At 43.9% G+C, this 71,622-nt stretch overlaps 3 protein-coding genes across 6 annotated transcripts; 1 reads left to right on the top strand and 2 right to left on the bottom strand.

The window, feature by feature from the left end:
* Positions 1 to 642: 642 nt before the first annotated feature.
* kcnk1b (potassium channel, subfamily K, member 1b) lies at positions 643 to 9,261 on the bottom strand. The gene is made up of 3 exons (XM_042066198.1): positions 8,605 to 9,261; positions 5,778 to 6,173; positions 643 to 3,248 (listed from the first exon to the last, which is right to left on the bottom strand). The coding sequence occupies exons 1-3, from the start codon at positions 8,957 to 8,959 to the stop codon at positions 2,980 to 2,982; spliced, it is 1,020 nt and encodes a 339-aa protein (XP_041922132.1). The 5' UTR covers positions 8,960 to 9,261; the 3' UTR covers positions 643 to 2,979.
* Positions 9,262 to 19,270: 10,009 nt separating this feature from the next.
* On the top strand, positions 19,271 to 52,923 carry map3k4 (mitogen-activated protein kinase kinase kinase 4). Of its 4 annotated transcripts, none has more exons than XM_042065358.1 (28): positions 19,271 to 19,494; positions 27,590 to 27,783; positions 29,632 to 29,804; positions 30,201 to 31,535; positions 32,163 to 32,423; positions 32,747 to 32,899; positions 34,161 to 34,318; positions 34,653 to 34,769; positions 35,583 to 35,682; positions 35,774 to 35,857; positions 36,022 to 36,291; positions 38,115 to 38,264; positions 39,676 to 39,837; positions 40,060 to 40,193; positions 40,281 to 40,359; positions 40,477 to 40,555; positions 41,824 to 41,926; positions 42,521 to 42,655; positions 44,750 to 44,844; positions 45,072 to 45,152; positions 45,459 to 45,650; positions 46,470 to 46,540; positions 46,959 to 47,075; positions 47,590 to 47,749; positions 49,866 to 49,988; positions 50,466 to 50,572; positions 51,120 to 51,299; positions 51,766 to 52,923. In XM_042065358.1, exons 1-28 carry the CDS (start codon positions 19,472 to 19,474, stop codon positions 51,784 to 51,786), a joined length of 4,857 nt encoding a protein of 1,618 aa, XP_041921292.1. In that variant the 5' UTR covers positions 19,271 to 19,471; the 3' UTR covers positions 51,787 to 52,923. The 4 variants fall into 4 exon arrangements, with proteins under 4 accessions (XP_041921292.1, XP_041921295.1, XP_041921293.1 ...); XM_042065359.1 differs by lacking the exon at positions 19,271 to 19,494 and adding an exon at positions 19,636 to 19,800; XM_042065360.1 differs by lacking the exon at positions 19,271 to 19,494 and adding an exon at positions 27,086 to 27,106.
* Positions 52,557 to 65,317, bottom strand: agpat4 (1-acylglycerol-3-phosphate O-acyltransferase 4 (lysophosphatidic acid acyltransferase, delta)). The gene is made up of 9 exons (XM_042065363.1): positions 65,016 to 65,317; positions 58,705 to 58,932; positions 57,762 to 57,931; positions 56,891 to 57,052; positions 56,279 to 56,432; positions 55,737 to 55,839; positions 55,090 to 55,165; positions 54,585 to 54,783; positions 52,557 to 53,288 (listed from the first exon to the last, which is right to left on the bottom strand). The coding sequence occupies exons 2-9, from the start codon at positions 58,880 to 58,882 to the stop codon at positions 53,197 to 53,199; spliced, it is 1,134 nt and encodes a 377-aa protein (XP_041921297.1). The 5' UTR covers positions 58,883 to 58,932; positions 65,016 to 65,317; the 3' UTR covers positions 52,557 to 53,196.
* Between the last annotated feature and the right edge of the window lie 6,305 nt (positions 65,318 to 71,622).

Here is a 71,622-nt window from a genome sequence, read left to right as displayed (position 1 = left end):
TAGATGACGGACAAGTGGCTTATCCAATCATATGCAAGGATTTTTGATAAGGCCCAGCCTTCTGAAACACCTCTCCAATGGATCGATCCCAGATGGATGAGTGGAGCTAGCCGGAACGAAATTCATCTGGCGAGAGTCAGGTTATTCCTTTGCATGCCCTGTGTCCAATGAGCATTAAGACCAATGAATTCTCCCTCTGCATCAGTCTCTCCCTCTCTCTCTGTCTCTCTGTCTCCCTCTCACTTTCTTAGCATGTCTCACTCCTTGCTCTACACAAGTGACAGCAGCTATGTTTGCTTAAGGCAGCTTCCTCAATAGGTGGCCTCAGTGCCAATCAACAGGCAGGGGGTTAGGACTCTGATTCTAAGGGCCCAGCACTGACAGGGGGTCCCCAGAGAGCCCCCCTGATAATACTATATATTATCGGGGGGCCCAGAATTATTGTCTGTCACAGGGCCCAAATCTTCTACAAGTAGCAGCGCCCCTGTCAACAGGTGTGCCCTTCTCTTCAAAGGTTGCGCTGCATGGTGACATGATGGGAGGGAGTACATTTCCAAATATCATAGTCCAGCAGTCACTGTGTTGGGTAGCTCACATACATAGGTTTTCTGTCCATTTTCAAAAAGAAAGAAAAAACAGGTAGATGGTGAGAGATCCGTATTTATTTTTAGAGCAAACAATGGCAAAAGCACACAAACCGCTGTATTTGCCTGTCCACCGCTGATGCCTGTACTGCATCGGCGGTAATAAATGAGTGTCCTAATCTACATGTAAATTGGTTCAGGTAGGTACACAAATGATTTCATGGGCAGTTAAGTACTTTTGTACTGATGCGGATACAGATCAGGTCAATGAGTTCACAAGACGCTAATGCAGCAAACAGAGGGTTAAATGTAACTAGCTTTGCTCAAACAAAACCTATTCTTTGCTTGTCAGAGCTTTTCTTTCTCAGCTGAACACAAAAGACGGAGAAGGTAAAGATTTTACATTTTTATAAACAATAAATACAGTATGTCACAATACAAACTCTATTCCTCATGATGACAGGACTGAATGTGGCTTTCAGACATAAATATACAATTAGCCTTCATCCAACATTCCAGTCCTTTCTTTCTGAAGCGCATTGCAAAAAGAACAGTGCACCTCAGATATGCTTAACCAAAGAGTGTTCTGCACGAACAAAGACAGCATTTTAAATCCATGTTGTTTAGCCCTAAATGTTCTTTGAGAATTCAAGTGATCCAAAAAAATGGTACCTTGTCAAGTCTTCATTGTACAAATACACATTTTTAAACATTCCCCTTTCTGAAAAATATACACTCATATTTGCACATATTTCAACCATGATTTCAAGCCAATTACATGTTAAATGTAGGGTCGTGCTTAAATAATATTGTAAATGTAACTGCATTATGCAGTCTTACTCAAAACTACCAGTTCAAATAGACCGTAGGTTAAAAAAAAACTGAACTTCCACTTTAAGCTGAATGTTTTTCTTTATTAGTTCCCTCAATTATATCCTACTGAATTGAACTTCCCTTTGTTCCTTCCTGTTTCTATTTTCAGTTCAAGTAGAAATACAGTATAACCATTCAAAACTCATTATAATTTAAGAGTATTCCTTTTTCACAATATGTTAGACAACCAAACAAGATCCCTGAAAATGGATTGAAGCCTACCAAGTCAGATGGAGGGTACCTAAAACCTGATGGTAATCGTTTCATCGAAGCCTTCTGGGACCAGCCCTCTTCCAACTCACATCTGTCGTTGCTAGATGCCTTTAAACACAGTGGATGAGATCCTGATAAACACTTTTACAAAACATGAAAAAAAATAATAATAATAATGCAAGAATATTACAGAATGGTAAAACTATCTAGCTGCTTCCTGTTTGGAATGATCAGGTACACACTCAATGTCCCTTTCTAAACTTCCCTGAAGCAGAATGTCAAGTATATACTTGGGGTTATTCATACAAATGGCTAATAACCTATTAAAATACTTTTAAAATCCTGAAGCTAAACTCGTCTTATGATACTGTTGATGATCAACAATAGTATCACTAATACATAATTACATCTGAAAATCATCGCCCATGATTTTCAAATGTTAAAAATGTCTTGTACATGGGCGTTGATTTATTGATAATTCTAATTTATCATAGGATCACAACTAATGACTGCCTTGATGCACTTTAGAGATTTCACACTAAAACTGTCAGAAGAACTTTACTACAGGGCAGCAAGAACAATAGCCTGGTTTCTCTGAAATGATACCACTCACTTTTCAAATATTTCATGATTTCAGTAATGTTGAACATGCAAGTACATGGGAACTGCATGGTCTTGTATTGATAGAGGAAGTGGTAAGTAAACATATGAGACTGATGCAATCAGTCAAACTTGCCCACAGTACTTCTCATTTATGACTCAACTCTGCTAACTCTGCTAAGTCCCCATACCAATACTAACAGTCAGAAGCATTTCTATGAATAACCCCTCACAGATGGTTTGCGTAATGCTATATTCATAACACAATGAATGGCTCCTCGACCAACAGGCACCACTATAGCACAGAGATTGACGGCAATGATGATGACTGAATCAACGGTAGCATAAACTTCTCTTTTTGCCTACACTACATTATACTACACGAGTTGGAGAACTATCACATAAGTCAGAGTTCCTGGCTGTTACGCAGAGACGCACAGCCCACTGATGTTCTACAGTATGTAGCAGTGCTTATCAGAACATTGGGAATATAAGAACTAACGCTGGCGGAATGTTCTCCAGCATTTGTCAGCAGCAGCACTATGATATTCTCAGATATTCACACATGGCGCTATGATGCTATTGTGCTATGATGCTTTTTGACTGAAGTATCACTTCTTTTTTCAAGTGATTTGTTTTTTGTCCGTTTTCAAGTGATTCTGTTATCACACCTGAACTTTGACCCCCCACAGATTCCCTCGCTCTCTCTTTATCTGAGCATGGGCTCATCGCCGCCTGGCGAGACAAGGTCAGGCACGTCCACGTAGGGCTCGGTCTTGTCCTCCCGCAGCCTGGCGTTGTTGGTGGTGTGGTCGGCCACGGTGGTGAAGGACAGGTGGTCGTGTTCCAGGATGCTGAGTCGGTCCTGCGGCTTCTCCTTCTTCAGGTAGAACATCTTGCGCAGCTGCTTGAGCTGCTGCAGCTCACAGAACGTCTCCAGAACCACCAACATGGCGATCAGGCCCAGCAGCAGGTAGACTGGATAGAGAATGTGGAGGAAGAGGAGGAGGAGGAAGAGGAGGCAGAGATTAACAGTGACACAGAGCAGACAAAATAAGAGACAGATAGAGTGAGAGGGAGGAAAAGGAAATGACAGAAAGACAGAGAGAGAGTGGGAGGGAAGGAGAGAGAGAGAGAAAAAAAATAATACTTGGTTGAGTCATAGAAGACTGAGACCCATATATCAAGTCTAACTACACACAACAGACAGTACGAGGGCGTCATCGTGCGCTAGAGAGAGGGGATGGTTAAACCACGGCGACTGATCTCTTGCCAAATGCGCCCATCCCTCTTGTTTCACATCATTTCCAACGGTCGACCCAAATCAAATGTTCTCACATCCTTGGTCTCTGTGTGGAGGAGAGAATGGACCATCTGCACTTATCCCTCCTACACACACACAATGGCTAAATGGCTTGTCTATCTCTGTTTCTCTGTCCATTTTGTTCTATCACTCAGCCTTGATATTGACCAGCCCACGCTGTTCGGTTGCTTCTCAAAGCATGACCACCAGGGGGAGTGAGAGAGGAGTCTCAGAGAAGCCTTTTTTGCAGTTCCTGTTCTGCCCACAGACACTCCTGCATTCTCTCCAAATCTCCCTCACCAGAGCATGCAGAAGCTTGGGCCTGTTGCTATGACAACAGCCAAAAATCTGTTGAAAGTGCAGGCCTATTTGTCAAATCCCAGTGTGAAACACCACATAGGGGCCTATCAATAATAAACAATATTTGTTAATGTAAATGTAATGTAAATGTATGTAAAACTATATTATTGTAAATGTAAATGTAAATCAGGTCTATAAGCCATGTATACTTGCATATACAAGGAATTTGGTCTCTGCATTTATCCCATCCGTGAATTAGTGAAACACACAGAGCACACAGTGAACACACAGTGAGGTGAAGCACACAGTGAGGTGAAGCATACACTAACCCGGAGTAGTGAGCTGCCTTGCTACAGTGGCGCTCGGGGAGCAGTGAGGGGTTAGGTGCCTTGCTCAAGGGCACTTCAGCCGTGGATGTGGGTATGGGAGAGCAGTGCTCAACCACTTCCCCAGCCCACATTTTTCCGTTTGGTTCAAAATGAACTGGATGATATACATTTGCTATAAATTGAGAAACAATGTTTGACAGACACCAATTTTGACAGGACCATTCATTGAACTTAACAAACAAAGTAGTAAAGTTATGGCAAAACAATATTTTCTCTACATTATGGACCATATGTTGTGTGCTGTTTCCTTCATGACAGGATAGCCTGGGTGTTCCCATGCTGCCTTGCGCGCGATTTGATTCACGCTGATAAGGCAGCCTGGAGACCATGGAGCAAATTTTCGCCTGAGATAGGGGACCAATCACAGAACAAGGGGGAAAGCAAGACGATGATGAGCTATGCACAGACGCATTTGATAGACATGCGTGGCACCCAATAAACGGATCTGGGCATTTTTTTCAAATACGAGAAAATTAACGTTTGGTTCCCAGACCACGTCTCATTGAGAAGTGGTGGCGCTAGCCAGGCTAGACAGGATCAACAAGAGTGTCTAAACTGTGTGGTCTACTGTTACATTTGAAAGTTGTGGTTTTACATCAACAAAGCTTTCCCTTTTAACACAATGGTGTGAAACCTGCTTTTAATCTCAGTTCTCTTTTATAGTTCCATCTCAAAAATGCACTTTCATGGTTGTTACCCAAACAGGAAGTAGCCTACTGTAAGTACTGTACCTATTCAACAGTGTTGCAACGGCCCACTTGAATACAAATATGGGGGAAATCATTGTTATTCTGCTGTTCAAAACTGCTTTTATCTGCTATATTAAAATAAACAAAAAAAGAGAAATGTGCCCATCTCATTCCAAATGCACAGGCCAAGTGCACAGAAGGCATGGCGCACTGAAAACACTGAAAAGACCCCCCATCAAGCTCAAATCTGCCCCTTGCTTCTTTCCAGGGCTGGCTGAGCATTCTGTATTCGGCCCAGGGCTGATCTGGTTCTTATGAAAATGCAGAATTTACAGGAACAGACTTTAGAGAAAACAGGTCAATCTCACACCTGTTTGTGCTGATGGGAAACTGAGTTTGTCCTGATAGTGTTTCACTAAATGATACAACCTGAGTACTGGAAATTTAACCTTAAGATCAACAACAACAAGTGTGCTATGCCCTTGTTACTTATGGATTTCTTCCTTATCTTAACTAACACCATATTTAAAATGAAACGTGATTTCATATAATTTATCACACAACAAACTAGAACTTGCTGGGTTGGGTCGCTGGGTTGCTGGATTTACCATGTTTACCAACCTGTGACATTTAATGCAAAATTAATATTGTTCTTTAAACATACTACTGACACAACAGAACTATGAAACGATAAAACAAGCACTACCTACAGTAACAGTCTTATAGATTATATAGTAGCTCTAGAAGCTAGATATATACATTCATAACCAAGCCTATACTATTCTCTTCTTCTATCAGCAACAGAAGATCAACATCCAAAACTTACCAGTTATTCCCACTTTATAGAATTCACGGAACCTCTGGTTGAAGGCCTCCCCGGGCACATAGTCTCCCAGGCCTATGGTGCTAAGCGAGATGAAGCAGAAGTAGAAGGACTCCAAGAAATTCCAGTCCTCCTCCAGTGCGGAGAAAATGGCCGCCGGGATGAGAAAGAAGCAGGCCACGGCCACCATGGCCAGCAGGATGGCATGGACGATGGCCACCAGGGGCTTGGACAGGCCCCAGTGGGTGTGCACATACGTGATGGGCCGACGCGTGCTGAAGACCATGATCCTTTGCACCACGGCCGTGAGGAAGAGGAGAGTGAACGGGATGCCAATGACAGAGTAGATGATACAGAAGGCCTTGCCTCCACCTGAGAGGGGAGCAGTGTGGCCATAACCTGCATGGGGAAAAAGAGGAAGTAAAGCTGAAATGTTATCATCTGATTTACAACCTGAGGCACATCCTGGAGTGGAAGGAAACCAAGCAATGAGTAAGCTTGGTGTCAAAAATCAGAGATATATGACATATATTTCTAACTTGTTTCCAGTAAGTAGTTGTTCATGGATTATTACAGTCTAGCCAGAAGTCTCAGGGAATAACGGCTGCTTCCTGTCAGCTCTCCCCAAAGACCCGAGTGATTGGTTGACACTGCCACTGTTTACACCAGATTAGTCTGTTAGTGTTAGCTATGATGGTGTTATCCTTTATACATGTAACCACACTAAACAGATGGGTGTGGTTTAGTGCAAGAAAGCATGACTGAGCCATGGTAAAAAGAACCGGTCACACAATATTAATATTATAATTAGGGATGTCAATTGATTAAAAAAAATAATCGAATTAATTACATACTCTGTGATTAATTAATCTAAATTAATCGCATATATATTTTTTGCTGTGAAAGTATTTTAAATATTTAAATTCTAATGAATCATTGAATAATCAGCATTAGTGACATTAAAGTTCAAAAACTCTTTTATTATTATTTTCACTGTTCAAATAATTGCCATAATAATCTATGATATGACCTAATATGCTATGGAAATAAATTCAAAAGTGCTTCGGGAAGAAGGTTTTTTTTTCACATACAAGGCATTTCATTGCAGAGGACTTTATTTTCATCACTTTATTTTTTATCAACACCATCAGGCCGTTTTTTAAAAGTAAATGTTCCAATCAATGATCCAGGCAGCACGTTTTCTTCTCTCTCCATATTACAGTCTAAATTTTACTGACTAGAACGGCTCGGGGTCAAAGGTCATACGGAATCGATTAATCTGCACTAATTTTTTTAATCAGTTATTTTTTCTCAAATTAATTAATCTAAATTAATCAGTTATTTTGACAGCCCTAATTATAATATTGATATTGCTTCATTGTCCAATAGAAACGGCACGGATGCAGAGCACATAAATGTTTGGATTAGTCACAGATTAAGTTACAGGAAAAGGGAATATTACAGCCAAAGAAACATTCCTAAATTACACTGCATTAGGCCTACTCTTAGAGGCAGTGCAACAAAGAAATCTAACACAGTTATGTGACATACATCAAGGACTCTGTGTAACCTCTCTAAATGTGTAGCACCTCTTTGCTAATAGGAATCAAGTTGTGTGAATTCACTGTAAGGGTGGCATGCTAATTAAGCTTCATTTAAGAGTCCTTTCCTATTGTTCTTGACAACACATAGCCTGTGCAAATTGGCTTTTCACTTCTGTAAAAAATAACCTAAATGGGCTAAATAGTTTAGGTAAGAGGATGTACGCTACAACACTGATCTAGCAATCATGTGGTTGGGGGCATAACATAGTGTGTGACTTCCTGTAGCTGCCAGATTGCTGATTTACCATTGCAAAGTAAAACCGTTATTGGCCTAGTTGTCCCAATGGTATTACAAGATGTGAAAGGAATCCTCTCCACATACAGCCAAATTCTACTGAAATTAAGTCACTCTCCATCTCCACCATGACTGTAGCCTACACAGAATGGGTTCAATGGAAATAAAGGTTATCAGTGCAGTTTAAGGGTCTTTCTTCACCTGTCTTGTTCAAAGTTCCCCATACTTCTGTTGTGGAGAAATAGAAACTGTTATCCTGCATTTTGCGTAATGTGAGATAGAGAGCCACCTCTCTGATATAGGTCTTCTAGCAGATCATTATGATTGAGATATCACAACCACACCTAACACAGTGGCTTCACAGTCTAACTTTCACACACACAGAGACTTCCCTTGCATCTCGCCCCTCTGTTCAGTTTACTTTCATCGGCACAATATATGCTGAGGGCATTTCATCCCAATAAGACAATAGCACAACTCAAACAGAATGGAAACTGGGTAAGCTACTATCACATGTTTGTGTAGCTTTTCCAGGCCAGTCATTCAAGATTACCACACTCGGGTAACACAAATGGCAGGTGTCCAGTATCACCAGTCGAGTCGAAGCACGAAAACAAGGCCTGGCAAACAAGTCAATATTGCTCCAAAAAAAGTACATCTTTCCAGTGTAATTCGGGCTATGATAAAGATGTAAAATGAGCAGTAGGCTATTAGAGAAAACAGGAAGCTTACAGTGCCAGAAAATTGATGATTTCACGTTGGAGTCCCTGCCCTAACACATCTATTTAAATGTGTCAGAAAACGTCAAAAGCAGAAGACCAAATAGACAGAAGTAAAACAATGGCATAAACGACCCCACAGTCTTATCATTTTATTACACTCAAGGTAAGCTTGTCCTGTTTGCCAAGCCTATCATGAACCTGTAAAACAATAGGCTATTCTTTCAGACAGGGCCTGTGCAGACCGTCGTCATGAGCCCTGAGACGCTCACCTGTCGTTGTCAGGACAGTGCTCGCAAAAAACAAAGCGGAGGTGAAGTCCCAGTTCCAGTTAGATGATGCGTTGTTGAGGATAGACACTCCGTAGTTACTGGCCTCGAGTGCTTTGGCCAGAAACTCTTCCAACCGCTCTTCAGACAGACATTCATTTTCCTGAAGAAATAGCCTTTTGGCGGTCCTAAGCTCCTGACGCCGTAGGTCCTCATATGGCAACTCCACCGATGAAAACACAACGGCACCGAAAATTAGATATAGAACGTACCCCAAAACTAAAAATAAGAAATACCATGCCGATTTATTGCTTTGAATTAGTCGCACACACGAATTGCTTGCGAGAGACTGGAGCATTTTCAAGGTTTCCAACACGAATTAAAATGTCGATTTTCCCTTTAGATCGTATGCCTAGACTCTGTCGTTCCAATATATTCGTAGGCTATTCACTGTAAATATCTGGCTAAAGCCGCGAAGCATTGATGTCCGCGCGTCTGTGAATTTAGTTTCTTTTCTCTGTAGCCTACCCCCAGCCTTTTGCGCTTTCGCTTCACGGTCATGCAGCGAGCCAGATGATGTGGCGGAGGAGATGCAGCGAGGCTGGACTATGTGACGTCTGTTCCTTCTGTTGCCCACCAGGTAACCGCGGAGTGTAGGCTGCGAGGAAGCGAACTGTAGCCTAACCTTCTATGCCAATGTTTAGCCAACCTAGCCTACTGTAGCCTAGCCTAGCCCATTGGGGGGCAATGTGCATGGACTGTGAGATCAGTTCCTGCCATTCCTACAAATTCATACACATGGGGTTTCTAATGTCTAATAATACTGTTTTCCTCATTTTTGTGTGCCATTCTATTTTATGCCATTGAGGGTTGAACGTATTATAACCATAACCATATGAACATATCTGTGCGTTGGTGTAGAAAAATAAGTCTAGATATTGTGGCCAAAGTAGCAAATATTCAAAAACTTGGTTGTGCAACATCTGCATACATGTGCTTCCTGGTTATGCCTTGTGTGGCTATATCATTATAGTTCCATGTGATATTCAGAGTTGTCTGAGGGGCGTATAAGCAGGGATAGAAGGTGGCACGGGGTGAGCAAAACTGACTTATCACTATCTAGTGAAAAGGTGTCATAGCTTAGTCTACAGTACTTGTTACAGTTTGAATATTGTTTACATAAGTGGTTCTTTTTGTGTGGCGAGTGGCGACCCCCCAAAAAACATTGGCCAAGTCTCGCGACCCCCTTATCTCCAACTGGCAAACAATAGTTTCACTTTGGAAAATATTGTGAGATGCATTAGTGACAGGCAGAACATGTGTTCTTTCATAGCGCTATGTCAACACCAAAGGTACTGTCAATGGCAGCCTTTAACAATCTGATTTATTATTTTCCAATTGATAACTGGCGCTGCTGTGGCAAAAGAAGGCAATGGCATTCTGTCACTGGTAAGCTCACACAGCATCTTTGAGCTAATCATTGCAAGAGGCGCAGGTAGGCCTAAAGATTTGCAGCATCCCCTTTTGGAGGAGCATTATGAAAACACTGAATTGTAAGCCTGCATCTATAGGGCTGAATATCCCAGTTCATGCATATTTGTCTAAAAACATTTAGAAAAATCATTTTGTGACCCCTCCCATAATGTGACCACTCCCTCCGCCACCCCCAGTTTAAGAACCACTAGTTGTATGATCACATAAGATGATGTGTCCCCTTTCACTTTCTTCTTCCATCTGCTTCTCTTCTTCTTATCATGATTACAGCCTTCCCTACAACAATCTACATGTACCTACATGTACCTACAACAATCTACATGTACCTACATGCCTACATGTACATCATCCCTACACCCAATTTCTGTTGACAACAACATTGTTGTGCAATGAAACTGAAATCTAGGCTAAACTACACAATAAACTATAGCCTATAACCTCCGAGGCACTCCACAGATATGACTCGACACATGGAGCTTCCACCAATAACTTGATTTGCTTAGAATATAAGCGTAATTTGAACATGGTAGATCAAAATGCATTGAATATCAAAGTCTCTGATATGTCCATGCAGATTTGTTTGAAAGATATCTCCTGGACATGAAAACATTTTAAATTGTTAGTATACAAGCAGTAATACACCAGTAGCTTATGTTAATGCAATGAAGCAGTCTTGCCTGGGCCCAGATCTCACTGCCCTACCATGGGTTTGTAGGCCCACAAAAGAGGTCAAGAGAAAGAGAGAGCCAGGGGTGGTCCTATATCAGGGAAATTATAGCTGCCTGTACTATTTTTACAGTGACCTCATTTCCTGTCTCTTTTGCAGAAATCACACTGTTGCGTAATTCAGGTTGACAGATCATTTAAACAACTTTGATTGCACACAAAATACGTGGAGCCAGGCTGTTCAGGATGGAGGGCTGCACAGGAAGAGCAACGTAATTTAAGAATGAATGAAAATATATTGCGAGAGCTGTGGCAGTCAAGTATACTGTAGGCTCATCAGATACAAGCACTGCTATATGAACTCAGCAATGGCACTCAAAAGAACTTCCTCAAAAATGAAACAGTTAAAGTTAGAGACTTGAACGAAACAAATGTACTCTTTGGGCTTAAAGATTTGCTGGTTCACTATTTCTTCACTTCCTCTCTAAAAAGACAGATTCAGGAAGTCAGATTTATAGAATTAATCAGATATGGGACTCTACATATATAGCTGTGGTGATATACTGTATGCATAAAAAACAGTTCAAGAAAAGTTACGTAACTGATATAAACCCAGTGCTACCTTATGGTGGTGCTCTTTCGGTGGACTTAGATTCAGGGAATGAAGTTCATATTATATGATGCCTGTGTCTAGTTCTGCTACGTGCTTGAGGAGACCTACTGAATGTGTCACCTTGGCATACTCATCAATCAACTACACAAGTGGTTCAAAGATCACAAAGAATTTCTCAATGAATTTTGCTTATATATTTTTTTACACAATATGTTAAACTAAGAACAGGCAGGAGTGAAGATTCATTCTTTTTTTTCAGCTTCCCTAAAAATAAAATGTGAGGAGAAATTGAAACACATTTTCAGGTATTTGAATGTTTTCATTCCATGTAACTAAATAAGCTTATTCATTTTCCATACAGGGAAAAACTGTGTGTGTGTGTGTGTGTGTGTGTGTGTGTGTGTGTGTGTGTGTGTGTGTGTGTGTTTGTGGTATGGCCAAGATTTATGTGACACAATTGCTTTTTGTAGAAAATAACAGTTCAATCAATGATACTGTATCCTTAAGCCAGGGGTCTCAAACTCAGAACTCGTCCTACAGGCCACTTTCCCGGTGGTCTTCTTGAGGGAAGCACCCTCTGTTATCTCAAACGGTTCTTTAAAGCCCTGATAAATAGGGGTTGCACAAAAATTCCCAAATCTTGCTTTAGGGCACACCTACATTTCTTTAATTTCTTACATCAATTTCTTACATTCTGCCATTGTATTTGAGACGTTTACTTTCTAAATAGCATACAATAATCGCACACTGCACCATAATTAAGTTGTCGCCTCATTATTTAATGATGAAGAATGAGTCACATTGTCTACTTAATTGAAACTGCTGATGCTTCTGGTAAACTTTTCACATTTCGCAGACATTTGCTCATGTGACAACTACAACACATTTGCAGAGAATAGCTGTATTGGTTCCCTTGTGATAATGTCTTTTAATTGTTTTGGTTGGCAGAGCCATTGAAACGCAAAATGGATGTGCAGGCTGAATGTCGTTAGTCTGCATATAAATCAACCAAAGGGTTGCAAGAAACTGTCTTGCAGGCTGGATATGGTTCTCGGGCCGGAGTGTGAGACCACTGCCTTTGCTTTGTTTTTCGTAAACATTTTTCATGATCTTGGAGCCATGTTGCTCAGTAGGCCTCAAAATAATCAGTGTCCTGTGCAGCTTTATTTCTGTGCGACAAGGAATGCTAATAGCCAAGGAGTCATTGGCGGGGACCAAATGTGCATGGTCAGTGAAATCAGTTCCTGCCATATGTATGGGGTGATATGTTTATGTTTTCTTTTAAGCAATAATGTCTAATAATACTGTATTATTAAGGTAGTGTGTAATTTCTCAGAAAAAAATTACCAATAATGACCAATAGTGATCTGTACTTCCATAAAATGTTCTGCATTCTACAACTTTCACATACAGCAAAGTCAGTGTTTTCCTGGCAATTCTCTGTAAGCAAGTTTCTTCACTTAACTGAGATCCTCACCTCGGCACTCCCTTTCTCTGTCAGATATTTCACCATTTAGCATACCATAACAAGTGATTATTTTGAGTGAGTGATACTATAGCCTAACAATTTATGTCTTGATTTTGGGAGGGACATTTTCAGCATTTTTTAATATGGGGGGGATTCAGTGAATTGCTCTCCATGTTGTAGTAATGTGAGCTATGTCAGTGTTAAAATAAATAAATAATAAATACACCTTGGTGTTTGCACATAGTGCTGACTCCTGGCTCTGTAAATGGGCTAGCATACAAACATAATAATAATAATAATAATAATAATAATATAATAATAATAATAATATAATAATAATAATAATAATAATAATAAAGCTTTATTTGTATAGCACCTTTCATACACAGAATGCAGCTCAAAGTGCTTTACATTTGAAGCATGTAACACAATAGTAGTCAGTCAGTCATTATCAATCACTTTTCTTTGCTGTTTATGATATGCTCAGCAACATATCAAAAATATAGAAAATGACGTCATAAGACTGGCAGCCTTAACCCTCTTACCCCCCACAAGCACGCCATATGGCGACTGTGGCAAGGAAAAACTCCCATATTCCAGGAAGAAACCTTGAGCAGAACCTGACTTAATAGGGGGAGCCCATCTGCTTCTGGCTGGCTGCGCCCTCCAATAGTAGCAGATGTAGAATAATCTGAAAATGTAGTCTACAGGATAAGATGAGTTAACTAAAAGCTTTCCTGTACAGGTATGTTTTCAGATCTTTTTTACATGGTGACTCAGACCAAGCCATCAACAATCCCAGCATGGATAAAATATGTGTATAGGCAAATCATGGATCATGAAGGAAATAGAAAAATAAAGTGAAAGGATTATTGGAATATAGGGATTGTCACTAAAACAAATGGCAATCAAATTATGAAGAGTGAACGCAAAATCCAATTCAAACTCCATTTAGTCTCCATGTAAAAACTTGGTGGCCCACCTAATGACAATGCCATCAGTCCATTTGCCTCTTTTATGCTACTGAATGTTCGCTCACTCAACAACAAGGCCTTACTCCTCCACGAAATAATTCTGGATAAAACTTTGGACTTTCTCTGCCTGACTGAAACATGGCAGAATCCCCATGAATTTATCACACTCAATCAAGCCACTCCCTCTGGATATTCCTACATCCAAAAGCCTCGCAGCTGCAGTCGTGGTGGCGGCCTGGCTGTTATACACCGCACTGACATCCTGTTAAAAGAAATCCCAGTCACAACATCATCATTTGAGTGCCTCCACTTCACACTGTCTGGTGCCACACAGCTCCAGGTGGTTCTTGTCTACCGCCCCCCGAAAGCCTCCTCCTGCTTTCTACAGGAGTTCTCGGACCTGCTGGCCTCAGTCTGCCCCATGTCCCCAGCTACTCTCATACTGGGTGACTTTAACATCCATGTAGACTCCAGCAGCTGTTCCTTCGCTGTGGATTTCCTCTCACTGTTGGACTGCTTTGACATTAAACAACATGTACAGGGCCCTACACATGCCAAGGGGCACACCCTGGACCTGGTGTGCTGTGTTGGCATAAGCCCCTCCCATCTCTACTGCACGGACCCGGCTGTCTCCGACCACCAAGCCATCCTGTTCTCTGTCCCAGTGTCCCTCCCTAAGCAGCCTACAAAAAGGTCTCACATACAGGAACACAAAGCGTGTGTGTATACCTACGCTGGCTAACACCCTAGCTGCCAACCTCGCTATCCACCCCTCTAACCGTACTGCCGACGGCTTGGTGGAACACTATAACAGCGCCCTCGCCCTCAGCCTCGACTCTGTTGCTCCACTCACCACCAAGCTGGTCTCCTACACCCGCCCCGCTCCCTGCTTTACCCCAGAGCTGCGGAGGCTTAAGTCCATGGGGCGCCGGCTTGAGAGGCTTCACAAAAGATCCGGCCTCACTCTCCACCTCGAAGCCTACAGAGACCACATCAAGTGCTACAAAGAGGCTCTCACCCAGGCAAAAACACTCCATTACTCCACACTTATAAACAGCCAACAAAAGCATCCGAAAATGCTTTTCTCCACCATCAACCGCCTTCTTGACCCTCCCGACGCTCCGCAACCCTCTGATGCCGCTGACCTCTGCTCCAGGTTCCTGGACTTTTTCCACCAGAAAGTGGCCATCATCCACCGGCAGCTCCAGGCATCCACACCCTCCCCGCCGGCCACACTACCTCGGCAGGACATGTACCATCCTTCTGCCTGCCCACCACAGCGCCGCCTCTCCACCTTCTCCCTGTTGGATGCTGATCAAGTCCTCGACCACTTGACCAAAGCCGGGACTTCATCCTGCAGTCTGGATCCACTACCCACGGCCCTTGTGAAGGCCTGTCTCCCCACCATTTGCCCCCCGGTGGTTGACATCATCAACGCCTCACTTGGCTCTGGTGTGGTACCCTCCAGCTTTAAGTTGGCGGCCGTGACCCCAACACTCAAAAAGACAGGCCTGGACCCAGATGACCCCAACAACTACCGTCCGATCTCCAACCTTCCGTTCCTGAGCAAGATCTTGGAAAGAGTAGTGGCTGCCCAGCTACAACATCACATGTCCCACCATGAGCTCTTTGAACCTCTCCAATCGGGCTTCAGACCCCATCATAGCACCGAAACCGCCCTCATCAAAATAACAAACAACCTCCTGATTGCTGCAGACAACAGCCTTGTTTCCATCCTCATCCTCCTCGACCTCTCTGCTGCCTTCGATACCATTTCCCACTCCATCCTCCTCTCCCGTCTCTCTGAGCTCAACGGCCTTACCGACACTGCTCTCTCTTGGTTCCAGTCTTACCTCTCCAACCGTAAACAATACATCACTCTGCAAGGCTCCTACTCCACCACTGCAACAGTTAACCATGGCGTCCCCCAGGGATCTGTCCTTGGCCCTCTCCTCTTTACCATCTACTTGCTCCCCCTCGGTCAGATCATCCGCAACCATGGACTCAGTTTCCACTGCTATGCAGACGACACCCAACTGTATGTCAGCACCAAGCCCTCCTCACAACTCCCACCAATACAACTCAACAACTGTCTGCATGATATCAAAACCTGGATGACCAACAACCTTCTGAAACTCAACACCAACAAGACAGAGCTCATGGTGGTGGCCCCAGCACCACTGCTCAGGAAGGTTGGAGACCTCACCCTGGTCATCGACGGCTGTCCCACCTCCCCATCTCCTAAAGTGCGGAACCTGGGCGTCATTATGGACTCCACACTCTCATTCAGTTTCCACATCCAGAGCATCACCAAATCTGCCTTCTTTCACCTCCGTAACATTTCAAGACTCCGGCCATCACTCACCTACTCAGTCACCGAAACTCTCATTCATGCATTTGTCACCTCCCGTCTGGACTACTGCAATGGTGTCCTGTCTGGGCTGCCCAACAAAGCCCTAGACAGATTGCAGTATGTCCAGAACTCAGCTGCCAGGGTGTTAACCCACACCAAGCCCTGGCAGCACATCACCCCCATCCTTAAGAAACTCCACTGGCTGCCAATCAAACAACGCATCAGCTACAAAATCCTCCTCCTCACCTACAAATCACTTCACTCACTGGCACCCAAGTACATCACTGACCTCCTCCACCCGTACACCCAGTCACGGTCCCTGCGCTCCACCAGCAAGGACTTACTCTCCACTCCCCGCACCAGACTCAAGACCTTTGGTGGAGGGGCTTTCTGTGCAATTGCCCCTACCCTTTGGAACACCCTGTCCCCTCCTATCCGTTCCGCCACTTCTCTGACACAGTTCCAAAAGCACCTCAAAACACACCTCTTCTCTCTTGCCTACCCTCCCTAAACCCCTACCCTGCCCCTGCCCCCCTTATTATTATTATTATTATTATTGATGTAGCTTCTCATTCAACTTACAGCCAGAAAATCCTAGCTGTGAGTGTTTCTTAATGTGATCATATGATGGCTTACTGCCAATATCAGTAAACACACAATCTTAAAACAATATGCCAGTCCCATTACCATACATTTCCTCTGTCATAGGTAATTGGTTATGCTGAGGTGGATTAGCATAACATATCTCTATGGTGATTGATAGTGAACAAACAGCTATATTAATATAGAGCAATGACTTTCATAAATCCCTCAATGTGCTGGTTGAATTTTCCTCCTCCAGCTCTATTTTCTATTTACGTGCCTCACCATAAATATGTGATTGACAGGACAGGAACAGCACGAGCACATTGTTACAAAGAGCTGCAGGCCCAGAAGCAACATCCCCTGTCTGGGCATGCATTTTCATGAGCTGTGAGGGAAACATTGTTTGTTTTTTATGTTTTGTTTATGTGTGTGTGTGTGTGTGTGTGTGTGTGTGTGTGTGTGTGAAGGTCTTTGCATAGGAAGTGAAAGTCAATTTCCCTGTGAAGCTGTTACATGTATGTAGTTTAATGTCTTAGACTTGCTGTTCAAATGTCCAAGAAACATTTAAGTCAGAAACTTAAGTTAGTTGAATTCAAGTGTTTTGAAAATAAGCACTGATATGAAACAAATCAAGAAGTTGCTTCTTAATCCTCTTGAATGTGTGTTTTATTTGTTAAGGTTGTTACTTTCTGGTTTTCTCCCATGAGTGTGCTCTGTTTCCCATACACATTCAGATGTAATCTTTTTCCAGTAGGCTATTTAGAGATCTTCCTCCATCAGTCTAACCCACAAGCATTTTCACTGTGGGAAAATATGGATTCATATTGCATGGAACTGCTTAATAAAATGGTTGGGCGAGCCCCTTGAAGCAGTCAGGCACTTGTGAGCAGTGCAGAACCAATGAGACACAACATGCAGGGAGTCATTTGTCATCATCTGTCCTTGTGGGACACACAGATCTGACGTCTGACTTTCCTTTGTCTGCCTACGACTCTTAGACTTTTAAACAAGTAGGCTACAGGACTGCAACCTGTCCAGGCAGGCAGGCTATGACAGATGCGTTGGTCAGCTATGAGTTAATATAGGGCCTCTTTGAACCAGTGCAAACAAGACGAGGAATTCCATTCTCATAAGGCACAATTTTAAAATGCTTACGGTCATTTAAAATGCATTGAGCTGGCCTATACATTTTATGAATGCAATACTGTAAAGGATGTTTTTGGATAGTTTTGCTTTTTGTGTGACCTCTAATGCAAGGATTCTTGTACTAACTTTTCACAAGTAGGCCTATCCCTCTTAAAATGAGTGTGTTGAAAATAACATGATGTGTTAACGCATCTCTATGTCCAGATAGGGACAACAAAATTTGTGTTATTTCTAACACATTACTTTTGTTATACTGTGTGCACTCTTACAAAATGTGTTGAAAATAACAGTTTGTTTCTAACATTCGTTTTAAGAGTGTAGGTTACTGCCAAGGTATTGTCTATCGAACTAGTGCCACCTTGTGGTAAAAAGAGAAGCTCATTTTTGACAATAACAAAGCATGCATTTTCCAAATACTCTCACTGATCTCATAAACACAAAAGCACATGACAATTCCTCTCCACGTATATAATTACAGTTGCCGCAACAAATACATTATATCTTAGCATTTTGTAGTTAATCAACAGAGCAGAAAAATATAGTCCATGTTCATAGGAAGTCACATACTGATGCAATTCACTGACAACAGGGGGCCTTATTGCATTTCAGCTCATTGCTTCTCATTGCTCATGGCTTTTGAAAAAACTCTGGCACACCCAGATTCACCTCGCTTTTTTGTAAGCCTGTGTGTCCAATAGCCTAAGGATGTCTGAATTTCCTTTACCATTGATTCAAGTTATGTTGAGTATGACTGGGCCACCTTTTGCTAAATAGACACTTTGTTCAGAGGTTTCTGAATAGGCCAATGAGCCCTAACATTACTTCCCTCTATGACTTCCTGACTAGTTTTTCAACATTCTATCCACATCTACCAGATCCAAATACAGCATCTTTCTCTCCAACTGCTCTGGCAACAGACATACTCTTGTTGGTCTCAAACAAAAGTGCTTCCTCTTAACCATCACTGAAATCACTATGATTAAAAAAAAAAAAAGCTTCTAGCCTGACTGGGGGGGGGGGGGGGGGGGTTAATATGGTTAAGTAAGCCTACTGATCAAGTAGCCTACTGATCAAATTAATCACTAAAAAAAGATCTAGCCTATTAAACACTGAATGCCTACAATATTAACAAGATTAACCTAATGGAAATCCTAATGATGTATTTTTGGGGGAAAGTAAGCCTTCAGGCTAGTTTTTTGGTGCAACATTTAAGGAAACTGTTATTTTAGCTGCAGGCAGCTTGTGTCTCCCCTCTCCACCCAAACGTTTGACATGTTCATATTTTCACCCAATTAATTTGCATGCACTGCTGAATCGTCACTGGGAGGTTTGTCTGCTGTGCTGCGCGAGTTGCCGTAGCAATGATTTCTGTCACTCCCTCAGCGATCGCTGGAAAGATGGCGTCAACGCACTCAGAGGCGAGCCTCAACTCTGCAGGCGGATAGAGTGTGCAACAGAGGACGCCGAGCGACACACCCCTGCAAAATATCGTGCATTTCTCAATAATCTTTGCCTTGTCATGGTTGGATCAATGCAATTATAGAGGGGACCAATACAGGCATCGCCCCGCAATGGAACCGCCAGACCACGGCAGGTAAGCGCATGAGAGAAGTTGGTAGGTTCGTGAGTAGAAACTACACAGCCGGGAATCTACTGCCGCCACATTGTGAGACAAGCATGGAAAAACTGGTAGAGTAAATGGTGCACGCATGCGCGTTGCCTTGTGATCGTCTTCCTGCCAGAAAATGACCCTCATGCAGTGCAACCCCAAAGAAATTTGGACTGAAGTTGCAAACTTTTTGATAAAAGGAATATAGCGCATTTTCTCCACATATGCACGTTATTTCCAGGTTTTGCAAGTACCACGAAAAGTAAAGAAGATGTCAGTTCCTTAAGAAAGGTAAAAGTTCAGTATTGAAAGTGGTCTGTGTCATGCAACATCACTTGTTAGCTCGCTATGGCTAGTTTAGCTGCATTGTCCATTAGCTGTAATGTTAAACCAAGTTTACTCTGAGTTAGCTGCTCTGAGTGTAACGTGGAAAGAATTCAACATATGCTGCGTGTTCAGGATTTTGCTATCCTTCAAATCTGAAACATTATTGACATTTTAAAGTCCCTGTTCTGCATTTATCGCCACTTAACGTTAGCATGCTGCTGCAGGTCAGATAGAAATGGCACTCTGGTTGCACCAGCTGGATGGTTTTAGATTAACGTTAGGCTAGCTAAAGCTCTTTGTCTGTGCACAAGTGCTAACGTTAATCTTTGCAAAACATTTCTGTTGGTAATGAAATATAAATGCTTGATATTGTACGTTATTGACTATAAGTTCTATGAAGGCTAACTGTGAACCGCAGTGGGTCGGTTCTGGTAATGTCCGATTTAGCCTTCCCAGAAAGCCACCCGTTTAAGTTATCCGCAGTTTGAACTTGGTGTTTTGCAACTGGATTGCCATGGTCTGTGCATGACGTTATCGCTGCAGCCATCGTTAAACATTTTGCTCAGTCTCTCAGACTATATATCCTATAAATAATGGCGATTTGAAAGCTAAATAATTGTTAATAATAGTTGTTAATTGTTTTGGCAACTTTTATAGCCTACTCTAAATGCTGTGAACGTATGCTATCGTGCATAACTTCACTCGTTTGAGAGTTGATTAATCCAAATAATTTGCTTCATAAACGACAGACCTGATGGGATTGACAATGGAGGTACTGGACTTAACTTTTGCAGACGCCTGTTTGGTTCTCTTGCCATGACAGGAATTGTCCCCATTGATTAATCACAAGACATGGTTACCACCCGGTTTGGCAAAACGCATGCTCACCATATACCGTCAAAGAAACTGGTGTTTAGCAGCTTTTTTTCGTTAAAGATTGATGGACCTAATTTTGGCGCACGCATCGACATAATCCTGTCTCTATTGATGGCGAAGGACGTTGTTGTGCCTTTCTCCTAACTTATGTCATTGACCTGTTTATGCTGTTGCCCAAAGGCCTTTGGAATGTGTGCTGCCATGTTTCAGACTCATGTCTGTGTTGACCCCACACGAAGTCATAACGCGCCGCCTTTGCCCCTGAGTGCGCTAATAGATTTTGAGGAATGCGTTGTTGTGTCTCCTCTTTCCTCACACACCGACGCTGTCTCCTGACTCATCTTAAACCCGCAATGAAACCCGGCCTTGCGTCTGATAAGACCCAAATGCCATGTTTAATACATCAGATAAGAATGCTTATGTCTGCAATACAGCCATAATTGGGGTTAAATATGTGCACTGCAATATCAGTCAATTTGTTGAACAAAATATTTTGTTAATATGTGTAGTTTGATCAACATATTTATGTGGTTCCTTCTGCCTCATTACCATGTCAGTACTCATTAATTCTCTCTTTGCAAACTGAAACCTGCTTGCGCAAAGAATTGTTCTAATGTAGAACATGGCAGAAGCTGGGTTTTGGGGTAAATTCCTGCAGGGTGAGTTGCATTCTTGCAGCATGAGGTGATGCCAACACCCTCCCTTGATTCCTCTGGTGCACACAGTAAGCACAGGAAATGGCCCACAAGGCATATGCATACAATTAGGTAGGCCTGATGGCCAAGTTGCCCCTCGATAGCCTCAGCATATGAGTTCTGCATGGTTACTTGTACTAGTGGCTCAGAAGGATATAGCTGTTTTGATGGTGACAACCAATCTCTTGCACTGGTATGGCATTAGACGAGTCCCTTCTGCCTTCTCCCACAAACATTCCTGGGATAGCAGGAAGTGGTGAAAAGAGAGGGAGATTGAGTAAAGGAGAGAGAGGGAGAGAGTTAGGCCTGTTGCCCTGCAGGCAGCAAAGGCTGCAGCTCATTAATAGATTAATTTGCCCACACTCCTCCTCCCGCCACACACACACACACAGAGGACATTCTGGCTTCCGGGAATGCTTCAGCATTCCTTCTTGTACACGGAATGTAATTGTTGAGGAATTTGCATGATCTGTGAATGGTATGCCGTGTTCTCCTCCCTCCCTCTCTCTCTCTCCCTCTCTCTCTCCCTCTCTCTCTGCACTCAGTTCCAGACACAGGCTTCCAAATGTAAGAACAGGGCAGCATAACAGGACAGGTCTGGCTCTCTGTTGTTGAATGCATGGCCCACTGCAGCTTTGGCTGAACGGACGAACTGCGTTGGGGTGGGGGTCCGGAGGGTCTCGGCAGGAGTCCGTTGCTGTGTGGAATGTGCCGGCATTTCCCGGTCGCTCCACCCACGTTCAAGGAGAGGAAGTGGAGTGATGTAATTATGATCAGTTTGTTTGCACGGGAAATGCGCAAATTCCAGTTGATTTTTATGATTCATACTAACTCTGAAGTCACCCTTTCCTTGAAGCCGAACGGACAAAACATGAACAGAAGCAATTGGGCAATTACAATTTTTGAGCATGGTCAGATTTGCAGATACTGAATGGTGTACACCCTTAACCAAGGTCATGGAAAGAGGATGTATTGGTGCATCAGGTTTCTGCAGAACTCTTTGGGCAACTCTGAACAACATGAGCCTTATACATTCCACACATTTTTCTGGTTTCACTTTTTCCAGTTCATTCACAAGCAATAACACTGCAGGGTGTAGATGTTCCTCTGCTGTTTGTTGTTGGTATGCTTCAGGGCGCCATTTGCATCTGATGTGGGCATGACTAGCAGGAAGGCTATGTTGTATGTGCATCAGCTGAGAAGGAAAACAAGGAGGAAGAAAACAAGGAAGAACACATATGGAAAGCAATTGAGTACGTTGTTCCCTTCCACTCCCCATGATAACTGCTGGTTGCAGGCAGTGTACCTAATTGCTGACCACGCTACTTGTCTCTCTCTGTGCGTGCGTGCGCGCGTGTGTGTGTGTGTGTGTGAGAGAGAGCCTGCATGTGTCAGTCTGTGGTTTCCCAGAACCGGGCGTGACTTTGTTATTGCTCCAATCTCTGCATTATTGTTGTCTCCTGCGTATCAGGGTTTCTGTCCGCCTGTTCTCAGGCTTCTCTTAAGGGCCGTGCCCAGAGAAGGTGTAATTACCATGGCTGGCATCTGCCCAGACTAGCCTGGCCGCGGGCAGGACGTGGAGAGGTGCTGTGTGTGCAGGCGGTGGCACAGCAGAGGAGAGGAACAGGGACTGGATGCAGTGGGAGAGTATGGTGGCTCACTGGAAGGAAGTCCTGAACAGGGAGCAGGAAACAAGAAGATGTGTGTGACCTAAAGGACTACATTTGTGCTCGGATGTTGCAGGATGTTGCATGCTCATTTGTCCCTGTCATGTTGGTTGCCCTAGTTCACGTTTTGGCATGATTTAATGTTGTCTTAATTAATGTCTTAGTTATAGAAATGTAGTTTAGGATGGTTGATACTACTATATGCCAAATTGTTATCTTGTGAAGCATCAGGATTTTTATTTGTTTGCTGTCAGTGTTTATTAATTGGCCTGTTAACTATTAGATAGGATGATGCAATGAATTGCCTTCAAAGGGTTATAGTTGGTTTGTTACTCGATCAGTGTTAGATAAGTAGATCATAAGGAAAAAACGTCAGTTGTTCAGTCATGATTTGTTGCTGTACTTGTTGCAAGATAATAGTGTTATGGTCTAAATTAGTATTATGATATACTGTGGGTTGTATAGTGTACAACTGACAATATTTGATGAGAAAACTGTGTATAAAAGTGAGCTCTCTTAGAGATGGTGCTGGCTTTTGCACTTGTGCAATCTGTTCTTTTCCATGAGGCCTTGATTTGCTTGTGTATGCTGTTAGCCAAGACAGGCAGGGGAGGGGAGAGGGGCTGTTAATTGATGTGTTCGCACATGCGACTGGACCAGTGCCCTGGCATGTGCTTGTCCTTTAGTGCTCGCTCCGCTTCCCCCCCCCCCCAGGGGAATAGCTTAGCCGAAGGCAGGCGTTATAAGATCCCATTTCCTTTTCATGGGTAGAGAAGATGTGGCGTCTGACAATAGAGAGGGCCCCAGCTCACCCGAAACCCGCCAGATAACCCGGTCAGACTCTTCCACCCCACCCACACCCCATCCATTCGCCTCGTGTGGCGCGGAAACACAATGACCATTGGATACGTGCAGTGGGGAGCGCGGGCACTCACTGACCAGCTGTGACGGCCCATTCAGCGCTGGGGCTTATGGGCCACGTGCCGGACGACACAATAGCCCGCTCCAGACGCCAAACAATGCCCTTCTGCGGCTGGGGGTCTGCCAGGGCAGGCGTAGGGATGGTTTGGATGACGGGGGTGGGGAGGGAATGGGCAGTGGAGGGTTCAACCTTTTTAACTCTTCCAGCTGGGGGTGGGGGGCTTTGCAGGGGGGCAGCCCGCAGCCCGCTGCACCCTCTCAGGGGATTGCTAGAGCCAGGCAGCCGGCCTGTAGCATTCCTGTGGTCATTGGGTGAGCGCAATCAGTGGTTGTGGCCCCCATTGAGCTCATTCAGGGCGCCATCTGCAGCTGCAATTTACTGCTCAGCAACGGCGTAGCTTTGTGACTCAGGCGGGCCCACAGGTCAAACAGGCCAGGGGCCCCGGAACCTCTCTTTTCTCTTCCTGTCTTTCTCTTTCTCTCTCAATCTCAATCTCACTCTTGCTTTCATAATCAAGTGCTTCTGCACCCTCCCTCTCTTTCTTTCTCTCTCTCTCTCTCTCTTTCTCTCTCTGTCTCTCCTGTGATGGTAGGGAAGGAGGTAGTTAAGGGATAAGATGAGCATGTCTGCGTGGTGCAGACTCACAGACCTGCACTGTCTGAGCGCCGAGGGAGGTGTCTCGTGGCAACCAAACAAACAGGCCACTGTGGTGACGTCGCCACTTCCTGTCATTCCCCAGCCATGCCATCACAGCGCTCGGCCCAGGGCTGCACCTTTTCTCTCAATGCAAACACGTTCTCTCTACTCCTCCCTCCCTCTTTCTCTCCCTCTCCCTCTCTTAGTCACTGTTGCTTTCTTTGTCCTGTTCTCTTGTGCCCACTCTCCTACGTTCTCTCTCTCTCACTTGCTCTGTTTCCTTTTTGTTTCTCCTTCATTATGTCCATTATCTTCTGCCTTTCCTTTTATACCCACACCCTTCTCTCTCTCTCTCTCTTTCTCTCTCTCTTTCTTTCTCTCTCTCTCTCTCTCTCTCTCTCTCTCTCCCTCCCTCACTCAGCCCCTCTCTTTGGCTGTTGCACGGCTTTATGCAATGAACTTTGCTCGCACGCCAAAGGAAAGGATCCACCCAAGCATGCACACATATCCGCGGGCGGGGGGGGGGGCTTTGGACACACCCAAACCGAGTGTGTGTGCCTGCGGAGGCTGGTGCTTGTTTTACGCTCACTTGCACAAGAATGTGACAATTACTGCCAATCCATCAGTAGCGTTCAATAAGTTTAATGAGTCTACTCCATACACCTACCGGTAGTCAGAATTAAGAGAACACTAGCTGGTTGCAGAGAACACAAACTCATTTAGGCTACAGCTGTGTCTGATCAAAGTGGATGGGGGGAGGGCATTGAATTCTGTTGGTGCCCTGTTGATGGCTGTGAGCTGTGGGGTGATGCCCGTGTGGTGTGGCCGGTTCAGGGGTTTTTTGGGTGGACTGTGAGGGTGTGCATGGGCCCTGTGATATGGTGGCCATATGCTGCTGCAGGAGCAGCCTGCTAGAGTGCATCTGGAGACTCGTGGCACGCAGCACAGAGGGTCCCAGCAGCAGCAGGTGCCTGGCCTTCTGTTTGCTTTATGGGTCTAATCCCTGGGGTGGGGGTGGGGGTGGGGGGTGGATGGAGAGTGTGTCGGTGTGTGTTTGTGACAGATTGTGGGGCACGGTGAGTGACTCCAGATGGGCCACAGCAGCAGACCCACCCCCCCCCCCCCCCACACACACACACACTTTCCTTCATCCTTCTCTGTCCTCCTCTCCTCTCTCTGTCTCTGCCCCTCACTTTCTGTCTTTCCCACCCCTCCCTGCCCCTCCTAGGCTTTGTGCAGAATCACAACAGATTTGCTCTGGCTACTCTGGTGAAAGTGATCCAGCCTTCCCCTTGACACCATCCGGCAGGCCCCACCGCTCTCTCTCTCTCTCTCACTCACTCACTCACTCTCTCTCTCTCTCTCTCTACTCTCTCTCTCTCTCTCTCTTCTCCTCTCTCTCTCTCTCTCGTCTCTCACTCTCTCACACTCTCTCTCTCTCTCACACTCTCTCTCTCTCTCTCACTCTTTCTCTCTCTCCTCTCTCGTCTCTCTCTCTCTCACTCTTTCTCTCTCTCTCTCTCTCCTCTCTCCACTCTCTCCTCTTTCTTTCTCTCTCTCTCTCTCTCTCTCTCTCTCTCTCTCTCTCTCAAACTACACACATATGATACTCACACACATGCACGCTCACTGGTGCACACGTGTGCTTGGCAGGTAATATGCCATCTTCTGTTTGCTTTCGCCTCCACGCCCCAGCACAAGTGCCCCTCATTGTCCCAGCCTGTCCCCAAAGCACCCCCACCACACACACACACACACACACACACACACACACACACACACACACACTCCAGCCTCTAACCTTGCCGGCACTAATCCTATTAAAAAGCCTTAAGAAGTGCTTTGGGGAACCACCCCCCCCTGTCCCATGCAGCACTAGTGAGGCGTGGTGCTCACATTCTTTGTGTCTTTTCCCCTTCTTTTCTCCTCACTCGCAAGAGGAAGTGTTTCAAAACTCAACTCCGTCTCCCCCTGCCTCTCAGGCAGTGGCTGTTTGACCTGCCCGATGCTCTCAGGCACACTTAGACAAAGGCGATATTCACCAGCACCACTCTTCAAAAATATTCCCTTTTTTCATTTCCTATTAGATGTACTGCAACTGTTTCTGAATGATGCACTTGTTTTGCAAGAAACCAGGAAAGGATTTTGGAATGTCTTTACTTCACGTAATGTAATCGTAATGGTTTATTTGCCTTTGCATGCTAGCCTAGTGGGGGCTTCTTGGGTGTGCTACCCTTATAATGTTTCACCAAGCATCTTGTATCATAGAGTTGTATCCTAAATTCTGTAAAACAGCAACAGTAATTAGAAGCCATTGTTTTATCCTGTTCCTTTAGACTTGTGAAATGGTGGTCATTGGCCAGAATTGGCTGCATTGTGATTGAGTTTATTTTTCTCTTGGAGTCAAGGGCAGGCCCAGTCTGCAAGATTTGAAAACTTCTGACCTCAATTTTATCAGCAGTGGCATATTCCAAGTACGTGGTTCAGTGACGAACTTATGCAATTCAATTCAAAGAATTGAAAGTGGTAAACTGGGAAAGTCCTATGACTTCCTTCCTCAAGCAAAACAAGCTCTGCTCTTAAGAGGTTTGTCTTACTCAGCGTTAAATTTAACCCAGGAAGTTTACATCTGGCTGTGTTAACTGACCCACATTACACACTTGGAAAAAAGAGCCTGATGTATGTGGAAATGTTTGGTACATTTTACTCTGATACTGTATCGGCGCTCTTGTTATATCCTGAATAATCCTGTGCTGTGTCACATAGGAAACTGGCAAAATGCATTTCTGTGACCGTTCGAGAAATGAGAGGAATAGTTCAGTGTTTAAATGTATTGGTGTGTCGCTGTCCACTCAAGAGTCTTGTGAACTGTGAGCCATAGCCTACATGTTTATTCAGTGTGTAAACCGTGTGCTTTATGTAATTCCGCTCATCACCATGTACATGCTTCCCTGTAGGGACGAGGAGGACGACCCTCCGAAAGATGTGCCTGGCCGCTACATGGAGGTGGACGAATTGTCGGACGAGCCCAGTCAGGAAGAGGAAGCCCTGTACGGTGCGTCGCCTCCTTGCACCCCGCGGCAGATGAAACGCATGTCCGGCAAGCACCACAGAAGCCAGGGCAGAGCTGCCGGACGGTCCCCCAACAAAGGTGAGCTGAGGCAGCGGTGGCGCCTGCAACAGCATCCAGAATATATTTTGGTCCAAAGTTAAGTCATACAAGAAGGTGAGGGGAATGAGTAAAGAGTTATTTGTAGCCATGGAAACAAATTGGATGAAATTGGACAAAAGCGTCTGTTAAATACCGAAAACATAAACATGGATACCACTGTAGAGTCCCACTCACTGCTCGCGCCAAGCGACATGCTGTAGTCTTCCTGATTTCTGTTTCAGCGTTTTGGTAGCAACATTGTTATTTTTACGAGACAAGAAGAAAATACTGAATGAGAATTATACTTTTTAACTCGCCAAACAGAATCCCTAGCTAGTTTACTGTTGTTTTAGCTCACACCTTACTTTGTTTGTTGACATCTTTGTGACCCATTGCATGACTGTGGTTGCCTTGCCTTGTTTCACTTAGTCTTGTTTGCAAACATTCTTTAAGTTATTGCTACTTTAAATGGAGTTTTTACATGGAGTGTTTAAATGGTTTAAACTCCATCTTTAAATGGTTGTCCATAGCAATAGCTAGGGCAGATGTGTAGGTTGGGATGATGTTCTTTGCAGTTGAATTGGACTTTGTATCATAGATAGATAGATAGATAGAGACTTTATTGATCCCCAGGGGAAATTCAAGGTCTCAGCAGCATACATACAGCACAAACACATTCATAACACATCATAACCCAAGAACCCTGTGAGTGAAAAGGGATGTCTGTCAAACTTGTATAATATGGCTTTTTGCCAAATGTCTCATACCAAGGGACTACCATAACATCAGTGTGCAGAGAGCAAATGTTGGAACCAGTAAAGGGAGAGGGGTGACATTGTGTTGCTGAAGGAGTTAGTTTACATCAGTGCACTCTTGTCAGCTGTGGGCCAGATTTGCCTTAGCCAACTTGGATTCTCAGGAAAGATTCTTTCATAAGCGTAGAGCACACACAACCCTGATTCACATTTTACCACACACACTGCTAAGCGGATACACAGAAGACATGTGTTTTTAGCATAGGTTTATGCCTGTGAGCGTGTATATATTTAGAGTCAACTGGCGGCTAAGTTGACCAGGCTCTAGACGCTGAAAAAGCAAGACCGTAAATCTGCCATAGTTTGCAGACGCTCTTAGCATCGATGTCCCCCCTAATGCTGTACGGAAGTACAGAGGAAATAGATGTCAAATGCTAGGTGATTTGCATAAGTGAAAACCCATGCACACACACACACACGCACACACACGCACACACACGCACACAGAGAGAAATAGAGCCTCAGTGCAGTGATTTGATTGAGTCGTTGGTTGAGTCTGTGCAGAAATGGACCCGTGTATTACTGCAGCTTTGAAAGCAACAACCCTCCGTGTGGTTTTGCGAAGGCTACCAGACATGCAGTGATGTGAATGTGCATTGTTGAAAGCCCTGTATTTTGGCCTTTTGTCATGTTCACAATGGTGAGGGAGTGAGATGAATAGAATGTATTTACAGTAATGGGAACCGGTATGACCAAAGCAATGTGTTAGGTCACTCGTATTCTTTAAATGGCTGTCAAGGTCTCATGAGTACTGCAGCTGGATGAGTCGGGCTGCTTTTTTTTGTGTTTGAAAAGAAAAGCTTTTGTGGCCAAGGCGTGACATAACGGAAATGGCTTCCTGTTTCTTCTCTCTCATCTCCCTGTCTGGGGATGCTAGTGTTGATTATTAGCGCAACTAATAAACTTCCTAGGTGATCGGGTTAATGGTTCTCATTTAATTTACTCTGTGCATGTATTTCTCTTCTTGGATAAGCTTTAACTGTGTGTGTGTGTGTGTGTGTGTGTGTGTGTGTGTGTGTGTGTGTGTTTATAGACAAACTGGCCCCCCCTAGCCCTTCCACCTCTCATCGCTCCCCGCTCCGAGAGCGGGAGCGTGAGACCACTAAGTCGGTGGAGCCCCCCCCTGAGGAGCCCAGCTACCGGCAGGGCAAGAAGCAGCGCTCCACCCAGCGCTCTACCGACCGCGACACCAAGAAGACCTTCCAGGTAGACCTTCCAGGCCTGTGCAATCACTCCAATTTTGACGTTTCTGCAAATGTAGACAAATTCTTAACTGTAATCTAGAAAAAATGGTTCCGTTCAATGTTGTAGTATGATCTGATTTTGTTGTTTTATGTATATTTGTTACATTATATACTTGTGTATATTTATATAGCGTTGAGCTATATATATGCTTATACACTACATACTGATGTATAGACAAATATAAATAGGCCATTCCATTAAAGTCAAATATATAGGCCATAAAGATAAATATATGTAGGCCATTAAAGTCAACTGTTCAAAAAGTCTAGTTTCTTTTAAAAACAGATCATGATTTCAATACTGCCAAAAATAATTGTGATGCTGACTTCTGCCATAATTAAGATGTCCTACTTCCAGGGTGCCTTTATGCTGGACCCACTGGGGAAGAGCTCCACGCTGGGCATGGACCCGCGCAAGCAGTACCTTAGCCTGGGCTGTGGCAGCGGCAAGCTGCCCGTCAGCATGCCGCACGGACACGCGCTGCCCCGGCCCCACCGGCAGACGTCGCGCACCGACTGCCCGGCCGACCGACTCAAGTTCTTTGAGACGCTGCGGCTGTTGCTCAAGCTGACGTCCATGTCGTCCAAGAAGAAGGAGAAGGAGCAGCAGCGCGGCATGGAGAACCTCACGCTGCTGGGCCAGAGCAAGGAGGTGGTGTGGCTGGAGCTCCAGGCCTGGCACGCGCGCCGGACCGTCACTGACCAGGACCTCTTCCTGTTCACCGAGCGCCAGGCCATTCCGGACATCATCAACGAGGTGCTGCGCTTTAAAGTGGACTACAGCTGCCTGGGCCTGGGTGCCTCGGGAGGCAAGCGGGCGACAGGGACGCCCGTTAAAGCCGACAAAGAGGCACCGAAGGACAGCCCGTGCGGAGCGGCGGCCGGCGGCGGCGACTCCTGGCCGGAGGTGGACACGGCAGCGCCGCTGGGCTGTGGCGCCGAGCGGCGGGAGCACCTCCAGCGGCAGCGCGTGGCCTTCGAGCAGGTGCGGCGCGTCATGCTGCTGCTGGAGTCGGTGGAGGCGCTTTACCCGTCGCTGCAGACGCTGCAGAAGGACTACGAGAAGTACGCGGCGGCCGACTTCCAGGGCCGCGTGCAGGCGCTCTGCCTGTGGCTCAACATCACGCAGGACCTCAACCAGAAGCTGCGCGTCATGGGCACCGTGCTGGGCCTGCGCGACCTGGCGCGCATCGGCTGGCCCGTCTTCGAGGTGCCCTCGCCGCGCAGCTCACGCGGCCACGACGAGGAGGACGACGACGGCGACGGCGAGGAGGACGAGGAGGAGGAGGACGACGACAAGAGCGACTCCACGGCCGTCTGCATGGCCGACAGCGACGGGGAGGTGGGAAGGGAGAGGGACGCCGACACGGACGTTGACAGTGACCTCTCCCCCTGCCTCACGCCCAAGTTTGCCCGGCTCATGTGCGAGGACGAGTTCCTGCTGCCTGAAGAAGGCAGCGGAGCAGGGACTGGGGAGGTGGTGGCGATAGGGACTGGGGCAGGGCCACTTCCTCTGGACAGAGTGGCGGCGGTAGAGAGTCGGTACTGCCCCACTGCCATCTACCGGCCCTTTGTGGACAAGGCACTGAAGCAGATGGGGCTGCGTAAACTCATCCTGCGGCTGCACAAGCTCATGGACCGCTCGCTACAGAGGGCTAGGGCAGCACTGGTCAGCCAGTCCCCCACACAGGAGGTGAGGACTGAGGGAAAGTGGTGGCCAAACCTGGGGAGAGCTTGATTAGAGCTTGAAAGGAGATTAAATTACTTGTTCTTATCCGTCCTGAAGTCCCTCTGTGCAGAGATGTGCTCTTTACTGATGTCCTGCTTCATATATAGCCTACCTAATACATTATTCAGACTAAGCAGTGGATAAACAGAATCTATATGTTTTATTTATCAGTTGATTCATTAGCAAATGTATTTAATTTGTTTTGGTTGATTGATAAATCTGTATTTCTACTTAGCTGTTTATTCCTCAATCATTCATTCAATTGAAGTGATGATGCAGTAAACTAATAGCTATTGGACATGGCATGACCTTGCTGATTTATGACCTTGCCAGTTCAAGTTAGATAATGATATCATGCTCCTTATCAGTATTTGCAGACTGGATGAGGTAACCTGGTTTCAGTTTTGACTACATAGCCAGCATTAAGTACTTTTTTAAAATGTATTTACCATAACAACCAAGTCATCAGGAGAAAAAAATTGTTTGAGATTTTCCAAACATATTTTACAGTTCAGATGCATAGCACAGACTGGAGCGTTAAAGGTTATTCAACTCTCCCTCTGTGACCTGTCATTTTTTTAATTTCCCCAGTTCTCCGACTTCCCGGACCCCATGCTGTACAGTGACTATCTCCCGGAGCTCTCGCGCCACCTGGCCTGCAGTGGTCATTCGGGCGAGGAGGCGGAACAGGAGAGTGTGTCCTGGGCGGAACTTTTGGACATGGAGCTGCCGTCGTTCCGGCCGGCCTTCCTGGTGCTATGCCGCGTGTTGCTCAACGTCATCCACGAGTGCCTGAAACTGCGTCTGGAGCAGAGACCTGCCGGGGAGCCCTCGCTCCTCAGTATCAAACAGGTCTCACTCGCTTGCTCACTCACTCACTTACTCACTCACCACACCATTTCGACACACACTGTAATTACGTTCTCATACATACGTATAGATAGAGGGTACACATGTTTAAGTGTGTGATATTTTGGGGTATCTGACCTGAAAGATACCTACAGAATTTTTGGTTAGTTCCAACATAATGTGTACTGGCATGACCATGCATTCAATGGTTACTTATCTGACTCACCTGTGTTGCTGTTGTTTGTTTGTTTGTTTGTGTGTGTGTGTCTGTGTCTGTGTGTGTGTGTGTGTTTGTGTTTGTGTGTGTGCCTGTGTCCGACCTGCAGCTGGTGCGTGAGTGTAAGGAGGTGCTGAAGGGCGGCCTCCTGATGAAGCAGTACTACCAGTTCATGCTGCGCGGCGTCGTCACTGACCCCCAGGGTGTGCAGACCAACGCCAACATCGACGAGTTCGAGGAGGACCTGCAGAAGATGCTTCTGGTATTGGACCTCACCACACCCTCCAGAACCCTCCCGCACCGTGTTTGCACGTTTGCTTGCACACTTTGTGTTTTATTCATCTGTTTCTGTTCCACCATCATTTAGGTTTATCAAGTGGCTTGAGCCAGTGTTGATTGTCCCTGGAAGTATAATAGCATATAATAGCTATTTGTCAGGATGGAATCGGTATGGGGACTAATCGGCTCCAGAGATTTCATGCTCCACTTTGGCACTCTGGCTTTTCCCCTGCAGCCTGTGTGTTGCCTCTGCATGCCTCTGATAAAAGCTGATAAAAACACTCTCCTGCGATTCCAAGAATCAGGCCCTGGGTCAAAGTCTAAAGCCAGCGCTACTACTCTGCTGCATGCTGCGTGGTTGGGAGCAGACCTGAGAATCTTGCCGTTACAGTACCCGTTACTGTTGCTGACAACAATAAACAGGCTATTTGCTTGGAAACTATATGGATATAAGGGATCATATAGATAAGCAGAGTTTATTTAGGCAATGTAGGCAACCGTTGTCAAGTCAAACTTGCACACAATAAGCCTTTTCTCATGCTTGTGTAGAGACGATGCTAACATTATGACTGTGCCCATAAGTAATAGTAGGTAATAGTAATCTGATACCTAATGGCTATCCACATCAGCCATGTCCATGATGAATCCGTGCAATGATGTCAGATGGTGAGGACTTTAGCAATATTTGTAATCACAATGGGTAATTTTGAAAAACTAGTTGTTTCTCTTCTCCTGGGGTGGTATATTCCCCCCCATTTTATTTGGCATGGGACAGGCGGATATCAGCTGGCGCAATAGCTTAGGCATCACTGTGTGACAGGCCATGGCTAGTCTTGCTCCAGTCATGCATGTCTGGTTTGGAAAGCTGGAGTGAGGAAGGTTTGGTGATCACTTTTACAGGTCATATATCAACTTGGTCATGGGGTTTTCCCGTCGAGAGGAAATGTTGGGTTTTCTTGGTGGCTTGTGGGAAATCACTGGTGTGTTTACCGCATTGCTGTGTCCTGTATTGCTATTACTAAAGGAACACGTCAACATTTTGAGAAATTAGCTTATTCACCCCCAGAGTTAGATAAGTTCCTGTAATTTGAATATGACATCATGACATGTGATTTCTAATCATCAAATCAAACTCCCTGACTGCAACATGCAACAGAGACATCTAGTGGGGTGGCCATGAGATGACCTCATGACCTAGACAGTTATGCAATGTCTCAACGTGGTGTTGTTGTCTCTCTGGCCAGGTGTACTTTGACTACATGCACAGCTGGATCCAAATGCTGCAACAGCTGCCCCAGGCCTCGCACAGCTTGAAGAACCTTCTGGAAGAGGAGTGGAACTTCACCAAAGTCATCACCCCATACATCCGAGGGGGCGAGGCCCAGTCGGGGAAGCTCTTCTGGTCAGTGCTCTCCTCTGGATTTCCCCCCACCCCGAAAGTTTGATCTCTCCAAAGCATCTGGTCAGATAACTTTGTCCCATGCGGTCATTTCCTGCATTATATGAATTAGCTGATGTCACTTCAGATGAATGCGTTTAGAGAATCGTTAAATATAATGATCTATTCTCAAGAGTGCTAAGTGCCTACAATGACATTAGTCATTTTGTGCACATCATCAATCTTTCCACGATAGGAGTGACTGATTAGGAGGAGCTTGTAGTTGGACGCCTGCAGGCATGTTTGTCCGATCGTTTCCTAACCCGTGACTGCTCTGCCCTCTTCTGGCTGTTTACAGTGACATCGCCGGCATGCTGCTGAAGTCCACCGGGGACTTCCTGGACGCTGGTCTACAGAAGAGCGGCGATGAGTTCTGGGAAAGCGCTGATGACAGCACTGCTTCGGATGAAATCAGGTCAGCTAGTCTGTTCTCCGCAGCAGTTGTCCATACACATACCATACACCACATACTCAGACAGTGACGGTTATTATATTGCAGTCAATGCTTCATGTGTGCCAATACATGTATTAGTGGTATGTTTTCTGTAAATTATGGCTCGTGTCTTATTGCCTTAACATCTTTCTAGGGACTGTAAGGAATGTATCTATTTTGTTGAACTGATGGGCATATGTCTATGTGTGTCATAAGATACTCAACAGTGGTGGAATGAGAGAACTCCACTCGGCAGTTGGCCGGTGTGCAACTGTGGTCATAGCCTCCCTTTAAAGTCAGACTTCATTAGTTTATTGCACACCTTCTGTTTTTCAAAAGTATACATTCAGGGGTCTTTGCTTTCGAATAAAATCCCTTCACAACCCTTCAAATGGCTTCAATGTAACTTTAAATCGGCTTTCTAATTTTGGGAATAGGGATCGATCTATCCCCACCTCCTCTCCACACGCTGTTGACCTGCTACTGGCTCCTGCTTACATGTTAGCCAGCTTTTCTGCATCTTTATGAACAATTGACCCACCACAAGTACTCAGGATTGGTTCAGTGCCCTTTTAATGGTTTAAAAGGACTGCAGTTTGAGTTTGAGGCATACTGAGGCTATGATAGGTCGGCTATGCATCCAAAGCAGAAATCCTTGGCCATGATATTAACTTCTTATTTTGGTCATGGTACGTCATGGACGCCATACAGACTTGTTATCAAGGTTAAAAGACATTGAAGGGGGTCTTTAAGCATTCTTGAGTGATGTCTGAAAAGGTCACCTCTCCTTTGCAGGCGGTCGGTAATCGAGACGAGCCGCTCGCTCAAAGAACTCTTCCACGAGGCCAGAGAGCGGGCGTCCAAAGCACTGGGCTTCGCCAAGATGCTGCGCAAGGTAAGAGGCCAGGATGCCGCTCAACCTGCACCCACTCCAGAGGAAAGCAGGCCACTGTGTTCTGACCTGACTATCTATTCTCGCACTGTAGGATCTGGAGATTGCTGCTGATTTCAGTGTGGCCAGTGGAGTGCCGGGTCTCCTAGAAGCTCTGAAAAAAAGGAACTATGTAAAGGTAGGAAACAAGGTTGGATTTGCTCCGCTTTTTTTGCTCACTCAGGCAAGTATATTTTCTCTGTCAGTCATTTGTTTCTTTCTTTCTTTCTTTCTTTCTCTCTTTCTTTCTCTCTTTCTCTTCTTTCTCTTTCTCTCTCTAATTATTTAATTTCCTCCCCCCAGGTGCTGATCCCCGGGCTGGAGGAGCTGCAGGTGTTTGTGCCGTCGGTGCTAATGGGCCAGCGGCCCGTCATCCTGCAGCTGCTGAACGCGGCGGCCGGCAAGGACTGCTCCAAGGAGCCAGACGAGCTGGCCGAGGACGAAGCCTACCTCCTGATGAGCAAGCACGGCGCCGGTCAGCCCGACACTGAGGTGTGCTGGGCCCAGTGGGACGGCGCACAGCTCAAACTCGTCCCCCAGATGGAGACCGTGGACACCCTCAAGGCCATGGACGTAAGGACAGCTGCACGCACAGGCTTTTTAAACAGGGAAAATTATTATAATCAGCGACTTTAATGCTTGGTTAGATTATGAGAAAAGTGTGGGTTGACAGGGATTAAAGTATTCCGGCACCGTGCCGGATTTCCGGCGTTCAGTGTTTGGCTGCGAAAAAAAATAAATCTTATGTTTTAAAAAAGACTTTCGATATCATACCCATCGCTTTCGAGTGTATGCGTTCATCTGCCAATGATATGAAAGGAGCACAACTCTCCCGCTCTCAAACTAACATAGGCTATTAGCCAATCAGAAGTAGAATGAGGGTCTGGGGAAAACATGCTTCAATCGAGTCCTATGTTTTCGCTAACGCTCTGTGTAGAGTAGAGTAGAGAGAGACGTCACATAGAAGGAGAGTAAGATGAGTAGATTCATGATTCCTGGGGAAGATGCCCACCTAGTTGATAAAGGATTAAAAAATAAATAGCGCTGGGCATGGATAGAAGAGATAGGACCGTAAGACTTTTAGTAGCTGGTGTAAAACGTTGAGAGAACCGGATGCTTGCTTCTGCACCCTGTGCTCGAGAAAGCTAGTATGCAACTAGCGGCAGAAAGTGCTTCCACGACATGAGTCAGACCCCGCTCACAGAGCAGCTGTTCGCGCTCTCCCACACACAACACGTTTACCAGGAGCAACAACCACAGCTGATGTACTGGCATCAATAACTGACCGTGTGTGTGACTTGAAAAAACGTGTGTGCACGTTCATTGCAGAGCATGATCTGTCTTTCAAGCTTGCCCAACCCCTAGTGAATCTATGCAAAAAAATTAGCTGAAAGACAAAATTGCTTTGACTAAACCAGGGGTGTCCAAACCACGGCCCGCGGGCCAACTGCGGCCCGCCACGCACTTTAATCTGCCTTGCCGAGCATTTATTCGTTTATCATAGATCAGGCCCGCCATGCACACACTTTAATCCGGCCTGCCGAGAATTTAATTAGGTTGTCATAGGCCGCTTGCTACTTTTTCCAGTGATGGACGACGTTGTGAGTAACTTTAGGCTACTGCAAACTGCTTTACACTCTTCTTAGAGAGCGATTACATTGTCAATGTCAAAACAGCTTGTTATATCGAGATGCATAGTATCTCCTTTGCAGCAGATCTAACTAAGTTATGCTACTCCATTTAATTGGGAATGCATTTGAGCGTGCATGCACGAGAGGGAGAAAGCGCGGCAGGTTCCAGCTGGCTTGTCATTGTTGATAATTGATATACTTTTTAAATAAGAAACTTGTAAAAGAAAATCACGATGGCAGCAGTAGTTCCCACTACTGACCACTTATAAACTATGAGAGGGGCACGAGCCATAGGCACAGCACTAGCCATAGGCTATATTTGAGTGGAGCTGGCAAAAGAGTCTTAAAGTGACAGTGCACCATTTACAAATGAATTAAACAACATCAAATGAACAGTATTTCTTAAGAAATTAACAAAATTACTTTGTCATTTAAATGATATAAAACGGTATATATATATATAACTGTGAATATATAGTCAGCATGCCAGCTATTTGAACACACACGGCTTAACACCAGAGTTTAAAATACGTATTTCGAAAAAGCTACAAAACTGGCCACAGGATGACCCACCACCCACATAAAAAAAAGTTCAGGCTCCAGATTTGTTTTTACTTCAATCCCTGGGGTTGAGCAGAGCATAAAATACATTATACAAGCTGTTTGTCTAGTTTTGTATGCTTGGACTTGATATTGCCATAGGTAGTTGGGTAGATAAAGGCATGTTTGGGTTAGTACGTACACATTGTTTTCTCTGGCCCTTAGGTGGATAACCTGCTGTTGATCGTGATGCAGTCAGCTCAGCTGGTGACCCAGCGGAAGGCCTTCCAGCAGTGCATGGACGAGCTGCTGTCCCTGAAGCGCGAGCAGACCTCCAGCCAGCCCCTCATCGCCCGCGCCCTCGAGCAGCTCAAGGTACACACAGCGCATACAGACAGAGCACTGACGGACCAACGGGGATGTGCCTTGCTGCAGGAGCTGTGGTGTGAGCAGGCGCATTGTCCACAAGGAAATCCGACCGTGGTCATTTTCCGATCCCACCCCATCTCTCTCTCTCTCTCTCTCGCGCTCTCGCTCTCTCTCTCTCTCTCTCGCTCTCGCTCTCTGTCACTCTTCACTGACCCGTCTGAATATAGGCAAAAAGTATAATTTCAAAAAAGTAATATTTATTTGCTTTGCCAAGTAGTGGTCCAGTTTTCTGAAGAGACTTAACGCAGCTGTAGCAACTGTGTGCCCCATAGTGGCCTCTGTGGTGGCCTCATGCCGTTTGTCTTTCCGTCTGAATCTATCTACTCTTGTTGTATCTTTACCTCCTAATATAAAGAGAAACTATAGTTTCTAAAAATAAATAAACATTATTTTCCCACTTTGATCGTACAAGCGCTGATATATACATGCCCTTCTCTAAACATTTGATTTCATTGTCTTGACATTGTCTTGCTGGTGCCTTTCTCTGAACAGACCTGCAGCTTCATCATTGTTCAACTTTCTGTATAGATATATACCTGCATGTGTGCTTCTTCAACAGTAAGGCGTGTGCTGCATTTGGGGTTTCAGCGTGTCCCACTTTTACAGCTAAAATCTCACAACTACTTCTATTCATTCCCCCGACCAGCTTTTGTATGTCATGGGCTTGATGATGTATCTTTGAGACGTGTGTCGGTTGAAACCATGCAGGGAGTGAAAACGAGAGCTGGTGCAAGTCTGGTTAACCACCTCTGTGTGCGCTTCCAGCTCTCATGAAGAGACAGGCCCAGGGTGCTGCGTTTGGCGCAGTCACACACCATGAAAAGCACATGTTGCATGAAATGTAGGTCTCTTGGAACTAGAGATGAAAAGTGACAGGACTGAATTCTTGTGCATGTTGTCCTTGTTAAGTGTCATGTAGATAAGGGGTGTCCATTGTGTGAGTCATGGCTGAACTGAATGTAATATTTATGCACAGAGGAATGGGGTCATGGTGGCCTACCACTGTATACACATGTGAGTGAGGTTTTTGTGTGTGTGTGGGTGGGTGGGTTGGGGCAGGGGGGTTATGATTTTAATCATCAGACTTCAGCAGCTGATAGTTTCACCTATGCCCTGTGTGGGTGGGTGGGTTGGGGCAGGGGGGTTATGATTTTAATCATCAGACTTCTGCAGCTGATAGTTTGAATGGCCCATTGCAAGGTGTTGCGCCCGGGATTTTTCTTGTCCAGTTGTTTTTGCTCCTATCTGACTCGCTGTCCTCTCCCCTGGCTTACCTCTGTCCACCCCCCCCCCCCCCACACACACACACACACACACACACACACACACACACACACACACACACACACACACACAGAATGAAGCTCTTCAGCTGTGCATCAAGATCAACACGGCCATCGACCGCGTGGATCGCATGTTCACCTCGGAGTTCGAGGCGGAGATGGAGGAGTCGGAGTTGGCCACGCTGCAACAGTACTACCGCGAGGCCATGATCCAGGGCTACAACTTCGCCTTCGAGGTAAGACTAAGAGGCCTTCCTTGCTACGATTCGTGCCGGAATGCTGCATGACTATGGCTGCATAAGGTTTGGTAGGCAGGTTTACATAGAAGGATTTGAGTTTGGCAGGTTGGAAGTGTGTGTGTGTGTGTGTGTGTGTGTGTGTGTGTACAGTATATGACGCATGCATGTTGACTGTTGTAAAATGTCCCTGCCTCTGACCTCCATCTTGTTCTCCTGCAGTACCATAAGGAGGTGGTGCGTCTTATGTCGGGGGAGTTCAGGCAGCGCATCGGTGAGCGCTACATTGCCTTCGCCCGCAAGTGGATGAACTACGTCCTGACCAAGTGTGAGAGTGGTCGGGGCACTCGGCCCAGGTGAGCGCCATCGCCTCTGCCACAAAGCGTTGTGGGTAACTGTTGCACATGTAGGTGACGTGTAAACCACTCCATGCATACTCACAGGTGGGCAACACAAGGCTTCGATTTCCTCCAAGCCATCGAGCCAGGCTTCATCTCAGCTCTGCCAGAGGATGACTTCCTGGTAAGGGTGTTTTTATCCTGTCAGCTGTTACACTTACACTTAGGGGGTAGAGATTGTGTGTGTGTGTGAGAGTGTGTAGAATCATATGTCTTATTCAGAATGTTCTTGTGTTTTCAGAGTCTCCAGGCACTGATGAACGAGTGCATTGGTCACGTGATTGGCAAACCGCACAGCCCAGTCAGTGGCTTCTATCTTGGTAGGACCATCTCCTTGGATAGTTTCATGTTGACACTATGTAATAAAGTATTCAAAGTAGGCTACACCAAACGTCATTACCGGTTATGATCCTTCTGTCCTCAGAAGGAAACGGAGGGAAATGGTCTCAGCAATGTCAATAGCTATATATGGAAGTAGAAAAGGACAAAGGTGACCGCTGCACTTCTTCTTGTACGATCTAGGCTAGATCCAGACAGACAGTTTAGTTAGATGAGACTTCGGTGTAGTCAGGGTGTGTGTGTGTGTGCGCATTTGTGCGTGTGCGTGTGCGCGTGTGTGTGTGTGTGTGTGGATCAAAAAAGCATCAAAAATGTGCAGGAGGGAACAACAAAAATATATAAACACCACACTGTACTACCCTGGAAATTCAGAGTTCTCGCGAGAGCACAATGGAATTGTCTCTGCGAGACACTCTGGCAATGATGCACGTTGCTTTTACCCCAACATTCCGGGGAACCAGCTAAACTGATGAAGACAGCGCTGCAACATTGGAGGACGGTACACATTGGTCGTAGTGTTATCCGATTGCGTCGAAGTCCGAAATCATTCAGAGTAAACATGGTCTAGTGTTATCCAATTGCGTGCAGTGAGATTTTTAAATGCATGCTTGTTGCCGCCCCTCGAGTTGGGCCATTACATTGTTCTTGGCCAGACCCTTAATCTTTCTAGATTATCAGGGTCTGGATTTTCCAGGCTAACACTGTACAAATGGACTGGTTCAATGATGAAAACACCAACAATATCTTTCTCTGTCATATTCCAAACACCCCAGACATCACCATCATAAATAGGACTAATTAGAATGTTACTATTGTTAAGATTGGATGTTCTTTTGACCTGCATATGAACACTTGCTTCAACTCCAAGCTGTTAAAATATCAGCCACTTGTTAACAGTATCACAAACCTGGGATTCCAGTGCAATATAATCGTTCTTGTATTTGGGAGTTGTGGACATGTGCACAAACTTGTTTTACGTAGACTGCAACTATGTGGGCTAAGCAAGCTAAATGCAAAAAAAATCTAGGAAAGTACTGCTCCATTTCTGTGTATCCATTTGGAGATGACAATGTCATGTCTACCCATAACATTTACAATGAATAGCACAAAGCATTCTGTGTTTGATCAGACCTGTTTAAGTGTGTTACATACTTCCATCAATGTTTGGGTCTTTAAATCTCTTCCCCTGTGTTAAGGTGTGTGTTTGTGTGTGTGTGTGTCTGTAACACTCTTCCCACCTGACTTCCAGGCCCTAGACCCAGCCCTCGGCCAGTCAAGGTCCCGTTGCCACAGCGTTGCCACAGCGATCCTCCAAACCCGTACCTCTTCATCCCAAATGCAGATGGCTTCAGGTAGGAATCAGACCTGTGCACATAAACCAGGGGTTTCTGTGTGTGGGTGGCCTGCATGTCTTTAATCTGTTCTGCTCTCGTAATTCAACTGGCAGTAATTTAGTGTGTGCTTTAATTTCTATGCTGATTTAATGCTTGAGTGTTAGTCATAACATGTAGTATTGGTGACTATGGGAAGTGTTTGGTACTTTGGTGCTTATCTGGTGTTTATTGCTTTTAATAGCACATACACTTGCTATCCGTGCTTATCCTCTATGTACTGCTTAGGTAAGGGTCCCATCATGGTGGCTTTTAAGATGTGTATGTACGTGTTCCTGTGCATATCTGTGTGTATGTGTGTGTGTGTGTGTGTGTATGTTTGAGGAAAGACAAGTCCTGGTCTCCACAGTGTCACTGATGCGTGTGTGTGTCTCATAAGTAACTCACACGTAACTCACACACCCTACGCATGCATATCATAGATATAATTAACAAATAAACACACACACACACACACACACACACACACACACACACACACACACACACACACACACTGTGATGTCCCTTAAACTTGCGTGCGGCCCCCTGGCTCAGTGTGTTTCTCCACCCCAGCTCTAGGAGTCTGCCCTGTGACCTCCGGACTCAGCTCTTCCCCCCCAGCTCTGGCCCCCGGCCCATCCCCCCCGGCCCCTCACAGGGGGACCACGGCCACACCAAGGCCCCGGGCAGCGTCCCCAATGAGATCAGGTAGTCCTCCAGCCCTCCCCACAATCCGTCTCAGACCCCCATCCCCACCCCTCCAATCCTCCCGCAGTAGGGGGACCCAAGTGCTTCCTAAATTGAAATTGCTCCCCAGCAGCTTGTATAACCTCCCAGCGAATTCACTGCTCGGCTACAGCTCGATTGATTTAAGCAATAATAATAATGATAAAAAAAAAATCAATAATTGTGTGGATACCAGAGTTTCCGCTAGAAAAAAATGGTGCCGGTCAAAGTGACCGGCAGAGGTTTCGTTTTCCGGACATTTTTATATGCCGGTCAAATATCCTATTATCGCTTCTTAATTACCTAGTCAAGTTGAGGAAAACTGGAGACAGGCTATGTAACTTAAAGAATGACATAATCAGGCTGAATAGAATGCAACATGTTCATTAGCCTAACTTACGTAAACATGCCTAACAAGATCTAGCCAGTATCTATGTTTTCATGGACAGCAAGAGTCCGCTTCTTTCATTGTTTTAAAAAGGCTACGTTGTTTGTTGCTGCTACCCACGTTATCTCCAGTGGTTCCACTGTTTAACACTGTTTGCACAGATGCGCACACACAAGAATGAGCGCTCACACCACTACCCCCTAAGGCTATGCCTCTTTATTTGATAACAATAAATTAGGAAATGTTTCCTATTCTGGGAAATGTTTAGTTTCTTTTTCTTTTGGTCCGCGATTCAATGATACCGTTTAATTGTGCCGGAAATTATCCTCGGACCAGCAATCTCCTTGTCGAGGAGGCCCTAACCCTGCAGATCATAGACAGAGAAAGCATAGGCCTACTGTATGCTTTGGGTACAGAACAGTTGCATGTCCAGTGTACACGGAGAATGACAGTGTCTTGGAGCGGCCGCAACCCCGCAACTCCACTTCCAACGTCAGATACGTCCGACACTTCTGGTGGTGGTGGAGTTGACTGGATATCTGAGGCTTCAGACGTAACCAATTTATCATCATCCATCGCGTCTGGCCTCTGAAAAAACTTTTAAGGCTAGTCTGCCTGGGCCTGGCCATGTTTGAACCGCCTCACTCATTTGTTCGTTGTTTAACATGCACGTTTTAAGCGTGCGCTTCCTATTTGAAATGCAGCATAGGCTATGCGTGTTGTTTAATAGCTTTCAAACGGTACATTTAAAAACAGCCAGAGGACGTATTGCTTTAATATAGGCTTACATTTTAAGGCTTATTCTCAAATTCAGATTGTGTTAGGGGGACGGGATTATTAGCCAATTTCAATTTGACCGGAGAGATTTAATTTTGTCTGACATTTCATTTTTTTTCTGGCCAATGTCCGGTAATTACCGGACAACGGAAACCCTGGTGGATGCCATCAAATGCTTTCTTAAGAGTTGACCAGCTCTAGGTCCCTTTTACATGCATCATAACTACCACGTCCGCATGCTTTGCATACCCACTAAATTACTATCGACACCAGAGCATCCTGCACAGTCCCATGAACTTTTTGTTTGCACCCTATTAGTCCAGTAATGCCATTTTGGCTCTGTGGCCCATAGTGGCCTCCACAGCAGTTTTAGCCCACCACGCCTCAGAACGAGCAGCAGAGCGAGGGCTCATGTGAAGACCATCGACTGTGTGAAAGGCTGCATGAGTCAGGCGCATGAGTCATCGTGTTGTGATCTCTCTCTCTCTCTCTCTCTCTCTCTCTCTCTCTCTCTCTCTCTCTCTCTAATGACTCACCACTCTTAACAGTGACGGTGTGACCCGCCACCCTCACCTTGTAATGGTGTGTGCAGTTTCAAAATAGCAGTGCTCTGCCATTGTTGTGCCTTTGCTGCTCGCTCTCCCTCCATCTCGCCTTCAATAAAAGCATGCCCGCTGCTCCTTTCACTGCTATCTCCCGGTGTAGTGAGTGGTTTGATGGCTTTAGATGGCTTTGCTCAACCAGCTGAAACCTGTTTTGTCGTTTTAGCTTCATTGTGGTTCTATGTACTGTATGTCTTATATTTATATATATATATATATATATATAGTCATTATGGGTGTTACTTATGGAGGAGAGTCCAAATGATCCATGTCTCTTGTTTGACTGTATGTTGGGGTTCACTTCTGTAGAGTTTCTGGTGTACTTGAAAACGATCGGCTGTCATCTGTTGCAAGCGAGTTCAAATCACTCAGTCGCCACTCCAGCCCTACAGAAGATAGAGAAGGTAAGTGTGTGTGTCTGTGTGTGTGTTTGGGAGGATATAATTGGGCTCTTGAGCATAATGCACATTTTGAGGATGATTTGCATAACCTCAACTGACGTTACCAAAATAAAAAACACTCCACAATAATAATGCACAGCACTTGGTGCCTATCCTGTTGGGTTTAATCCATTGGTGGTCCATGTCGAGGCTGTTAAGTGATGTCCTTGTCCCTGTTGTTGTCCTTGCAGAGCCCTCGTACCCAAAGCCAGATGCTACTAACACTGTGCGCCGGAGCTGGGAGCTTCGCAATTTCATCAGCCAATCCAAGGGTGAGACTGACCCCCTGTGCACCGCACAGACCTGTGCATTTTAACCCTGCAAGTAGAGTGGGCTGTAGAAATGATGGTGGTTAGAGTTGTAATGGTCTTAATAGCACCCTCTAGTGGTCAAACAGAACAGAATAGGAAGTAACAGTAATGTGTCCACACTCTTGTGGTTCAAAACCCAGTGTTTTGCTTCCACCACTAAACTCATGCAGGTTTTTGTGTAATTTCACCTCTTCAGACTACTCATCCTTTGCTTTGCAATCTCCTCCCTCCACATTTGCTCTGTTTGTCCTCTATGGGCCCCCATAGACTCTGCGGCACGTCAGAGCCCCATGGAAGGGGTACGTCGCTCCATCCGAGTGTTGGAGGAGAAGCGCTACTCCGTCATGAAGCAGCGCAACATTATCGGCCAGGTGTGCCACACCCCCAAGTCCTACGACAACGTCATGCAAGTAGGCCTGCGCAAGGTCACCTTCAAGTGGCAGAGAGGAAACAAAATCGGTACGGTCACCTTTGAACACTTGTCTTCAGAATGACCACGCACTTTTTTGTTTTATGTCCTTTCATTACTTACAAGTGCATTGTTGACATTGGCTGTTGCCATTGTTGTTGACATTGGCAATTCATTGCTCATGCTTAGGCACAATTTTGAAAACGCTGCCCGTATTTATTATTTGTTTTTTCTTTTTCAAAACACTACACACAATTAACACAACACTGACCCCAAGTAGCAGAATCCCTTAGCTCTTTTGCAAAATGAAACACTTCTGACAAAACTATACAATTATTTATCAAAACTCCATGTTGTCATATTACAAATTGTTTGAAACAAATTAATCATATGATCTGATTATTCTTGAATCAGTTAAGCACTAATGTACTCTATGCAAAACAGGTTTACCTACGATATGCTGTATGCTTTTGTTTTTCTTTCTAGAAATATTGCTCAAGAAGGATTAGAGGTTAACTTAGAGTACAAGAATATACTGACCAAACATGACCCATAAGACCAGTCATGTACATTGAGGACTTTTTTCTCTCCACTTTGTGAAGTACACTACAGTTTTTTTCAATGGTTTACATACAAAATCTTTGCATATCACACCATTTTTATTTCCCTATACCAAATCTGCAAATCTCCTCTTCCTCTCAGTGCTACGTTGCCCAGTGTTTAGGACTGTTTGTTGAGTTTACAGTTTACACTGTGAGGCTGATGGTGTGTTTATAGTTGTGCCAATCTGCACTGATGTTTTGTTCCTTGAGTGTATGAAACAAATCTTTATTAAAGCTGTCAACTGGTTCTTCATTGCTTGTTTCCAGGTGAAGGCCAGTATGGAAAAGTGTACACCTGTATCAATGTGGACACTGGAGAACTGATGGCTATGAAAGAGGTAGGTTGTGTGTCGTAGGACTCATGTCATTCATGTCAATTGAATCTTGTCATTCAGAAAAGGTTTGCTGTATTCCCTCCAGGTTGGTTCATTTTTTGCTGATAAGCACTAGAGGGCAATGCTGGATTATATCACATTTGTTTATTAGATTAGATTAAATTTTATGTTATTGTGCAGAGTACAAGTACAAAGACAAGGAAATGCTGATCCCACCACTTTGTTTCCTGTGTTCTCTGAGAATGGAGAGCTAGCAGAACGTGAGGAGATATTCACTGAATGTTGCAAAAAGTGTTGTTATAAATTGCTTAGCATCGCTTACCTTACCTTTAACCACTACATGACTGATTTTGTACAGACACTAATGCTGTCACTTAAAGTGCGATCTTGCTTAATGAGGAATTTTGTCTTTGATTTGCAGATCCGTTTCCAGCCTAATGACCACAAAACCATCAAAGAGACTGCAGACGAGCTGAAGATCTTTGAGGGAATCAAACACCCGAACCTCGTGCGCTACTTTGGTGTTGAGCTTCATCGGGTAAGAACTTTACCCACTCCTTCACAGACACAAACATAGACTATTTTCCCCAGCCTCCAAGGGAACGCCACAACACCACAATGTATGTTTGTTGTAGAAACCTTGGATACAAGTCTACACTCTGGAAAAGGAACTAGGAACTATGTGACTCTCACTTATCTTTCACTTTCCAGCCACTAACCTTAACCGTAACCAATAAATGTAGTTAAGAGTGTCAACAGATAGTTTGTTGATAATCTGAACATCTGTGGACAGTATGTGGGTGGACTATCCCAAGTAAAGTTTGACCTTTTTTTTTTTTTTCTTCTTTCAAATATTGCTAAACTTATCCTCTTCAAGAGTTTTCAAGTCATTTTCTTAAAATCATCACCCTCCATCATCTGGGAAATCCATAAAGAACGTTGTACGTGTGAAGAGTTATTAATCAGTTGTCAGATTCTGTTCGAGGACTTCTGCCAGGACATTGTTTTCGCTCCTGGGTCTTGAGCTCCTCTGACCCTCTGTGGCCCTGCAGGAGGAGATGTACATCTTTATGGAGTACTGTGACGAGGGCACACTGGAGGAGGTGTCGCGCCTGGGCCTGCAGGAGCACGTCATCCGCCTCTATAGCAAGCAGATCACCACCGCCATCAACGTCCTGCACGAGCACGGCATTGTGCACCGCGACATCAAGGGTGAGTGGGCCAAGATCCGTCAGGACTTTCACAAAGTGGGCTTGGAGGAAAGAAAGGAAAATAAGAGCAAGAAATGTGTGCCTATATTCACATGTTAGTGTAGAAAATGAAAGGCGAAGTACTGCCTGTGTGTCACTGTTTAAAGGTGCTCTAAGTGATGCTGGGTAACGTCACTTCTGTTGACTTTCAAACAAAACAGAGAGCTAGCTCGCTACTTCGTCCCGTGCTGCTCCCGTGCAATTGAAAGTCTCCTAAACGCGCATCTCGTCTGTGATTTGCTGGAACAGTTTGTTATGTTTTTATGGGCTTGGTTTGCCCAGGTTGTTTTTGTTGCCGCTTTTGGAGCCTGGGCTGTCCACAGAGATTGCGTTTTTTTACAGTGTATTCAGGATACAGACAGCTAGCGGTTGGTTAGGTGATGTTTGCAGTAAGTGACATCAAATGTTTTGGCCTAAAAAACGTGTGGCATCGCTAAGAGCACCTTTTAAGGAAAGTGATTCCTTCTCGTTGACCTCAGAGATGGACTGGGACTACTAAAAAAAGGCCCTTGACCTTCTTCCAAATAAGCCCACTACTATTTGCGCACAGACACACACACATTAGCTGTCTTATCATGATACAGTCTCACAATATTATTATGCCAGTGAAATCTCATTCAAAATAGTCAGATTTTACAAAAATTATCATTATTTATTAATGATTATTATTATGCCTCGTGCCTTCATTCACATAAGTAGCCTAAATTAACAGGGACGTCATATACCATTATGGTAAATGGGAGTCTATCAATAAATGGCCTTGAGTGTCTGTTCATCTGTTCATCAGACTAACAGACATTGCACATACATGCAAAGCCTACAATTTGGTGAGGTTGGTGCACAGTACATCATCAAGATGTGTATGGACCTAAGGTTAGAGCTATTCCTTGTAAATATGTGGTAGCAAACATCTAGACTAGTAGACAATGCAACAACCTGTCTGTTTCGCCCAAGGACAAAAGCACCAACACCACCAAACATGCAAATGTGTAGTCTAGAGGCAGGGACGTTGGAAGCAATTTCTGTTAGGGCACTGCATTGAAACGGATGGTGTGTGCATGGCATCTATCGCACACTTCAGGTCGGATTTCCATATAAACAGGGATTCAGGGGTTTCTCCTTTGAGAAAATGTTTCAAATTCTGGTTGCTAAACACATAAATGTAGTTTGAGATGGACATAAGTACTAAAGCTTGGCTCGTGTTCTGTCTGACTCACATCAACATTATCTCATGCATCCTAAGGACATGCCAAATATGTGGTGGTGGTGTTGTTTTTTTCAAACTGTATGCCATCACACACACACAGCCAGCAGACACTGATAACCAGTAACACAAAACTGAATTAAAGTGTAATTTTACCAAAGGGTGTTTATCTGCATTAAAACACATCAAATAAGCTGTGGAGACAGTATTTTTCGTTGATCAACCACTACAGAGTTTGCTCCGGTATAGGCTATAGCCCCATATCGCATATAGTGGATTAGCTTAGGGCCATGAGCGAAACGCTTCCCAAATAGCATTTTTTTTAGCTCAGTAATATTAAAAAAGCATCAAACCTTGTCAGTAGCTTGCTCAAGGTCCCTACACATAAAACGAAGCACCAACAACGTAGTTAACGAACCCGGAATTCCAGACCTCGGCGCCTGCTTACCTGCATATGCACAAATCTCGTTGTCAGCTTCATTTAAAAATCAAAGATAGGCTACATCGAAGGAAGCAAAGATGAAATGTTAATGAGACATTTGTCAATTGTGAGAGTTGCCAACCTTGGTGACATTGTAGCCTTTCCATTGTCCCTTGTGCCTATCCTGCTATTGAAAACACGATGGCACAAATGTTTTTTCAATAGCAGTGATAACTGATAGCGTAGAAATAGGCTACTATAGGCATAAGTGAAGCATATTTATTTGGAGAGCTAGATACTGTTTTGGCTATTTGGCTGATGAAGTATATTGAGCCAGGCCGATAGCCGTTCTGGACTTTTCCAGAACGTCCAGAATGCCAGTCCGCCCCTGGTTTACCTAGACACCTAGAAAGTGCGAAAAGAGTGCTGATTGTTATACGTTTACGGTCTCAGGAGCCAACATCTTCCTCACGTCGTCTGGACTCATCAAGCTGGGAGACTTTGGCTGCTCGGTGAAGCTCAAGAACAACGCTCAGACCATGCCTGGGGAGGTGAACAGCACTCTGGGAACTGCAGGTGAGACTCACTGAGCAGACCTGCTGACACCAGAGGGCGTCAATGAGCCTTATGAAGAAGGAATGAGCTGGTCTTGCTGCATAAGAAATATCAACTGTTGCCAAAATGCCTTTGGACATGATAAGCTATTTAGGGAAATTATTTTGAGTAATTTTTCATTCTGAATTTGGAGTTGTGTGTGTTTTTTTTTTTTTTTTTTTTTTTTTTTGTAACTTTATTATTATGCTAGGACATTATGACATCATTGTGGTCACAAATGCAAATCCACAGTTGGGCTAGCTGGCTTTGGTCGCAGCTCGTTTGAATGTTACTGGCCACTGGTGACGACGCCTTTGTTTGTCCACTGTTAGGTTCCATTGTTCTACCTCATGAGTCTCAGTGGAGGCTCAAGTTCTGATAGGGTTGTTACAATCGGTTGACTTTGCTGACTCCAACCCCCCCCCTCCCCCCCGCCCCTCTCTCTCCCTCTCCCCTTAGCATACATGGCACCTGAGGTCATCACCAGGGCAAAGGGTGAAGGTCATGGGCGAGCTGCAGACATATGGAGCCTGGGTTGTGTGCTTATAGAGATGGTCACAGGAAAGGTAAGACGACTTTGATTTCCTACTTGTCATTGAACAGATGTGGGTGTTTAACAGGATTTGTGAGTTTTCTTATAACCACTGGCCCATGCCCTTCCCTTTTCTTCTATGGTTTAAATGCACACGCTGCATTGGTAACGGCACAGTTCACTCTTGTAAATGTTCATGTTTGGGTGATAAAATCTTGTAGTCAAAATATTTGTACTGTGTTGTTACTGTGTTTGGACACAAGCCTGTACATGTCTTGACAAGCCTTAAAGTGCTGAATGACACAAGCGCTGAGACACAAAGTGCCGAGACAACTTTTTAAAGAATTATTTTTGATAAATTTGTACGCATTGTTTACTTTGAATTCAATAAATCGCGATTCTTTGCTTCAGGTTAGGCTTGATTTGTTCACATTTCATTGCTGGAAAAACAGAAATGCCATGAAATAACATCCTGGAATATTATGCAACTCTATGTATTTAGAGAGCCTCACCCACCCTCCCGTTTATTCCAAATGTAAACAAGCGTCCTCTTGCTGTTTTGCTTCTGTTTGACTGTGCAGCGGCCATGGCACGAGTACGAGCACAACTTCCAGATCATGTATAAGGTGGGCATGGGGCACAAGCCGCCCATCCCGGAGAAGCTGAGCACCGAGGGCAAGGACTATCTCACCCACTGCCTGGAGAGCGAGCCCAAACGCCGATGGACCGCTAGCGCTCTGCTCGACCACCCATTTGTCAAGGTCAGACACAGAAACGCTTACCACCACACAAGAAAATAATGTGTAACACAGAGTAACACAGAGACAAAAAAAGCCTGATTATCTGTGAATGTCTGGCAAGCTTAGCACGATACTTTGTATTACTTGTGTGTGTGTGTGTGTGTGGGGGGGGGGGGGGGTTAAACAAGCTTGCCAAATAAGTTGACTTGTTTGGTAAACTGTGAACTTCTAAGATAAAAGTAAGAAACACCAAAATGTGTACATTTCTGGCATTTCTAAGAAGTTCAGTCTAAGTCAATAGGGCATAAGGCTTCTCATTCAGCCCGGTTACTTGAGACATTAGCTGTCCATGTGCAGTCCTGGCAGCCGGTAAATCACATGACCACTCCCTGTGTGATTCCATTGAGTGTAGGAGTGAGTGAGTGGGAGGCTAGGGAGTGTCACATGCACAGTAATTACAGCTTTGTGTGTTCGTCTGCCATTACAGGTTTGCACGGATGAAGAATAGAGTTGGTAAGGAGCTCTTCCAGGCCTGTCTCTCTCACGTTTACAAAGCATAGCACTACTGTCTAAGGCATCTGCAAGGACCTGTGCACTTCACACAGGAGACGACAAGGAGGAGGAGAGGATGATGAAGGAGAAGGATGAGAAGGAAAAATGATATATATATATTTCAAAGAGGCCTCTGGCACACTGTGCAACACATGGACTGGTGGTGTGAGCCCTTCCCAGTGGGCAAGTCTTACATGTATAGCTGTGGAGAAGATTTCTAGGGTTTGGCGAAGGGGTGGGGCGGGGGGAGGCGGGTGGGTGGTCAGGTGAAATACAATGTATTGTACATACTGTCAGAACAAAGGATCAACTAAAGTCCTTGTATAAAGAATATTGTAAAGCTTAAGTAATTATAGCCACATCTCTCTCGTTGATGGTGGATTCTTTATTTTGGGATGGAGAACAAGCAGGCGTTCCTTTTAAATGAGAACAAAAATCGAAGGCACTTTTTGACGAAAGTGGAGTCCCCTTTTTTCGGTGAGAAAGGAGTGAGCTGAGGCCAGGTGAGAGAAAGGTGTGAGCAGAACGCATGCCTCTGGTCAGTCAGACGAGAGGAGTTCTGAACACCACCAACCAAGGTGCGGCCGGCAGTGTTACAACCCACAGTGACAAAACAAGCTCACAGCACCGCAAAAACTGGTTCCAGACCTCAGAAAAACCCGCCCACTGCAGATTACGGAAGGGAAAAAAAAACATTTTTATTGGACTTTATTTTGTTGTTCTTTTAAAAAAAAAAAAAAAATTGCCCTTTTGTTTGCCTTGCCTGCAGAGCCCACTGTAAGCAGTTTGTATTTAAGCCTATAAAAGAAGACAACTGTTATGTGCTGCAAGCGATGCCCTACTTGGTCAGGTCTTCGTAAACAGCGGTGTCTGAAGTGAGCCCAAACCAAATGAGAGGAGAGGGAGAGAAAGAAAGAAAGAAAGAAAGAAAAAGATCTCTCTCTCCTGCTGCTGTATTTAACCCAACCTCCCCCATTACAGACGCATACGCATACAAGCATCATCAACATTTCTGGTGCTCCGCTGCTCTTACGGTGTTTGCATTGTACAAAACAATATTAATAAAAAGAACAATTTTGTAAAAAAAAAAAAAGGCATTTATTGGTCTCTTTGGTTACACCATTTTCCATTGGAAGTGAGTATCTAACTCAAGGTAGTTTTCCCTGCAATCTTTTTGCTTTGCAAGTTTACCTGATCAAGCAAAGTCAATGCCAACTTGTTATCCAGCAAAGTATACATAAGTTTGTTTTGTGCAAAGCTGTCAAACAAGGACACCGCCCCAGACGACATGAGTTGGCTGTTGTGTGCCAGCTCTTAACTATAATTAGTGTGCAGTTGTGGTGATTCTCTTGGTGATAATTCCTCATTAATTGTTGTTGAGTGCTGTTTCCTTGTTCCCGTAACTTGATCCCCTGTTGATCTCCGTCTGTCCAATCATCCAGCGCACGGCCACAGAAGCTGCCAGACAAGAAGAGAAACTAAATTAGCAACTGCAAACCAAGAATTAATATGGAATACTCAGAAGGGATCCAAGCATGAGGAAACAAACTGAACAGGTTTTAGAAATTAGATATGGTCTAAATCTGATGGAAAAACCTGTCCGTCACAAGTAACCTTGTGGAGTAGTCCACAAAGCCAGACATGCCTTTAAGTTAGTGAGAACGACAGAGCACAACCTGGAAATCCTCCAAATCCAGAACACAGACTGATAAAGAAGGTGACCTTTCAGGTTTTGGTCTTGCATTTACCTGGACAAGTCAAGTCCTGTTTGTCAAATACCCCCTTTTTTATTTTTTTTTCAGAATTATGGATTGAGTTTGGGATTATGGTTTGAGAAAGGGACCTAATTGGTTCACATTACATGTATTCATTTAGCAGAGAATTTCCTGTTGATATTGACAGATTAGCAGTTTCATTAATGGGCTGTGTGTTGTCCTTGGGAGTCAAACATATGATCATGACAGCTCAACCTGTCAACCAAGACTAAACGTCTCCACAAATGTAATTTCGTTTTTTGCAAGAAATCCTAGAAAATTTTTCGGTAGCACCAAATCGATGCAAACTATAAAATGGATGTAGAACAAAATATGAAAATAAATAGGCGGCAGCGGTGGCATTGTGGTTAAGGAGCCAGGCTAGCATAACCTGACTCTCCCCAGATGAATTTCGTTCTGCCTAGCTCCACTCATCCATCTGGGATCGATCCATTGGAGTGGTGCTGCAGAAGGCTGGGCCTTATTAAAAAATCCTTGGATAGGATTGGATAAGCCACTTGTCCATCATCTATTGACGTGCTACTTCAACCACTCACATCGAAGCCAACCCGTGACGCTGAGAACAGTCTCACAGTCGCTTCTACGCTACGTCACATCTATGAAACTCCCGCCCTGCGTCCTGATTGGCTCTACCATACAATCTGGTGCCGAAATCACTCTCAACGGAAGCGATCCCAGATGGATGTGAGCGGAGCTAGAAGGAACGAAATTCATCTGGCGAGAGTCAGGTTAGGGCTAGCATGCAATAGCTTGAACAGTTGTGGGTTCAATTCCCAGCTTCTACCGTTATGCCCTTGAGCAAGGCACTTAACCCCAAGATGCTCTAGGGAAGTCACTTCGGATGAAAAGTGTCTGCTAAATGAATAAGTGTAGATGTAAATCTTTAGAATTAGAATAGAATTGTGTTTATTTGATCTGGAGTACATCTAAAGACCTTGCTAATTCTCAGATGATGAGGTGTGTGTGTCAGGAGGCCCACCTGCGACGCAGACAGCCAGGCTGCTGAGGATGGTCAGTGTGGAGCCGCTCTGGAGCAGCTGAAGCAGCAGCAGGACGAGGGGGTAGAGGGTCAGGACAGTCCAGAACAGCCAGTTGGTCAGGGCCCACGGCTGGCGTGGCGGATTGACCACCGGCCCAGGGAAACTACCCTTCTGCACATACCTCTCCTGAAACGTGTCCTAATAGTGTGCAAGCACACAAACAGGTCAGTCAGCGGAAAGTTACTCAGTCCACACCCACACAAGACATACACAGGAGAACTGGTCAGAGAAATAAACACTGCTTTACAGTGTACACAGGAAGGAGGTGGGGATCAAGAATGTTAACTCTTTGCTGGTCTGCAATGGCTTGCTCGCTATGAACAACCTCTCAGGTGTATTTTGCATAAAAACCTTGTGACAGGCAATGGAAATTAGCAACTCTACCACCATAAAATGTCACTGGCAGCCATTCTGAGTGCCAGGACTGAGCAACCAATATCTCACCTTCTCTTGATAAAGTTTGTGAAGCCAGGCAGCGCATTCTGCCTCGTCATCAGGGATCGTGTCCAGAGGAATCCTCCTGTGGGCGAACGAACACACACACACACATACACATACACAAAAAGAGCAGTTAGAAAATATAAAGTTTAACAGATTGACCTTTTTCCTAGAGCCCGAGTCAGGAAAACTTTTCAAACCATTGCATACCATTGCATGCCCTGACCATTATATGGCATGACCTAGCAATTAAGCCACGAATGCAGACTTTGTTCTGGACGTCGTGAAGTCTGCCTGTGGAAACTGCGGTCATTACCAACTATCCTGAGAGCCCTTCCTCATATAAACCTTAGAGCCCTTGAGAGGGCTAATTGTGCCACAGAGTACAGGCCTCAGATGCTGCGAACCATGTGACTTCTTGTTAAAAACAAAGACCTCTGCTGTTGCTCTGACCAAACATGGCCCCAAGCCTCCAATGCAGTGCAATGATGGTGAACTTGCATAGAAAACATACTGATTCTAGACTGATAAACATAGTAACATGGAAGTAATCAGTAACAGGGCAGATGCAATGTATTCAAGACACTATGTGTAATATAAGGGATAAAGACGTCCCCTATGTTTTTTTCCTGGTGCCAAATTCCATTCCTCACCTCACATAGAGATCTGCGTGGTACTTTTTCCCACTTAGGATTCCACGTAATGTAGGTGTTTCGTTGTTTCTGAAATTAAGTGTAGAATCGTACACAGCAGTAACTAAAGAGAAACACAAACAAGCATCAGCACACATTCATTCCCTCACTGCAGTTATAATGTCTCATGTATCATTTCAGCCCTGGAGCCAGTCGGTGTCAGTTCACCAGGTCACACGATATACAGTAGAAGCTAAGTGATGGGGCAACCTTTTGAGCAATGTTGCCGTGCAATCACATGATCAGTTCCTGTTCTCACTGGATGCTTGTGACAAGTTGCTTACTCATGATTAAAGCACATTTATTTTAGAACAGGTAGATGAACAGTCTCTGATTGAAATTCTCCAGGTAAAACTATGTTGCCTATGCATTGTTCTCAATTGTTAATCTTTTGTCAACTCTTCCCAAACAGTACCAGTATTACTCAAAAACTGACCGTGTGTAGCATCATCTATAGAGCACTGCCCATCCAAAGAGACCCCAGCATGCACATGGTGCCCTACCTGTGCCTCGGAGGTTCTGCACGCTAACGCAGAAGCCCTTGGTGCGGGGCAGGAGGTGGTACTTCAGCTTGGGCAGCCCTTTGCTCTCGGCCACTTCCATGCTTATCTTGTGCTTCTTCTCAGTGAAGCGTGTGCCCTCACAGAAAAGCAGGAACTGACAGAGAGAGCACAGTTCCACAGTCAGGATCAATTGCATGAATTCACTTGTTCCTTCTTACCCTCACCCACAGACACTCTTCCCACAAACCATCTCAATCACGATTTACAGACATTCAATCTTTTACTTTATTAGGATTAGGAAATACTGATAAATAATAGGAGATAATTACTGTATCTAAAAAGGAAATACGGAATCATAAACGCCAACATCTTTTATGTTTGAGGAAATTATTCCTATTGGTACAGCTCAGTGAAACATTTCTCGAACACATTTTAAACAAACAAATATCACTCAGCATGTTTGTGAAGCCATGAAAAGGCCATTGAGGAAGTTATTCCTATTGGTACAGCTCAGTAAAAACAATTCTCTTACACATTTTATACAAACAGTCATCCCTGCATGTTTGTGAAGCCATGAAAAGGCTACGTGTCATGAGAGGAGTGAACTCTCACCCAGAAGTTCTCTGGGTAGTCCCGTAGGTTCCGCAGACTCTTAATCACCGTTCTGCGCTCCTCCTCCCACTTCCTCTTACAAAATACTATCTCCTGGAAGTACCACATCCAGCCAATCAGAGGCACATAGGCAAGTTCCTTCTTGGCCATGACCTTGGATGTCTAAAAGAGAAGACATTGAGGTAATGTGATGGTCATTTAAAATGATTACCAACAAAGGGAACCAACAAAATGATGTATTAGGAGTCTAAAATTGCATATGGATCAAACAGTTTATTATGTATTTTGCACTTTAAACTCCATGTTTTCCACCCTGAAGTGGAGCATTTTTTCATGTTTGGAAACACCACAATGATACCAGTGTGGCTCAGCTAAAAAAATGATTCCGATTTGTTACGTGGAGTTGTGTAGGTTTTGAGTTGTCTTGAATGCAGCCACAAAGCACTCCATTGACTTCCATTGTATTTACACATTTACAAGAGAACTGGGCCAATGCTAGCTGGTTTACGTGCTGACTTCAGTGTATATATGGGTAACACAGAGCATAGGCTTTTTGACATTATGTCTAAATGTCTTCACATTCTGATATTGTATGTAAGTAATTTCTAAATAACTAAATTAAAATCCAAATAGCAACAATTTCCTGATAAAAGTCAGTACACCGGTTGAATGTCTATAACCTTTAACCTAAACAATGATTAAAGAATCCCCACCAGGTTTACTCTACTTGCATCTTGTGACATTTTCACCCACATCAGTATGTTTGTGGCCACACCAAATATAACCTAACTTCCTGTTAAATAACACAACTTCAACATTTAGTCTAGTTTAGGAGTACTGGTGCAATCCGAGTTTCAACACAGAGGTTTACCCCAAGGACGCCAAATCTCTCACAGAAGGTCCAACCGCACAAGAAGTCAATCTCAAAGCCGTGGTTGAGGATGACGATGGCGTTCTCTTTGCCATACAGTGCGTAGCTCTCTGGGTCCGTGTAGAGCGTACATTCAGTACCAGACCACCAGTCCAGCACTGCTACCATCTCTGTCAAAGGCAAGAGAAACACACATCCGCCCAGAACAATTAGATCTTGAAAATGAAACCCATTTAATTAAGTACCAAGCATCTGGACATGAATCAAGAATGGTGTTGCTATCTTCCATAATAACAGGAATAAAACTGGGAGGGAATTCAACACTGGGCGGCATGTCTATGCCATTACCACAACTTTATTACAGTTGTTAAGTTGTTCAAAGTTCACACACAATGCATTTTCTTTCTGAGCTGAGCTAAACTGAACTGGAAATTAGTTATTAAAAAGGGCAGATATACCGGTAATTGTGTGATAATAAATGGCTTCACCTGACCCCTATCCCTAAATAAAAGAAATACATGATCAGTCATATTTTCCAAAAACAGGCCAGTATAATTTCTCTCTTTTAAGGTCGGCACCAGTAGGCACTAATCTATCTCAGTTGTGTCTAAAACAAACTGACCATGATGCTGATGGGAACCACTGACCACACAACATGATATATTTGGATTAAAGGCTGCATTCCAGAGTGGTCTTAGTGACACACTCCACTAAAATAACAGAACTCAAATGTTCTCACATGTGAGAGCCCATTGAATTAATGAATAAGATGTGATGATGAACCAGTTAGAATAACCAACATCCCACAAGAGACACTCTTAGCCTGGTATTTCCAGACCACATACTGTATCAAACAGGGAGCTGCATTAGGCTATGACAGCACCAGGCTTGTCTAACCAAACAAATCAGGCTACACTTGGCGCTAGTGGAGCTGGTCACTCACGGCTGGAGATGCAGTAGCCCAGTCTGCAGTTGATCTTGCGGGCCAGCTGCCTGTTGAAGGCCCAGAGGGGCAGTGTGAAGAATTGCAGCAGGTTGACCAGCAGGCCGCTGACCAGGAACACATAGCAGATGAGGAGGTGACAGAGGAACTGGGACTTCAGCAGCTGCAGCAGCCCCATGCTTGGAATGCTGATCCACTCTCCCCGATGTGACAGGTCTACTGTAGATCCTGGGAAGGTGAGACAGTCTTCACTTTCAGTTCAAGTTATTGTTTAGGGCTTGTCTTTTGCACACACAAATAAACCACAAAGCAAAAGTTAACAAAAGACAGAGTACGCCTTGAGTATACAACAGAATAAAAAGGTTAAATTGTACCCAGTTATCATCAGGTACTGATTAACACAGTGATTGTTGACTCACCCTCAAAAAAAAAAAAAAAAAACACTGGACAAACCTCAATGTTTCATAATTGTCCTTCGGACAGAAAGGCTCTTACAATTGGTGTAGTGGTCCTTTCAGAATCAATCAGAAGCTTGGCAAAGTGCTTACATTCTTTAATGTCTCAGTAGGAGCACAATTAAATATAATACCCTGCCTGCCTCTACACCCTACTCCACAGCCCACTCAAACTACCCAATATAGAAAGCTATTAATAGCAATCAGCCCATGCCAATCCTATATTTTAGCAATCAGATTTAGTAAGTAAGTAAGTCATTTTAATTTATACAGCACATTTCCTTCTAAAGTGGCTAACAGTTTAAATAAAGACAGAGTTTCTAACACCAACAACTGATACCTCCAAATCAAACCAAAACAAGAAGTACAGAGGCAAACATACAGACATATAGATATAATACAAGTACGACTCAAACGTAAACAACAATGGAGGGAGGAGAGAGATGCACATTTTATCTATACAGTCATTATTTTGAGTTTGTGTCAGCTAAACATGACAACATTAAGGTACATTGTACATTCTGTGCTGGCGACAAAGTGCTGTCTAGCTAGACATCCCAAGTCTCCCGAAGTTTTGGGAGTCTCCCACATATTGATAGCGGTTTCCTGACGCCCACAAATTACATAAAATCTCCCGGAACCTAGAGCGAACAATAGCACGCAAGCCAGACCGGACTTCAAATTGCGTGTGCATCTGAGTTTAACGCGCACACAACGGAGAGGGAGAGAGAGAGGAGTGGTGCGTGTGTGCCTGAAGCGCATCCAAGACAGAGAGCATCCTGGTCTGTTTTGCTAAATCAACCAATCAGTTTTCAGTGTAGGTGGGCTTATATCTCTTTTCTCCCGATCTTAATTAATCAGTTCAGTCAGTGTATCTAGGAACAGGAGTGTCATGGCAGAGTCAGTGCCCCTGTCAAGGCCAAACTACCAAAATCTACATATTTTACTATCACAATTTCTATCAATAGGCCTTCCTTATTTGGTGTACTGACTAGACATTATTGAAGAAACATCTGAATTTCAGTATCTAAGTAGGTTAGGTTGGGATGTCTGCTATACATTGTTGACATTACTGTTAAAATGCACTTCCAGTATTGACAAAACCGGTTATCATTTTTATGTTGAGGCGGAGGGGGTGTTGAAAGTAACTAATAAAGTAACTTGTAATCTAACTTAGTTACTTTTAAAATCAAATAATCAGTAAAGTAACTAAGTTACTTTTTAAAGGAGTAATCAGTAATCAGATTACTTTTTCAAGGTAACTGTGGCAACACTGCTGAGGACAGTCTTCAGGGCTTAAATTTCACTGCGGGATTGCGGGTATTGCGCATAATTTGTTCAAGTCCCGCAACTCTAGCCATCATAATGCGAGAAATTCCCGCATACACTTTTACAGCCTGTCTGATGACGTTAATATAGCCTAATCATTAAGTGGCGTGAATGCGGTGCTATTGACCGGACTGATCAACTACCGAGTTGAATTGATCATAGCCTCATGCAGACGCACACACACACGGAGAGAGAGAGAGAGAGAGAGAGAGAGAGAACTACTTTGCGCTTACGCAAATAGGCTACGCTAACATGGCAAACTTTTACATCTGGAAAGAGCTCCTTGGTAACTATCCTGCTAGCTCAGGTCACGTCAACACTTGATCCCAGAAAGATTGTCTTCGACATGTCAACATTTATTGTATCTAATGACATAGAAAACATAATGATTTGCATACACATACCGCACTATGCACAACTTTTATTCACTAGCGACTACAGCCTAAAACCGTCAGGTTGAAGGGGGGCTAATTACTCCATAGAATTACTCTCAGGTATTTTCTTAAAGTGACAGGCACTCAATTACACCTACTCATCACCAATGTGCACTCAATTGGACCTACACACCACATTAAAGATATGCCTAAGTGTTATAGGTTAAAAGTCAATATGAGGCATTCAAATTACTAAATATGTTTAGCTAGTAGTAATTACTAGTAAAATGCTATACTTTAAAAAATGCATTATTAAATAAATACACTCTATATGAATTCAAAAATATATGATAGAAACATATCACATAAGCTATCATTTTCAGTGTGTGTTTGTGTGTGTGGAGAGAGTCAAGCAGAATCTAGGATGTCCACTGTTGTGAATGATCCCACTACAGTATATATTACTGATGACGTCAGGGTGGTGGGGGCCCCAAAATCAAACACTTTTTTTAAAAAAGTAAAAGTAAATTGTGTAAATCCCCCCTACATGAATAACCTAAGGGGGGAATTCCCCCCATTTTGAAAAATGAATTTTAAGCCCTGGTCTTTTGCTTTTTCAGTCATGGACCAGATAGGCCTATTAGTACTCAAGTACCCATGAAACAATACAATCCATGATGGTAGCCTTATATTTGGATACAATTTGGATGACAATTAAAGTCATACATTTACATTCTGTTTGTTTTAATTGAGTATAAAACAATAACCACTACAAGTTAGCTTTGCATGCAGCCTAGTCGTTGGTTTACTGAGAACATTAGGTTGGCCAATGGAGAGAACATTATATTCAATAAATACCCATAGCTGATATAGAGCCAGAGTGTGATTACATGGGCATGGCTGGCGCCATGGCTGGCCTTGTCAACGAGACACGTCTACATATTTTCTACATAACTAATAGCACAAAAATCACAATGGGTCAATCAATGGTGGCTCGTAGTGTTGACAGGTTTTTTTTTGTGGAATATTGGCCCGTTTTTGGAAAATATGGCTGTAATATTTATTTTATTTATGGATAGGGGTCAGGTTAAGCCATTATCACATAATTATATCTGCTATTTTTAATATAATAATAATAATAATAATAATAATAATAATAATAATAATAATAATAATACAGCACTGAAACAGCTCTCATTAAAGTTTCCAATGACATACGCCTCAACACAGATTCAGGTAAAACATCAGTCCTAGTGCTACTGGACCTTAGTGCAGCATTTGACACTGTTGATCACAATATTTTACTACACAGACTAGAACACTGGGTTGGATTTACAGGCATAGTTATCAGCTGGCTAAAATCATATCTACAAGAAAGGAGCTTCTTTGTTGCCATCGGAAACTGTACCTCAACACCAACGTCCTTGACCTGTGGTGTTCCCCAGGGGTCGATCTTGGGGCCACTATTATTCAACCTCTATATGCTCCCACTTGGACAAATCATTCAAAATAATTTGATTTCATATCATAGCTATGCAGATGACACACAAATCTACTTAGCTCTATCACCAAACGACTATGGTCCTCTTGAATCTATGTGTCAGTGTATAGAACAAATCAACACCTGGATGTCTCAAAATTTTCTTCAGCTGAACAAAGAAAAAACTGAAGTAATTATATTTGGTAAAAATGAGGAAAGACTTAGGGTTGCCACTCTCCTTGACACAAAGGGGTTGAAGGAAAAGGATACTGTTAAAAATCTTGGTGTATTAATTGACAGTGATCTAAATTTCAACAGCCACATGAAAGCGATAACTAAATCAGCTTTTTACCACCTCAAAAATATTGCCAAACTCAGAGGGCTGATGTCAAAACATGACTTAGAAAAACTCATTCATGCATTTATCTCCAGCAGGGTTGATTACTGCAATGGACTGTTCACAGGCCATCCTAAAAAGACTATTAAACAGCTTCAGGTGATACAAAATGCAGCAGCTAGGACTCTAACAAAAACTAAAAGAACTGACCACATTACTCCAATTCTTAAGTCCTTGCACTGGCTTCCAGTAAGTCACAGAATTGACTTTAAAGCAATATTGCTTGTTTATAAATCAGTAAATGGAGCAGGACCTAAATACTTGTCAGACATGCTTCAGCAGTACACACCTTCTCGTCCTCTCAGGTCCCAGGTGAAAAACCTGCTAGTAAAACCTACAGTTAGAACTAAACATGGTGAAGCAGTTTTTAGCTGCTATGCGGCTCAGCTGTGGAACCAACTTTCGGATGACATTAAAAAGGCCCCAACTGTAGCCAGTTTTAAATCTAGACTTAAGACCAAACTGTTCTCAGATGCTTTCTGCTAACTGTGCCGAGTTACAAATTCTGAATCTGCCTTGATAATTATTCTACTTTGTCTTTTATTACTTTTTTTTACTACTTTTGCCTTTGTTTTTGCTTACTAATTATTCTTTATTTTTAAATGATTTTACCTTGTGTTTTATGTTTTCTTTTTATTATGATCTTTACCTTTTAACTATTCTTTGACTATTTAACTATTCTTTTTGTTATTATTGTTTGGTTTTGTTTATGTAAAGCACCTTGAATGACCTCTGTGTATGAAATGTGCTATATAAATAAACTTGACTTGACTTGACTAATAATAATTATAATAATAACTGAAATCTCTCAATGGCCTTGATCAAACGTTTACATAGCCTTAAATGTTTAGCCTCACAAGTTGACACACCCAGGTTTAACTGGCTATTGGGAAGGTTTCCATATCTCTGACATGATTGTAATTAGTGCATCTGCACATTTCACACAAGGCTGCACTGAATTTGCTGGTTACTGAGCCAAACCAAAATATCAAAAGATTGGATAGTTGAACTGTACTGATTAATAGAAATATATCCAAACACATGAAAATGCCATTCAGTAGTGTTCAAGGTCTGATAAAGAAGTGGGGAATTAATGGTTTTAATGGTAATTGTACAGCCAGGTAAAGCAACAAAGACTTCAGCCTCAACTGCCAGGTTCGAGGCCCTGTAATTGGAATGAGCGTATCCTAAACCCATGGGCGAGGACCCATTGGAGGGCAAGTCTGGTGACAAACCAACCCTCAAGCTGCTTCAGCTGAAATACAGGTTTAACTGCAAGAAAGTATAGTGCGCCTGTTTCCAGATCCACAATGAGCCACTAGGCTACTAGACCCAAAATGGGCTGCAGTCAGGTTGCCAGAAAAAAAAGCTATTAGCCAATCAGCACCTAGTAGCCTAGACAAGGCTCAGAACTTCAAGAACATTATTATGTTGGAGTGATGAAATAGCCTTGAACGGGGATCATATCAGTATTGCTATATGGTTGCACTATTAGGCAACCATAGTAGCCTAAAATGTATTTGGCCTGAAAAGTAGCCTATATCTGGCCTGATAAAAGTAGCCTATAATGTGGCCTGACAATTCGATGTTTTAATATGGTAGGCTACTGTAGGCTACATTTCACAAAAAAGGGACAGGGTCTAAAAACTTAGTAGCCTAGGTGTAAGACCATAGCCAACGCTATGTGTATCGTATAGGCACACCCGTTGCCCCTTGACAAAATACCTGAGTATGCATGACAGGAAGCAAACTTTTAAAATTACATCTGTGCAAAATGAGACAAGAAAAAATGATGCGAAGTGTTTGCGGTTAGAGTGGTCTGCTTCTTCCCTCCGGAAGACACGAGTCAATAGAAGAAACTGGAAAAGTGGGTGTGTTTCACACGTTAGAGAGATGGTTTTCAAAACATAAACATTCAATTTTAAAATGTAGCCCACACATAAAACATTTGCCAAAATGCTCAACCTCACAAACACCAGTCAGCAACGTCACGCATACGCCAAAGAAGTTTTAATTTGACTAATTCAACGTTAAGGCTACTTTTTGCATTCAACGAACATATGTATAAAACAACTGTTGAAGGCAATGACAAAACACTAAAACAATCATTTAAAAAAGAAAATATAGACTAAAATAATTGTATGCAGCCACATATTGCCACTGGATCATGCTTTAAAAGTGTGTGGTCTGGTCTGCGTCTGTCTACTACAAAAGTAATTAGCATGTCTGTAACCTCGGGGACTTATAAAAGAAAAAACCCTCCGATACAAACTTACCAAGTTAGGAGCACAGCCGTGACAACTCCACGGTACGAGAAAGTGACCCACACAGCCAATAATCAAAAATGCTGTCGGTGATCAGCAAAGCACCATGAATCATTTCAACATTTTGCGTAGCGAACCTTCGAGACCACACCCTGTGTCACTGCGACCGTGATAAATGATAGCCTAATGTGAGGAGTTTAATCACCAGTGTTGTTCCACGTTGGGCAATTTCTTGTACGTATGGGGTACCCGCCTAGCCTGACGAGCCAGACCCACATTAAAATGTAGGGTCTGGGCACTTAGCGCGGGAATGATGCCAAAAACCTCCCTTCCTTCCAACCGGTGGATCCATCAAACGTCATGTCAAACGCCTTCCAGCACGTTCATGCAACAACAAATAGCTACCTCTCTGGAGGTTTTGTTTTTGGTGTATTTTGTCTGTTTGTTTAAAATCTAAGACAGTAGAAAATTATGTTTCACATTGCAAGTAACGCTTAACATGACCAATAGGGCTACAGATTGTGGTTAACTAGTGTCGATAGCATATTGCGAGTAGTTGTGAACCATAGGAACTTTAATCGTAGCCTAGCCAAATTGAAATAAATGCGAATTTATGATAAGCCTGTCAGTTCGACTGCCTACAGTTGGATAAGCAGGTTCCCCCGAGCAGTCTGCATTGCTACACTGAGGGCTTCTCTGTCTGCTGATGTTTTGCTCAAAGGTCCAGGCGGTCCATAGCCTTCATGCCATTTCAGCTGAAAACACTTTTCCTTTGTTAGCCTACTTAATAAACGTATCTTTATTAGTGTCAACATCAGTGTGCACAGACATTTTGGGGGGCAGGTACACGCACATGTTGAATGAAATTTTACTTGTGCTGCAATTAGTAAATCAATATACAAATATAGCTGCAAGCAGCAATGAGGGGGCCAAGCAGTTGAGCAGGAGTTGTCCTGGCAACGCAATGTTGTTAAATTATACACACACACCCAATTAACCCCCCCCCCCCCACACACACACACACACACACACAAACACACACATATATACACAGATAAACCTCCTCTCCCACACACCCCAATAGCCCCCTACACATACGCACATCTCAAACATCACCAAATTTATTGTGCGTCCTCATGTTGTAGTCACAAGTCCACATACCATGTTTGGTGTCAATACGAGAAAGTGTTGATAATTATAGCGCCCCTAGTGTTCAAAGGTCACTAAATATATTGAGCATCTTCAGGATGTGGTCCCGAGTCCATGTACCAAATTTGGTGTTGATACGAGAAAGTGTTGCAAATTATAGCACCCCTAGTGGTGAAAGGTTGCTAACATTATTGTGTGTCCTCAGGATGTGGTCTTGAGTCCATGAACCAAGTTTGGTTTTGATGCGTTAAAGCATTGCTGAGATATGAGCCCACTTCCTGTGATTATAGCGCCCCCCTAGTGGTCAAAGGTCATTCAATTTATTGAGCCTCCTCCTTATTGGGTCCTGACCCCATGTACTGACTTTGTTTTTTTTATATCAAAGCGTTGCTGAAATATGACTATACTTCCTGTGATTATAGTGCCACACAGTGGTCAAAATGTACCAACTTTCTTGGGCGTCCTCCTAATTGGCTCGTGAGTCCATATACCGAGTTTGGTTTTGATACGTGAAAGCCTTGCTGAGATATCACTTCACTTCCTGTTTGGCGGCTTTGCTTGGTTGTCACAGGAAACGGGTTTTGAATATAGGTGCAAAAAGCAATACGTTTGTGAATCATGGTATGACGATCATCTGCGTCAAGTTTCGTGAAAATCGGATAAACTTTGTGACTTGTGAAAACTTTTAAGGGTTTTTGATTAAATCCAATATGGCAGCCGGATCAATTATGTTGATGTCACAAATTCACATCTGTTGGACTTAGGACCTCCTACAGTATTAACAGACACCACTAGTAAGTTTTAATTCCAAACACATCACCCGTTACAGGCCAAAACGTAATTTTGCTTATTATAGCACCACCTATAGGTCAAAAGTCATCAAATGTATAACCTCCTCCTTATTGGGTCCTGACCCCATATACTGAGTTTGGTTTTGATACGTGAAAGCTTTGCTGAGATGTTACTTCACTTCCTGTTTGGCGGCAAACTTGATTGGTCGTGACGGCCGACAGGTTTTGAATATGGCTCCAAAAAGCAATGCCTTTATGAGTCATGGTCTGACGATGATCTGCATTAAGTTTTGTGAAAATCGGACATATTTTGTGACCTGTGAAAACTTTTAAGTGTTTTTTTATTAAAATCCAATATGGCGTAAGGTCCAATATGGCGGAAATTGACATCATGGGGTGTGTTGAGTTCAGCTTATTCCAAGGATTCCAAATACCTAAATGTGTATGGTTGAAACGTTAACCGCATAGATGTAATGCAAAATTTGACACATTGGTGGCGCTAGAGCACTTGACATGAAACTTAGTGAAATTAATCTTATGACTGTACCGAATCAATGTGCCAAATTTCCCAACTTTTTACTGTATGGTTCAATGGCAAATGAGCGTTTCGTTATAATAATAAGAAAACGTAGAATCACTGTGGGTTGCCTCGCAGCTTCGCTGCTTGGCCCCCAATTAAGACAATAAAGAGACCAAAATGTGTTAATTTATGTTGCCTAACAAAACCTATACAACAGAAAATGTTCATCTTAACACATAGATTTGCAATTGCAAACTCTACCGAAATTATTTGTAGCATATGGTCATCCACACGTTATCTGTCATTGACTTGGGCTACAGCACAACTTTATCAGGTGACCAGTCGCCTAAAAATGCTTAGTTGTTTGATGCTGTAGCCTATGAGACATTTTACTGCACAACAAAATGATTACACGTTGGGCTTAGAGGGCAAACTGTACGATTTTACTTGATCTGTAAGACAATAAAGAGACCAAACAGTACGAGAAGGAGTTATAGTGGGCTTTGTTGTCATTACATGAATGCAGATGCAGATGGGCATTTTTCACAGATAATGGGGAACTTCCCGTTTCTTCTGTCACATGAATGTGTTAATACATGTTGCCTAACAAAACATATACAACAGAAAACGTTCTTCTTAACACATAAATTTGCAAAATCTACCGAAATTATTTGTATGTGGTCGTCACGTTATCTGTCATTGATTAGGGCTACAGCGACGTTATCTGTCATTGATTAGGGCTACAACTTTATCTAGCTTTATCTAAGTTTATCAGGTGACCAGTCGGCAAAAATGCTTGTTTGGTGCTGAATGAGACATTTTACTGCACAACAAAGTTATTACATGTTGGGCTTAGAGGGCAAACTGTAAGATTTTGCTTGATCTGTAGGCTATTTTACCTGGCTGCTGGCTGATGGGGCACGGGAGAAGCAGCCTGTCAGCGACAATGCCTGCTAAAAAAAAAAAAAAAAAAAGTTTCAAAAGGGCATTTTTGTTGATAAAGGGCAAACTTCCTAGTGCTTTAGCACCACCTAGTGTCTATTTCTGCACGCCTATGGTCAACATTACAGTATTTAGGCTATGTTAATCTTGCCACTCTAAGAAATGGCCGTAGGCCTACTTTTACAGTAGGCTACAGCACAGCAAAATCTATTCAAATTGCAGTCCGAGGGATATTGTCCATAAAACGTTGTTAAACTTAGCCTATAGGCTAGGATACATAATCACATATTTGGAGATGATTTGGAGATGAAGTGGGCTCATATGCTTCCATAACGTATTGATGTAAGAAAGAGAAAATGTGGAAGGCCAGCCTATGCATTTCTCATATCTCGCAGATAATTGGTAGTCCTGTTTTGCAGATACTAGTTTAAGCAACAATAGCAATAGCTTGTCACTAATAACGACACAAATAGACTAATGAATGTTCATTTAATGAAGTTTCCTACAGTTTTCCTACATGTATTCATCATGTTCCAACAGAATAAGTAGCCTACATGTTGCACCAATTCTGGGCACATGTTGGATACGTGTAGGTTCATGTAGGTATATGTAGGCTGCTTATAAAAAGGCAATTATTCTGATACATGTAGGCTAAGTAAGGCGGGTGGTTTGACGTTCGGTTGGTCGATCGGTTGGTTGATCAGATGGACGGTCGGAAGGTTTTAGGCACGATTCCCGCGCCATAGGGCACTCACCATTTGCAGTGCTCAGTCCGAGGGGCGGGATAATCAGTTGTCTTTCAAATCCCTCTGCACGCAATAGGAGCGGCAGCGCTATGAGTCCCATGCGTTTCCCACCAGCGGAGCTAGTTGGCTAGTTCAAACGTTTGCCAACTTAATACAAGCTTAACTCGTGTCACACTGTTCACCAACAGCAACATCCATCTTATTTGTTTTCAAGTAGCAGGGAATTCAAGCCAAACCGTTGCAAACTCTGCCATTAATCATTATGTTAAGCCCACCTAACGACTCTATACATGATTTTATTGGCCTGATTGAGTTTCGATTTCTGGAGCTCACAAGCCAACGGAGAGTTGCTAGACTAGCCCTGGCAGCAAATGTAAATGCGAGTCTAGATTTCTAGGCTAGTACCCGCCAAAAAAACTTGGAAATGGGCAAGCTTATTAACTCGATCGCGTGCTCCTTCCTAAACCATCTTCTGCAATTATAGCTCCTTCTGTTGGTTTCAAGTGCAACAATTTCTCAAATAGTTTAATACGGGTGTGTGTATTATTACATTAGGAGGTTATTACATTATCAGGTTTCTTTTTTCCAGAACTTAATAATGTCATATATCCTAATATTATAATAACTTTGGCCAATGCTGTAGTAACAGGCCACCATTTTTTATTAGGGGCCCAGTGGTGAAATTGTGTAGGCGACCATTGTTTTGCTGTCCTTCATAGTATATATCCTAGTATATATTGCGCGTTACTTCCCCCGCCATAGTCGCTCCAAGACATGTAGCCTCAAGCTGCAAATGTCCTGCTCTCCATATCTCTGAAATTTGCTAACATACACTCATATTGACCGACACTAGACTCACACACTGTGGAATCCTGACCAATTCCTCCTTCACTCTTTGCACCACCTGCAGCCTCACTCTCTCCTGGGCACTGAGCTGAGCTTCAAGGTTATCAACTAGGCTTGACTGCTCCCTCTCCCTCCTGACCAATTCCTCCCTCAGCAAGAGGTGATACGCTTCCCTGAGTGTCCTCAACCTCCTCACTCTCTCCTGCACGGCTTTCTCCCTCTCCTCCTGCTCTCTCCACTCTGCGGCCTGTCTCTCCTGTGCCTCTGCCATCTGGAGCAGCTCCTCCAACCTCCTGTCGCTCTCCTCCAGCTTCCCTCCTCCAAGTCCATCAGGAGGTGGTCCAAATGCCCAGCCTCCGTCCTCCCTCCCTCCGTCATCTCCAAGCTCTTCATATCCACTCTGGATTACTCCGATATGGTTCGTATCTAACACAATTGTGTTGAAGAGATACATTGGGTGAGAATGCCTTTGTGGTTTTCTATATAGGCTATATGGTTTTCAAGACAGTCTAGCCTACCCATATCTGGGAAAGTATGATGTGATCATGTTTGCATATATCTTAGGTCAGCCTTTATATTAGGTAAAAATACTTTGTGCTGCATCCATGACACCTAAAGCATGCTGGTAGAAATATCTATTCAAAAGCACAGTTGATCTGTGCATGTCATGACCAACTTTTGTGGAAAGCAAGTTCATTATTTTGGGCTGCTATTAGAATATATTAGAATTTCAGCCCAAAGTTAGATAACATGTAGAATCTTACTGCAATTACAAAAAAAATGAGTTATGGAATGGGTTGACATGGCCCCTTAAGATCAACATACAAAAAAAAGGTGGTCCGCTTCGTTGCGCGGCGGTCATAATTATAGAGAAGAGTCAGACATTCCCCTTTGTTGCTGTGGCCATTTATGATCCAATCAGCAACATATCAGAAATACAGAAATACACTCACACAGTACCACACACACACACACACACACACACCATACCCCCCCCCCCCACACACACACACACACACACACTCACAGACTCAACCCCCCTTCACACACACACACACACACACACACACTCACACATTAGCACACACACACACACAGCGGTCCCCCTCCCACACACAGACACATAAACACACATACACACACACACGCACACCCGATTACCCCCACGTACACACTCACAAGCAAATAGACGCACACACACACACAAAAGCACACATACACAAAAACAAACACACACTATGCACACACTCATTTACATATGCAAAAGTTGCAAGAGTAGGAGCTGGAGTAGGAGATGGAGACAAATTGACATGTGTGATTTATTTTTGCGGAGAGAATGTGCAGCACTGAGTGGTGGACATATTTTAGTGATCACATAGCGGTACCTCTAGTTATTATGTGAAAGGTTAGGTGCAACATACTCACTTTTACTATTTATTCTATTTATTTGACTTAAACCGTAGTGCCGTGAGTAACATTGCTGCAGATGGCTTGGATGTGTTTGGGTTGTTTACTAATGTGTTGTAATATGTCTGTGCTGCCTGTCACACAAATTGCCTCTTGAGGATGTTAAAGTTTTCTAAGTGGCAGGAATGATCAGTGCTGTCGTGTTGACTCCACGTAAT

The sequence above is a fragment of the Alosa sapidissima genome, chromosome 16 (assembly GCF_018492685.1).
Source record: "Alosa sapidissima isolate fAloSap1 chromosome 16, fAloSap1.pri, whole genome shotgun sequence".
In the NCBI taxonomy this organism is placed as follows: domain Eukaryota; kingdom Metazoa; phylum Chordata; class Actinopteri; order Clupeiformes; family Clupeidae; genus Alosa; species Alosa sapidissima.
This window is presented reverse-complemented; position numbering and strand designations above follow the sequence as displayed.

Excerpts from the sequence above, each read along its gene's own strand:
- kcnk1b (XM_042066198.1), bottom strand. The coding sequence starts at position 8,959 with ATGCTCCAGTCTCTCGCAAGCAATTCGTGTGTGCGACTAATTCAAAGC. Across the intron at positions 6,174-8,604 it reads CACTGTCCTGACAACGACAG|GTTATGGCCACACTGCTCCC; the intron begins GTGAGCGTCTCA and ends TTCCCCATGCAG. Across the intron at positions 3,249-5,777 it reads CTATAAAGTGGGAATAACTG|TCTACCTGCTGCTGGGCCTG; the intron begins GTAAGTTTTGGA and ends TTCTCTATCCAG.
- agpat4 (XM_042065363.1), bottom strand. The coding sequence starts at position 58,882 with ATGGGGCTGCTGCAGCTGCTGAAGTCCCAGTTCCTCTGTCACCTCCTC. Across the intron at positions 57,932-58,704 it reads GGGCTACTGCATCTCCAGCC|AGATGGTAGCAGTGCTGGAC; the intron begins GTGAGTGACCAG and ends TGCCTTTGACAG. Across the intron at positions 53,289-54,584 it reads CCTGGCTGTCTGCGTCGCAG|CTTCTGTGGCCGTGCGCTGG; the intron begins GTGGGCCTCCTG and ends CTTGTCTGGCAG.
- map3k4 (XM_042065358.1), top strand. The coding sequence starts at position 19,472 with ATGGAACCGCCAGACCACGGCAG. Across the intron at positions 44,845-45,071 it reads CCCTACAGAAGATAGAGAAG|AGCCCTCGTACCCAAAGCCA; the intron begins GTAAGTGTGTGT and ends TTGTCCTTGCAG. Across the intron at positions 49,989-50,465 it reads CAGCACTCTGGGAACTGCAG|CATACATGGCACCTGAGGTC; the intron begins GTGAGACTCACT and ends CTCTCCCCTTAG.